Below are 60,948 nucleotides of genomic sequence, written 5' to 3'. Positions count from 1 at the left end.
CCTGGGGCAGGGGGTGGGGAGAAGAGGAGGCCGCAGACACAGAAGCCATTGTCCAGAGGGAGGGAAGGAGGTAGGGGGCCCTGTCCTGTGACACTGACTGTACCCAGACCCGGACGAATAATGAAGGCAGACTCACTCTAGCACAGGAAAGTCAAGGCCCACGGATGGAGGGGACTGGGCCCTCGCTGAAGTCATAGCTGCTCAGAGGACACAGCATGACCAAGCGAACCCAGGCTGACTCTGACCCAGCACCTCAGCCCAGAGGACACAGAGGCCATTGTCCAGAGTGGGGGAAGGAGGTAGGGGGCCCTGTCCTGTGACACTGACTGTACCCAGACCCAGACGAATAATGAAGGCAGACTCACTCTAGCACAGGAAAGTCAAGGCCCACGGATGGAGGGGACTGGGCCCTCGCTGAAGTCATAGCTGCTCAGAGGACACAGCATGACCAAGCGAACCCAGGCTGACTCTGACCCAGCACCTCAGCCCAGAGGACACAGAGGCCGTTGTCCATGGCAAAGGAAGGAGGTAGGGGGCCCTGTCCCCGGACCTGGGGCCTAGTCACAGGCTGAATGGGAAAACAATGCTTACTCCAACTCAGGAAAAAAAAAATTCAAGGCCTCTGCTGGTCCTGCTGGAGATTGGGAAGCAAAGACAGAGACAGAGCCCCAGCCAGAGAAGGGCAGTGTTGGCACCTGGGCCAGGAGCTCACCTGAATCTCAGGCCAGGGGAGGAATAAAAATAACAACGTTAATGTTGCTGTTCAGTCATTTTTCAGTTGGGTCCAACTCTCTGCGACCTTATTTGGGGTTTTCTTGGCAAGGATACTGTAGTGGCTTGCCGTTTCCTTCTTCAACTCATTTTACAGATGAGGAAACTGAGGCAAACAGGGTAAAGTGACCTGTCTAGGGTCACACAGCTAGTAGGTGTCTCATGCTAGTTTTGAACTCAGAAAGATGAGTCTTCCTGACTCTAAGCCCGGTATTCTATCCAATGAGCCACCTAACTTGTCTTAGACCATCAAAAGGCACTTTTTTTTGAGGGGAGAAGACAGGGCAATTGGGGTTAAGTGACTTGCCCAAGATCATGCAGTTAGTAAGTGTGTCAAGTGTCTGAGGAAGAATTTGAACTCAGGTCCTCCTGACTCCAGGTCTAGTGTTCTATCCACTGAGCCACCCAGCTGCCCCCAAAAGGTACTTTTGCTGCTGAATGATTAGTCACTGGTAGGGAAGGGAGGAAGGTAGAGAATAGCTCTTATCTGAGGAAGAAGTGGCCCCAAGATACCTCAGGGTTTCTGAGATGCTTAAGGGGTAAAAGTTTAGTCCTAGAATGGGGCTACCATGGGAGCTGCTTCCCTCTAAGTTTTTGCCATCCTGAGACAAATCCCTGCCGGCCTGGCCCTAGTTGTGGCTCTGAATAGAAGAATGCCAGCAGCCCAACAAGTCTGTCTGGCTTTTAGCTGCTTCGGCTCCTGGCAGAAAGGTGAATTTGTAAGGGTCTCCAAATATCCCTATGAACTCTTGAGAGAGAAGATCCTAGAGATTCTGCTCCCAACCCAGCAGTGGTATCAGGGTTCAGATTGCTGGATTCTGAGTGAGAGGACATGGATTCAAACCCTGCTTCTATCACTTACCTAACTGTGTGACTTTGGACAAAACCCTTCACTGCTCTGGGCCTGTTTCCTCATTGGTAAAATGAGGCTTTCACTCCTTAGGTGGCCTCAAATAGTGCCCTAGACGGACACTGTGGTGGAATGGAGAAAGAGCTGGCCCCAAAGCCAGAGGGACCTGGGTTCAAGTCCTGCCCCTGACATGCACTGGCCGTGTGACTCTGAGTACGGACTCTGTTGTTGTTCAGTCCTGTCTGACTCCTTGTGACCCTGTGGACCACAGCATGCCAATAATATCCATGGGGTTTCCTTGGCAAAGATACTGGAATGGTTTGCCATTTCCTTCTTCAGTGGATTAAGGCAAACAAGGTTAAGTGACTTGCCCAGGGTCACACAGCTAGTGAGTGTCTGAGGCTAGATTTGAACTCTGGTCTTCCTGACTCCAGATCCAGCACTCTAACCACTGCATCATCTAGCTCCCTCTTTAGGGAGTTAGACAATTCTTTAAGACAGGGCTGTCCAAAACACAGGCCATGCACCCCCATGTGGCCCACCTGTATCCACCACAAGCACAGAAATTTCCACAATTTCCACACTGTAGTAAACACAGGTGAGCCGCATAAAATCCATAAACTCTCACTGCGGGCCGCACACAGCCCGCTGGCCACACTTTGGACAGCCCTGCTTTAAGACAAGGACTTTTAACCTGAGGTCTGGAGGACCCTATAGATAGATTTTGGGGGCCCACGAACTTGGATGGGGAAAAAATAAGATCTTTATTTCAATATGTTTCCTTCTCAATACTATGTATTTTATTTTGTATACTTAAGAACATCATTCTGAGAAGGAGTTGCCAGACTGCCCAAGGGGTCTGGGACACAGATAAGGCCAGATTATAAGTTACAGAGGAAGTGGCAACCTGCATTGGTAAAGGGAATTTCCTCACCAGCGACTTCTCTATACAACGAAAGGACAGGTCTGGGCCCTATCCTTAAGACCCTGGGTGGATTAAGAGAAGGATGTAAGAATGAGCAACGTCTGGGGAAGAGCCCCCGTCCTGAGCATTTCAGAAAATCAGTTATGACTTGGTTTGGTACCTAGGCTAACATTTCTTATAAGGCATCAGTGACCTGGAAGAAAACCACGCTTAGGTGGGAAAGGTTGACACACACAAGGCCACAAGATCCCCCTTCTCTTCAGACCATTGGGTTGGTTGGTTGGTTGTCATCCTTTATTCTCAAAGAGGACCGAAAGGACGTCGTTACGTTGGAGTCAAGGTACAGCGTCTCTGTGGCTGATCAGATCAGACTGCTGGGTAAAGGAGACGCAGTGGTAGGGGGTGAGAGGGTCATGCTGAGTAGATGGGTTCTGGGTCAGGCGAAGAGCTCCTTGGAGTCTTGAATGTTCTGAGCACCCAGGCCACCGAGAATTGTTGACCTTAGGATTTTCTGACGTATAAAGACACGGGCAGTCAATTCCTCTGTACCAGGGGATACATAACTACAGTTCCTGCTCTCAAGGAGCTGACATTCTATACGAAGTGAAGAGAGAGAGGGTTTGGTTTCCTCGTCCAGTAGAACGGAAGCTTCTTGAGGGCAGGGACCATCTCACTTTTTAATCTTTGCCTCTCCAATGCCTTGAGGCACCCTGGAGGAGTGGGTAGAAGTCTGGTCTCAGCATTTATTAAGTCCTTACTCCATACCAGGCACTGTGTTAAGTACCAGGATACAAGGACAGGCAAAAAGAGTCCCTTGCCTGCAAGGAATTCCCATTCTAATAGGGGAACAACGTTACATACAAAACCTGGGTTGGAGATCTGATATATCCTGGCTGAGAGAGCCTGGTCACATCACCTAGCTTCTTCTGCGTGATTCTCAAAAAAGTTCAGGGACAACTGTTGATCTGCACTGATAGGGGTGGGAAGAGGGCATTCCCTGTGCCAATGAAATCACACGTCCTTGCCCAGCCTCCCCAACAAAAGCCCAGGCACCAGACAAATGTTGAATGAATTGATTCTACCTAGCTCCAAACTTTTTGTAAGCAAAATCATGTGGAAAACTTCAATCCTAATATAAATGGGAGTTATTGCCGAGTCAAGGATAGGGGGTAGTGAGTGGACTTGCAATCTCTTATTTGGTAAGGCAATCAGGGTTAAGTAACTTGCCCAGGGGTCACACAGCTAGTGTCAAGTGTCTGAGGACATATTTGAACCCAGGTCCTCCTGACTCCAGGGCCGGTGCTCTATTCATTGTGTCACCTAGCTGCCCCTAGACTAGAGATTTCACTGGTATAGGGAACTCCCAGGTGAGGAAAGTCCCTTCACCATGCAGGCTGACACTTTCTCTGCAATTCATGGTGGTGGAGAGCTGCCTAGATCATTGAGAAGTTTGGTGTCTTCTTGCTCAGGTCAAACCCCCAGGATGCTGGACCTAGGTCTTCCTGGTTCTCTATCCACTAGGATGTACTGCCTCACTTGACTTAGAAGCTCTTCCAATTTCTGACTGTCAGCCTAGTCCCACCCCTATTCCCAAGTCAGAACCATGGCAGCTAAAGAAGGATCTCAGGAATCTCAGCCCCAAAGCAAAGGGACCAAAAAAGAGCCTTGGGGCAGGGAGGAGACCGACGACACTAAAAGGACACTGAAAGGTCTTTATTACCTACAGGTCACCAGCAGCATTCCAGGGGACACAGGTCATCTGGCCCATGCAGAAGGCCCCCTGAAACTCAGCCACAGTCTAGTGCATTGGGGCCCTGAAGGCTCTCCCTCCCTCTCTTCCCCTCCCCATGCACACGTGGTACCAGGTGAGGCTAAGCAGGACAGAGGGCCCATAGATAAGGACTATGGGGTGGCTGGGCAGCATTCCACTCAGAGGAGGGAAAGAAGGGGAAAGGAGGTTTCCCCAGGCAGCATGGAGGAGGAGGAGGAAGAGGAGGAGGAGAAGGAGGAAGAGGAGGAAGGGGAGGAGGAGGAGGGCAGAGATTGGTTCTGAGGCTGAGGGAGGCCAGAGGAGGGAAGGGGAGGAGATGGAAATACGGCCTTCTAGATTGTGTTGGTGGCAAAGAGGATGATGAGGATGATGATGATGCCCACGATCACGCAGATGAGAATGATCATCTTCACATTTTTCCACCAGAATTTCCGAGCCACCTTCTGTGATGTGGTCTTGAAATGTTCTGACTGTGGGGGGAGACAGAGCAAAAATGAATGACGGCTCCTGGGGGTCCTCCCCCTCTGGAGGCAGGGGCAGGGGTGTAGGCCAAGGGCCTCCTCCACCCTGCCTTGCCTTATCACCCCCCAAACTGCAGCTGTAAAGACAAGGGCTCCCTGAGACTTGCCATTCCCACATTGCTGAGTGGGAAGAGGCCCAGAGAGGCAAAGACTGCCCACTATGGTCTTTCCCCATAATCAGACACTTGACCTGGCTCCAGTCAGCGCCTTCCCTCCAGGCCCTGCAATCTGAGGCCCAGGACTTCACTGGACTTTGTTCAGTGAGGGATTTACTTTAAGCAGCTGCAAGAAAAGAGACTGAGCTGGGGTCAAGTGAGACTAGTCTAGAAGGCTTAGCTTTCAGATGGGCATGAGGACCCCATGTTCTTTTTGTCTTCTCCTTGGATTCCCTTTTAGGCCATGTCAGCTTCTCTCCTGCCTCCTGCCATCAGCAGCCCTGGAAAGGCCCACCAGAGGGGTGGGCTTATACAGAGGGGCTCCCAAAAGATAGAGGAACACATGGTGTGGCAGTCCTAACACGCCGCTGAGGTTTTTACATGGGTGAAGTCAGGTTCAAACGAACGTTCAAGTTCATCTTGAAAGGGAAGAAAATATCACAGAAGGACAACTTAAAAAGATTCATTTGTGGAGATGGGGAAAAAGGCAATCATACTCCATCCTCTTGATAGAGAGGACAGGGTTCATAGGCTGACTGTATGAGAACCTCAGGGTTGCTATGGAACCAACCGGTAAAGCCACTCCTTTGCCTGGCAGCTGGTAGCCTCCCTGAGTCATCCCCTGACAACTGGCCCAGAAGTGACCACCCTCATTCATGGTATCCTAGGGAGTTCCTTCTGTGAGGGCTTGGCACTGCTCCGTGTGGGAAGCCCAGGCTCAAGTCTGGCAGTAAGGGCTACATGGATTATTTCTCATGATGGGGGGAATGGTAGCAGATAGTTAACTCTCTGTCTCTCTCTTTGTCTCTTCTTCCTCCTTTTTCTCTTTTTCTTCCTCTCTCCCTCCTCCTCTCTATCTCTGCCTCATTATCTGTCTTTTCTTCTTCTCTCTTTCTCTGTCCCTTCCCTCCTTCCTTCTCTCCCTTTCTGCTTCCTTCTCTCTCTGTCTCTCTCTCTCTGTCTCTCTCTCCCTCCCACCCTCCCTCCCTCCTTCCCTCTTCCCCCTGCCCCGTTCTGTCTCTTTCTCCCCAATATCCCCAACCCATCTCACTGTGGCCTCCAGGTCTTCCGTCTTGTTCCGAAGGTGGTCCAGGTTTTCTCCCCGAGCCAGGATTCGCTCCACATTTTGGGTCATGATGTTCTTCACCCCCTCCACCTCACTCTGGAGGCTCCTCACCCGATCGTTCCCACCTCCACCACTGGCTTCCTCCTGGTAAACACACAAGGAGTTAACAGGGCCAAGTGGAAAAGTCTCTGAAGCCTCAGAAGATGAAACCAGACTCTACCCAGAGTGGGTCAGCTTCCCCAAACTGTGTAGAGGGGGTCGGTGGTGATGGATGGAGGGTACATCAGGGTCACCTTTCCCCTTTCTCATCAGCCTCTTCCCTTCATTAGCTACAGCTAAGAGACTGGAGAATGGTTTCAAATCAGGGACAACTCCTTGATGAAATAGAAAACAACATAAATTCGTATTAGCTTCATGATTGTAGGCAAGGCTCCTAATTTCTGAGTCCAGGTTTTCCCTTCTGTAAAATGTGGATAAAAACATACACACCAGTTCTCTCATAGATTTTAATTAAAATCTTTTCAAAGATCATGTGCCTACTACATGGAAAGCATAGTGTTAGGCACAAAAAGATTTAAAAAAAATACTTCTACCCTCAAAGGTACTTTGATACTTCCTACCCTCAAAGGAAAGGGAGGGGAGACAACCAGTACATGAGTCAGTAAATAGAAATCATAGAGATATAGTAAATAAGGAACAATACAAAGTAATTTCAAAAGGGAGATAGTGCTGATAAATGGGAAGGTTTCACTGAGCAGTCCAGGGAGAAGGTGGCTCTGGAGGTTCCAAGAGTCAGAGGTGAGCAAGTCTCCCACCTTGTCTCAGAAATCTCCTGGAAAAGTCCTGCTTCCATTAGATTGTAAGATTCTTGAGGGCAGGGGTTGTCCTTTGCTTCTTTTTGTAAACTTTAGAGCTTAGCAAGGTGCAATCAATTAATCAACATTTATTAAGCTCACCTTCCTGAGTTCAAATCCAGCCTCGGACACTTACTAGCTGTGTGACCCTGGGCAAGTCACTTAACCCTATTTGCCTCAGTTTCCTCATCTGTAAAATGAGCTGGAGAAGGAAATGGCATGCCCTGTCAGTATCTTTGCCATGAAAACCCCAAATGGGGTCAAGAAGAGTCAGACATGACTGACAAAGACTGAAGGACAACAACACGGTGGGCGCTGAATAAATGTTGGTTGATCGCCTCTCTCCTTTCAGCCAGACTGTGTGGCTCCTTAGAAGTGGGACCAGCAACTCTAAGTTATCACCCTCCCCCCACTCCTCGGCCCCCTTCCATCTTCAGCCGTTGAGCCACAAACTTCTGCTTTTTCTACCTCCGCCCCCCACCCCCACCCCCCGGTGGCCCAGGGCATGGGCATGGGGATGGGGGCTCCTGGCCACTGAGAATGTTGGTGATGACAGTCAATAAAACTATGGGGATGTTGGGAGACAAAGGGAGTAGGTAGGTCTTCTTGAAGTCTAGCCTGTGGCTACCACATGGTATGGAACGATAGTCATCGGCCTTGGGTTCAAATTCCAGCCCTGATTCTACCAGCTTTTGTTTGATCCTCACCACCACCCAGTGAGACAGGTACCCATTATGATGCCCATTTTTACAGATGAGGATGTTAAGGTTGATAGTTAAGTGACTTACCCAGGGTCACACACACAGCTATTAAGTGTCTGAGGTCACTCTGGACTCAGATCTTCCCAGGCCTTCACCCTGTCCACTTTGTCTATCCCCTCTAGCCAACCCTGCTTCAGACCCAACCTTGGGCATATCACTTTATTTTGGTCAGCCTCCATTCCTCCATCTGTAAAGTGGGGATAAGGATAAACAGAGTGCTGGCCTTGGAGTCTGGAGGACCTGAAGTCAAATCCAGCCTCAGACTAGCTGTGTGATCCTGGGCAAGTCACTTCACCCAGTTTGCCTCAGTTTCCTCATCTGTAAAATGAGCCAGAGAAGGGAATGGCAAACCACTCGAGTAGCTCTGAAAAGAAAACCCCAAATGGGGTCAGGGAAAGTGGGACTCAACAACAAAGTGGGGAAAACAAGGACAGCTATCTCACAGGGTTGGGTGAGGATCAAGGGGGTTATGTAAATAAAATGCTTTCTAAATTGTAAAGTGCTATATGGTAAGTATTATTATCATTATAGGTTAAGTGACCTTCCCCCTCCCCTTTCACGAAGCCAGAAAGGCTAAGACTAAGTAGATAAAGCTAAGGGAAAATTGTTTGAGTCTCCGAGTTAAGGGACCACCCCAAGGTCACAAGGCTAGTAGAACAGTAACTCGGTAGCTAAAGTAGCTGGAGTCTTGGAGAGATTATGCGATAATGCTTTAAGTTCAGCCTTAAAGGGAAGGACGGGTCCTTTTCTACCACAGAAAAGGTAAGCATTCCTGCTTCTCCCCCTTTCTCCCCCTTGCCCCCAAAGCCTGGGTAAACAGGGTTTGAAATCATGACATCACACACCGAACCCAAGTTCCACATTTCAGGAAGCCAAGGCTGATCCCTCTGGACAGAAAGAGTAATGAAGAAGGGCACTAGTGCCACCCCAACACACCCAGGCCGGTCTCAAGCTTCTTCTCCCCCAACCCTCCAAACCACGAGGCTTTTGCATTCATATCAAAACTGAAGGAAGAAGGGGGAAGAAGCCCGCCTCCAGCCCTGGGAAGCTCCATTTCTGCCCAGCTGACCCAGCAAGCCAGGGAATACTGGGGCTTCAAAGGAGCAGCTGGGGCCCTTGGGCCTGGAGGGAGAGGCCTGGCAGGCTTTGGTCTCTCTCTGGGGAGGTGGGCAGCCAGGCCAGGCTCTGCTCCTCCCTGGATCGGGGAGTCCTCCTCCTATAGCCTCCGCCCCCACAGGAACTCAGCCAAGCATTCCAGGAAGAATTCCTGGTTTTTGGGGCCATCAGGGAGGTCAGGGAAGTGAAGGCCAGTGGTGGGGAGGGTGGGGGTGATCGGAGAAGGGAGCAGCCACCCCCAGCTGGGACAGCCCGGAGTGTCTGTCAGACAGGAGTCTCTGGGGGTCCTCCCCATCTCCTCTCTCCCCTAAACCCTCCAGATGTTGATGGATCGCCACTCTCTTCCCCCTCCCTTTTCCTCCTGACCCACCTCCCAGCCCCTCTCCCATTCCAGGCCTCCCTTACTCACCATCTCTGCCTCCCGTCCAGCTGGGGCCCGTCAACAGCTGGGACAACAGCAAGCAAAGAAACTGGCTCGGGTACTTTTCTTCCCGGGTGCGCTCAACCTACTTCCTGCTTATTCCAACTTTCAGCCCGCCCCAAAGGCTGAGCTGCGCTGCTGCGTGGGGTCGGTCTACACTGCCGTCCCAGACTGGGCGGCACTCCGAGGCACACCTGGATCCACAGGTTACTTTGACAAGGAGGAGGAGGAGGGGCTGGCTGCCTTGGGGCCTCCCCCAGCCTTTCCTCTAGCAGGGCTGGACTTACTTAAAGACATAGGGCTCCCGGGGCCCCTTCAAGACTCTGGAGGCTCCCCAGAACACCCTGAGAACCTGGGGGGAACAAATCTCCAGCTGGCTACCTCTGCTGGGGAGATGGCTCCTGCCCTCCAGGCCTTCTAGGCTGCCCTCCCCCAACTTCCACCACCTGGAAAAGAACGCAGCTCATTTTTCATGAAAACATTTCCAAGTTAGAGCCTGAAGGGATGTTAATAGCCACATAAGCCAACTTGCCAAGGCGCAGATGAGGACTAGACTCAGAAACTACTGTCTTTTCTCCCTTTCTCCTGTTTAATCAAAACCTCAATTTTTGTTTTGGCAGATTAATATGTGAATGTAATAGGCTGGCAGCAGGCCCAAGAGGTTAGAAACCTGGCCTTGAAAGACTTGGGTTCAAATTCGGCCCCTGATACCCATTGGCCGCCTCACCCTGGGCAAATCTCTTCATCCTTTGGAGTCCCAGGTTCGAAGGCAGGAGTTCCCCTGGAGTTGAATTGGAAAATCCTCATAGCTTTATTTTCATTAGCCTTCAACTAAAATTAGTATTTCCTACAAATAACTAAAAACATTCTGATAAGGGATCTGTAGGTTTCACCAACTGTGAAGGGGTCGGAGACGCATAAAAAAGTGAAGGACCCCTGTGCTGAGGCTCTAAATTAAAAATAAGCAGCTCATCTGCACCCGTGGCCGGAATTTGCACGCCAGAAGTACTATACTCCGATGAAATAGTATAAATTCAACATTTATTAAACACCCACTAGGTACCTAACTGCCAGGGGTGGGCAACCTTTGGCTTCCAGTCCACACATAGTCCTCTAGGTCCTCAAATTCAACCTTTGACTGAATCCAAACTTCACGGAACAAATTTGTAAACGAATTTTGGCCTTGAGGCTTCAGGTTCCCCACCCCTGAAAGCACTTATTAAGCACCTGCTGTGTGCCAGGCATTGGAGATACAAAACCAAAAGGAAAACAGAACCTGAGTTCTAGGAGTTTGGATTGGAACGGGGTGGGCAACATGGACGTGTGTGTATATATAGAGAGAAGGTAGATCTGGGCAGGACAGCAGTAGTGTCTGGGGGGAAGCAGGAAAGGTGTCATGGGGAAGATTCATTTTGAAGGAAGGCAGGATTCCAAGAGTCAGGATGTATCACAGCTTTAGAGCAGGAAGGACTCTTGGAGGTCGCTGAATCTGGGTCTCAAATTCAAGGTCACCCAGACAGTGGCAGAGCAAGGATCACAGATTCTGATCAAAAAAAAAAATCAAACCCAAAATTAAAATTGACTAAGTTGTTGCTATGCCTTGTTCTGCTTGAGGGTCTTAAGAAATTAAGGCACCCCTATTTTTAGTGCAGGATAGCTGGAAAAAATAAAAACCCTGGATTAGGGAGTTTAGAGATCTGGGTTGGGCAACTTTGGGCATGTGGCTTCACCTCTGTGTCTCATTTTTCTCCTGTGGCAAAATGGTTATAGAGGCTGAGATAGATTGTTGGTATGATAGTGCTCAAAGACCACCTAGTCCAACCCCCTCATTTTAAGATGAGGAAACCGAAATAACCTCTAAGACAACTTTTAGTTCTAAAATTATGATTTCTGTTTCTGCAATCTGAAGTTGGGGTTTTGTGTTTTCTGGGAGCTGAGAGCAAGGGACACTGGCCAAGCAGTTAGGGACACCTCCAGTGGAGGGAGGATGCCTTGTGAGGGAGGGCAGGTGCCCAGCCAAAGGCTAAGACAAGGACTGGAGAACAGGAAGGAGGCTGGGTAGCTGCCCACACAGTGAGCCTGATGGAGCTGGAAATGGGACAGGTGGAGAGAGGGGGCGGCTCCTTGCTAGACACATCGTGCTCTTTCTCTCTGTCTCTGTCTTTCCCTCTCTGTTTCTGTCTCTGAGCTTAGAGCAGTAGCACCCTAGAAGGAAGATGAGGGTAATTTTGTACCTCACTCCAGGATTACACCAGGTGACAAGAAATCTTGTCAGAGACACTTTCAGAGAGTCCCTAGGGCCGGAGATAGGGGCCCTAAGGGAAAGATTTTTTCCCCCATCCCTGGCTCCCTGCCAAGGCAAAAGGCCATTGCTAGTCTTCCTAGACTTTATCTTGGTGGGAGAACAATAGCAAAAAGGCACGAAAGGTGAAGCATCCTGTCCTATCTCAGAAGAGAGAAAAAATTCCAGAATGATTTCTGCAGCTGGGAAAAACACATTCCAGCCCAATGCTAGGATTAATTAGCTTTTTTTTTCCCTTTGGGCTGTCAAGACACCCAGACAGGAGAAGGGAATGGCTAGATGTGCCAACTTGCCTTCAGTTTGAATGAATGTGGCCACCGCACACTGTAGGACTTTTGACAGCTTAGTTTAGAGGGGGCGGGGTATGACAGGAAATGGCGGCCCTGCCCAGCCAGAGAGCCAGCGAGCAAGAGGGGAATACCAAGCATACCAGACTAGGGATGTGAGTTACAACACGTGAGTAGAGGCCAAAGACTGCCACTGACACTCTGGCACGTGTCCCAGGCAAGAGGATATTTGGCCTGGTCCCAAAGCTCCCTGCATCCAGGGCCTGTCCTGCCTATATTATTACCCTCATCTTCCTCCAGACCGGCACTGTACAAATGTGATTATGGCTCTGGAAATGAAAACCTGGGCCCCTCAGAGGCTAAAGAGCTAAGGCAGATGATAATGGCATTGACCCAAGTCATAAGAGACAGTTGCTAATTAAATGTACGGAGACCTTAGCACAATAACAGGGCAGAGGGCAGTAAAAGGGAGTCAATATTTTCATTGCTTAGTAGGAATTATTAACCTGTGTCCCACTGAACTTGGTTTAAAAAAATATTTTGACAACTGTATTTCAATATAATTGGTTTCATTATAATACTACTTTGAAAAACTGATGCATTTAAAAACATTACCCTGAGAAGGAGTCTGTAGGCTTGGCTAGATTGATTGCAAGGAGGGCCAAGACATTCTTGGAGCCTAAGAACTCTTGGAGAGTGTGCATTTTGTACATGGAAATCCATAGCCCATGGTCAAGGAAGTCACCTCCTTCTAAAAGAAAGATCACTTTAGGACATTTGGGAAGGGAACTAAAGACTCCTGGTAGGTTTGAGGGCGGTGGGGGGCAGGGAAGTGAAGTCCACAAGAAAAAGCTCACAGAAGCAGCCAGGAGGATTCTGGGGTAAATAGTAGGTTTGGTTCCCAGGAGCACAAGGGATACAGGTCTAGATAAAAGACAGGCTTGGGAAATAAAATGTGTCCAAATTTTGCCCCTCTCTTCTTCCGTCTCTTCCCACATCATTTTTTTTTTAAGAAATTGGATAAAAGAAAGAAAAGAAAAAACTCTTTGTAACAAATATGCAAACAAATTTCCACATTGATTGTGGCTGAAAATGTATTTTTCTACCTACCGCTCTCCATTAGGAGTCAGGAGGTGGGCAGCACACTTCACCACTCATTCTTGGATGGTCGTTGTGTTGATCAGAGATCTAAAGTTTTTCAAAGTTGTTTATCTTAACAGTGTTTTTGTTATTGTGTAAACTGTCCCACCCGTAGGATTTGAGCTGGTCTTCCATGGACCCCAGGGCCCTCTAATGGCCCAGATTAATCAAGGGCTTTGGTACAGGATCCCCAGGTCAGTCCCCTGAAGGGATCCAAACCTCACCTTATCCCCCAAAGTAGCCTTCCTCCTTGCTCTCTTGAGATGACACAGAGATGGCCTAGAGCAGGGATGGGAAACCAGTGGCCTTAAGGCCACATGTGGCCCTCTAGGTCCTCAAGTGCGGCCCTTTGACTGAATCTAAACTTTACAGAACAAATCCTTCTATTATTTATTTCCTCACCCCTGGCCTAGAGTCTAGGCCCTAGACCCTCCTAGAATAGACCAGGCAAGCACTTGCTTCAGCAGCATTAACCCCCAAAATCAATTCTGCTCTTTTTCATGACTAGCTTATTCATAGGCTAATAACATCATAGATTTAGAGCTGGAAAGGACCTTAGAGCTCATCTTGTCCTCCCATTTTACAGATAAGGAAACTGAGGCATCGGGCTGCGCTCCTGACTCTCTGAACCATGCCACAGGAACCTCTTCACTCTGGAAGTTCACTTTCCTCATGGACTTCTCACACTGGAGGTCCTTTCGGCCCACAGCTTCTCTCTCATTGGCTCCTCCATTTGGAGAGGATGGCTAAGGCAGTTATGCCATTGATCCTCTCCAGGCTCTAATCCTGAATCTCCAGACCTTCTTCACCATCCTTTACCCAGCCCCAAACTTGAAGGTACCTCCCCCCACAACCCTTTACATCTTTCTTTTATATAGGGTCTTCCCCCCATAAACTAGAAACTCCCTAAGGGCAAGATAGATTGTCTCTCTGCTTGTCTTTGTATCCTGGATTAGCAGATAGGAAATCCTTGTTCACTTGACTTGGTGACCAAAGAGGTTGACTTACTCAAAGGTACTACAGGTAGTAAGTGTGGGATGGACAGTGTGTGGAAGGAGCAAGATCTTAACCTCTTCTTTCATGCTGGTTAGTCTAGATATACCTTAAAAGATAGTCACTGAAACTTGGTTGGCCTAAAGGCTCAGATTGTCCCTCATCACCTGAATACAAAGCAGTAAGGAAGACCTTGGTGGGGGACAGGAGGGCGGGTCTGAGATGCTTGGCTGATGGAGCTCAGGGTGCTTGGGTGATGGAGCCCATGGGTACTTGGGTGATAGAGCGGGGGCGGGGTGGGGGGTGCTTCTCAGCTGAATCCACTTGAGGTGTCCTCAATGCCCATCCTTGTTGAATATCCTTCTTCTGCTAAGGACATACGAGCAGAGTTCTGTTCTGGCTGAATGACCACAGGCAATTTACCCCCCACCCCATCTGTTAACTGTTGAACAACCTCTAATGATCTCATTTTGTTCCGGTTTCTAGCCTAAATCACAGGGTACAGACCAGAATCAAGCCCAGCTCAGGACAGTGGATGCAGTCTTACAGGACTGAAGCATAATGAGTTCATTAAAACTGGAGCCTGGCAGTGCAGAGGAAGATGAAGGCAGCTTGGCCTTCCTCCTCTTAGTAGTCCCCATAGAGAAGGTGATTTCAGTATTGTGCTCCCCCTTCTCCTGGGAGATGGGGTGGGGGGTAAATTGCTGTGGTCATTCAGCCAGAACAGAACTCTGTTCATATGTCCTATGTCCTTAAAAGCTGAGCCTTAAAGATAATTGTGGTAAACTGCTGGGCCTTTCAGCCTGGTAATTTAAGCTTTCCCTAAGTTCTACTTGGGAATCTCTTTAAAACTCAGTTTTTCTTCAGAGCAGCCTGGAAGGACTGAATTTTCGAGGATGTAGAAAGAAATGTTCCCCTTATTAGAAAAGGATAAATTCAAAAGAATTAATTGTTCTCCCCTTGCTGGGACCAGATGCATTTGATTGCTGATGGTCTTCCCCCAGCTGCTGGGTGGAGGCCTCCTGGTAAAAGGCCCCTTTTACCTTTTAAGGGAGTCCTTCCGATCTGTGTAAATATTTGGTCTTGAATGACTTTGTGGAAATGATTAAGACAGCTGAACCAGCAGCCCTTGGGACCCCAACAGTGAGACAATGAAAGCCAAGGCAGATCCCTGGAATTTTAAGATTGTTGAACATTTATAATGAAGAAATGGCTTGAGGGTTTTTTGTTTTGTTTTTGTTTCTTAAATTTGGAATTTGAGAGACTGACCACAGTTCGGCCACAGGAATGTTGTTATAGTTCTTCGGTGCAAACCACTGGAGGAGACATTGGAAGGAACAATGCTAAATTCTTGCCAGGTCTCCAGAGTTTTTCTGAAATGGGGCATTGGGACAAACATACCAATTGCACCACATTTAATTAGCTGAGGATGAGCTGGGGTGCTGAGTCAGTTTAAAAAAGATTCCCCTTTCACCCCTGAACAGAGAACTGTGAGCACCAAGGGAGGGGCCCTGAAGAACTCAGAGGTCTCAGGAATATTTCCCCAACCCCAGCAGAAACAGCTACTGCTTGTATATGAGAACTAAAGTGCATGGCTGGCCTAAAGGATTTCCTGGATTTGTGTTCTTTTGTGTCCCCCCCCCCCCCACCCCAGTCCAGGGAGGCAGAGTCAGGCCCCAGAAACAGAGCCAGTCAGTGGCAATGTGGGCCCTCAGCAATGTGTTTTGTCTGGGGATGTGGGAGAGGTAGAGTTGAACCTGCCCTAATGGAGCAGGACCAGGCAGAATGTGGATCCTCATGAGGCCTGTAGCAATGCTCAGTCTGGGCCCGGTAGTAGTGGTTGTCCTGACCCAACACGGGGGTAGCCGTTGACCTTGCCAGAGACAGCATCGGGCAAAAACACGCGTACCAGCCTCGGTGGACAGGAGATCAGTCCTCAGCTGTGGCAGCAGCAGTCTCATGGCCGAAGAGTGGGCGCTGGCATGGTCACTGACAAAAGGCAGGCCACCATAGCCCACTGATTACTATAATGCAATGCTGACCGATGTTATTCCTGCTTATGATCACATTTTTACAGTGAGAGACGTACTGTGAGATACAAAGTTTTGTCATAAACCACGGTCTAGGTATCCCCAGGACAATCTGTCCCCACGCACCCGAGGCCATGACGAAACAGCGAGTTTATTTATTTTTTTGCGTTAGTTCCATTTATTCTTCATACAAATATTTTACGGTTTTATTTAAAAATGATTTTTTTGACAAAATCATATACACATTTATACAAAGAAAAATAAAATTCTAGGATAGAACCTAGGGAGCAAGGTGGTTGCAAGACCTGATGCTTTAGACCTGGGACTCTGTCCTTCCTGGGGTTCTCCTAGATTCAGTCATTCTTTCAGGGGATGGTTACATTGTTTGTTGGGTTTTGGTTAAGTTTCTGTCGTAGTTTTTCTCTTCCTTCATAGTTCTGCATGTCTCAGGTTTTTTTTTTTTTTCCGCATCCCAGAAATCAGAGTAGCCCAGTAATAACCCTACGGTTGCTTAAGTGATAGAGGGTTCTCTGGAACAGATGTGTCAAACATGTGACCCAAGGGCTGCAGGCAGGCCCAGAGAACTCCCAAGTGGGGCAGATTAAAATGTAAGTGGGAAATATTTAACAAAATAAATAAAAATACAAAAAACATGGATTAAAATGTGAGAAATATTTAACAAAATAAGTAAAAATACAAAAACATGGATAATATTACAGCTCAAAATAAAGTCCACATGCAGCCTGCAGGGAGCTTTAAGTACTGATTTTCCTCCAAGTATTCTAATTCAAATACCACCGTTCTACTTGGAGTTCCTAGAATGGGACACTCCATTGCCCATCTCTATGCTTTTGTTCTGGCTGTGCCTCCCCCCAGATGCTCTGTCCACTCTCACATCTACCTCTTAATCTCCCTGACTTCCTTCCAGACTCAGCTCAAATCCTACCTCCAGCAGGAGGCCTTTCCCAGTCTCCCCAGCTGCCAGTACCTTCCTTTCCCAAATTGCTTTCTATCTATGCTGTATATATCTTGTATCTAGCTACTTATTTGCATGCTGTCTCCCTCATTGAAGAAAGCTCCTTGAAGGCAGGAACTGTGTTTTCACATTTCATTTGTATCCTCAGTAGAGCTTCTGGTACACAGGAGGTGCTTAATAATTGCTTGCTGGATTGACTGGGCCACTTATTACACCCAGGAATGTGTTGGCCAATGTTTAACAATCAGCTCATAAAAAAATAAAAAATTAAAACGAAACATACTTTTAGGTTAATTTGAATTACTATCATTTTTCCATCACTTTCTTAAGTCTAGACAATCCCTAAGGCAACAAATTCAGCCATAATCTGTAGCTTTGCCTTTTTCCAGCATAAATGCTTGCACTGAAAATTTAACAATCAACTTTCAAGTGGGTTGGAGCAGGCTCCAGCACAGCCCTGCACCTAACAGTCTAAACAGGCTCTATTGCTTTCTCTGGTCTTAGCACCAGGCTATTCTGCTGGACCCTTCAATACACCCTTCCAGCCCCTTGCCTCCACCTCATTTGAGGAGCTGTACCATTCGCTTTGTGGGGTTCCAAACCAGAGGTTTCACAGGGTTAAATTTACCGAAACAAGCTGCCAGCCCCGGGTTGTCAGTGTTTTCTCCTTCCTCACTGAATGTAGATACTTATCCGTTTACTGGTTGTAGCCCCCAAGTGGAATGTAGGTTTCTTGAGAGTGGGGGACAGGGGCTTTCTTTTTCTTTTAATGTTCTGTCTTTGTATCTCCAGGACCCTGCAAACTTCTGGCACTTAGGGAATGCTTGTTGGGCTGAAATGGATCGGATTGAGTGGTGGAGCTGGGACACAAACCCAGCTTCTCTGATCCTGAATCCAGAATTCTTTCCCTTGCACCCTCTTTCTGCCTCAGTGTCTTCGTAAGCAGCTGGGGATGAGGTGGAGTGGGGGAGTACACTGAATAGATTGCCGGACTTGGGAATCAGGGAGACCCGAGTTCAAATCCCCCATCAGATACTCGAGCTGTGTGACAGTGGTCAAGTCACTTAACTGAGGTCTGCCTCAGTTTCCCCATCTGGAAAATGGGGATAATAATAACCTCTACATTCTAGGCAGCTAGGTGGTGTTGTGGAGTGTCTGCTAGACTTGGAGTCAGGAAGACCTGAGTTCAAATCCCATCTCAGACACTGTATAATCATAACATGGACGATAATCATGGATAGATCTTCAAATTCGCATACCATTACAGACACTTATTAGCTATGTGGCTGTGGGTAAGTATCCTGGCTTCAGTTTTCTCATCTGTAAAGTGAGGCTAATAGCACCCCCATCCCAGGGTCGCTCTGAGGATCAAGTGAGATTGTGCTTTTGAAGCGCTTTGCAAACGTTAAGGCGCTAGCTATTTTGCTCATACAGTTCACCTGAGATGTTCTCCCCTTTCTGTGTCCGTCATTAAAATTACCGTATTTCCCCATGTATAAGATGCACCTTTTCCGAAAAATTTGGGGTCTAAAAACTGGGTGCGTCTTATACAGTGATAGTAGATTTTTTTTAGTTGCATTTCCTGCTTTTCTGCTCTCGTTTTTGTGCTCGTTGTTGTAGATTTTTTTTACTTGCATTTCCCGCTTTTTCGCACTTGTTGTCTTTGCGCTCATTGTTTCGCATTTGTTATGGGTATATTAGGTTACGTTTTGCCACGTTCTGCCCAGAAATGGCTCAGAAAAGATTTTCGTACAGTGCTGAATTCAAGTTAAAAGTGATCCAGTTTGCAAAAGTGAATGGCAATAGTGCTGCTCCTCCAACTGAGAAAACAATCGGAGACTGGCTACGAGAAGAAGAAACCCTACTGAAAACGCCACGGCAGAAGAAGGCCCTGAGAGGCAAGTCAGCAAAATGGCCTGATTTAGAGAGGGAACTGAAGATATGGATTGAAGAGCAAAGGGCAATCGGAATTCCTGTGTCCACGAAGATGGCTCGGCATGAGGCAAGAAGAACTGCTGATGAAAAAGAAGTTACCGATTTCAAAGGAGGACACAAGTGGTGCTTCAGGTTCATGAAACGGAATGGACTAAGCATGCGTACATGCACCAGACTTGCCCAAAAGATGCCTGAAAGCTATGAGCAGATGAATAAAACTTGAGTTCAATAACTTTATGTAATACATTTTTTTTTTCAAATTTTGGGCCCCAAAATTATGGCACATCTTATACATGGGGAAATATGGTAACCTCCAAACCCTTTCTCCGTGAATTCAGCAACTGACCCTACTCAGCTTGGTTCATCTTTTTATCTGTGTTCATTGCCTGCTCAAATGTCACTATTATTTGTGGAAGTGCAGCCCAAAGGAAAGCACAGGCCGGACTTTGTCCTCCAAAACCATGGCACACATGTATAGGAAGTGGGCCCTGGGGGACTCGAATTGTCAACCGGACTCAATGAACGTGACTAAGCACAGCTACTGTTTGCAGAGGACTGTTTTAGGCACCCAGGAGGCTACAAGGACTACAACCACCCTGGACTCTGATAGGCAAGCTTTTGCCTCAGTTTGGCCCACACCGAGCCTTGCTAAGTGGTACAGTGTATGGTGTGCTGGACCTGGAGTCATGAAGATCTCAGTTCAAATCCTTCCTCCGATACTTATTAGCTGTGTGACCTTGGGTGAGTCACTTAGCTGTTGTCTGCCTCAGTTTCTTGACAACAATGTGGCTTGCAGCTGCTGCTGAGTTGTAAGACCCAACAAGACCAACAATAAGAGCTGCCAGCACAGGTTCTTTGATCTGCTTTTCTAAGGGAAGCAACTTTAAGGGGTTAACAATTGCACTTTAATCAAACATACATATATCATTCACTTAGTTCAGGGGGAAAAGCCAGCACCCTGAACTTCAGAGCAAATACAAATAGAAATTACAAACAGAAAATATCAACAGATCAAATAACACAATTCAACAGACAGGCTTTGTCTGATCGAGACATCACATACATAGTTCCCAAAAAGAGAAGCACCAACATCTGGGTTTTCTTCAAAGCTGGGGTGCTCTTAACAATGGCTACCCAGAGTCTCCACACCAATACTCTTCCAATGAGTGAGAGCCCCAAACAAAGTGCTAACATTTGAGTTTATATACCCTCCTTAGGGCCGGAATCAGCAAAAGGGTATGGGCCTGAGGCTTAACACCTAGTTAGCAAAAGGGACTGGGACTTTGTACCTAGTAAGACTTAATCAAAGGTACTTGATTACTTTAGCATTCTAAAAGAGAAAACAGTAAAAAAGTCCCCCCTTAATTAATATTACAACTGTGAAACGGGGATAATAATAGCACCCACTTCCCAGAGTTGTTGTGAGTTTTGGTATTTGTAGGGCACTTAGCATAGGGCTTAAATTCAGTAGGCATTTAATAAATGCTTGTTTTCTGCTTTCCTTCTACCTTACTTCCTCACTATCAGCTCCAAATTATGCCCATGTTCCCTATATATATGTTGTTTTCCCTCATTAGAAGGTAAGCTTCTTGAGGTCAGGGATTGGCTTGCTTGTTTATATTTGTATATCCAGTGCAAAGTAGTGCCTGGCACATAGTAAGCACTTAATAAATGCTGTATCTACTTAGATCTTGGAATTATCTGTATAGAGATGATAAATGAACCTGTGAAAGCTGATGAGAACATTAAAAAAAAACCCAGAGTGTCTAGAGAGAAATGAGAAGCCAACACAGAACCTTGGTGTGTGCCCACTGTTAATGGGTCTGGCATGGGTAAAGATCCAGCCAAGGAGACAGAGAAGAAGCAGCTGGGCTGGTAGGAGGAGAACCAGGAGACCAGTGCTGAGAAAACCCAGAGTCCACGGGGATAATGTCATCTAGTGTCAAAGGCTGCAGAGAGGTGAAGAAGGATGAGGACCGAGGATGGGCACTGGATTTGGCAAGTAAGAGATCATTGGTATCTTTGGAGACAGCACTCTCAGCTGGAGGATTGCAGAGGATTTGGAAGAAACAGAGGAAGGGGAGACCAATGAGTGAGTGTAGGCGGCATGTTCGTGGATGGGTGATGTCAAGGGATTGCGAGGCAAGGAATAAGGGAAGAGAGGGAGAATGGCTAGAATTGTGGAGAAGCATGGGGTAAGCTGTTCATTGGAGTCCAGGGGAGGTGATGGTGTGGAAGACTTTGGGAAAGCAGAGAAAGTTTGGAACAATTTCTGTGAGAACTGGGACAAAGTATCAATTAGGAAGGAGTAAAAAGATTGCCTTCCTGCAGTGAGAGCCCAGTTGAGATTAGATAAATTTGAAAAGGTTCTTTGTTAAAAGGGTTGGTTCTCTGGGAGAAAAGAGGGGGAGGGATTCAGGGAAAAGTTTAAACAAATTGTAAAATTTGTTGTAAACCCCACCTCCCATTTTTTAAGGTGACAAATTTGCAGTGGATGAAGTCATTTTGGTAGCTTGACTTTCTCCCAGTCCGTTTAGCCACAATGTGAGTGGATGAGGAGACAGATGGCAGCAATAATCCAGGATTTGGGTCCAGTCAGGCATGATTGGTCCCTAGGACGAGGGAGAAAAGAGATTTAAGGGACGAGGAGTCTGGGGAGTGGCATTGCCTATGAGATCAAGATTGAGAAGGGAGGACAGTGTAGACAGAGGAGGGGTGGTAGCCTGGTAAAGCAGCCAGGGGTGGAGGGACTGGAGGTTGTGTTGTGGAGGAAGAACAGGTTTAGGAGCAGTAAGGCACAGAGATGTCTTGATGGTGTAAATGGAGCAGATGCGGGTGATGGCAATATCAAGGGTACGGCCATTTTCTGTGTTGATCTGAAGCCTAGTGGAGGACTGGGCTTGGGGAACTGAGTAGAGGGAGGAAAATGGAAGGGACCACCCGGGTGTATGTTGAAATCCTCTCCTGGGAGGACAGGAACTGTTGCAGAATGTGAGATTGGGAGCCAAACATGAAGTCACCGATTTTTTAAAAATATTGCTGGGGTTTGCAAAGAGCGTTACAAATGTGACCACATTTCATTCATTCCTTTAACAAACACTTATTAAACGCCTACTATGTGCCGGACGTGCTAAGCGCTGGGGATACGAGAAGAGGCCAAGGTCACTGCCTACCCTCAAGGAACTTCCAGTCTAATTTGACCCCGATCACAGGGCTGGGAGGTGGGGTGCCCTTGCTATCCCTCTTTAAGTGACGACGACGCTAAATGAGAACGAGTGGGGGCGGCTGGCTCCAGGACCCCCACTCTGTCTAGGCACCACCTAGCTAACTGCCGCAGCCCCTGGGAAAGGAGAATGTTCTGGGGGTCTGGCGGGTAGCCGAAGTAAGAGATGGGTAATGAGCCTGGAAGAACTAAGGATAAAGTCCAGACAAAGGGGTCTGAACGTCATCCCGGGGCACTGGGGAGCCGCGGTGCCTTCTTGAGCAGGGGAATGACTCAGTAGAGTCCAGCCCAGCCCAAGCTCATCTCCTTGGCCGCTAGGGGGAGGGATTCCCGGCTCTGCCCAGAGCTTGCTGGGGGACCTTCATTCAGTGCATCTCTATAAAGACAGGTTTGGCGTCGAGGGAGCCCTGGGGGAGCCCTGGGGGCGGGGTTATCGGAGGCCGTAAGGCGCCGACACTGCACGCCAGCTGGGGGGCGGAGCCTGCTCCCTGGGGCCCTTTGCGACATTCCCGGCGCTTCTCGCTTTGTGGCTCCCGGGAAGGGGAGGGAGAATGGTGGCGTGTCTCGGGTCTTGACCGGGGAGGCGGGGTTCCGGCCCTCATCCCTTCTACTGCGCATGCGCAGCTCTTGGGACTGCTGCTGTGGTCCCGACGGTGGCTCCGGCAGGGAGTGATCCCGGAGGGACCAAAGAGACGAGGCCGGAGGCTAGAGCGGCGGCGGCGGGAGAGCATGGAGGCTCAGGCGTCGGCAACGCGAACCCGTCCCGCCGGAGGTGGCGCCCCCTGCCCTCCCGGGGGAGGCGGGGCCGTGAGGGAGGGGCCGGGGCTGGGGGGGGAGCCCCCAGGAGGAGGGGGCAGTGATTGGGGGGAGCTCCTAGGAGGAGGGGGGGCAGTGGCTGGGGGGAACCCCTAGGAGGAGAGGGAGCAATGGCTGGGGGGAGTCCCGGGCTAAGAGGGGGCAGTGGTTGGGGGGAGCTCCTAGGAGGAGGGGGGGCAGTGGCTGGGGGGAACCCCTAGGAGGAGAGGGAGCAATGGCTGGGGGGAGTCCCGGGCTAAGAGGGGGCAGTGGTTGGGGGGAGCTCCTAGGAGGAGGGGGGGCAGTGGCTGGGGGGAACCCCTAGGAGGAGGGGGAGCAATGGCTGGGGGGAGTCCCAGGCTAAGAGGGGGCAGTGGTTGGGGGGAGCTCCTAGGAGGAGGGGGGGCAGTGGCTGTGGGGAATCCCAGAAGGAGAGGGGCCAGTGGCTGGGGGGAGCCCCTAGGAGGAGGGGGGGCGGTGGTTGTGGGGAGCCCCAGCTGCACTGGAGGGGCTAGTCGGTTGAGGTGGAGTTTTGCTCCAGAGTGAAAGAGAAAGGTGGTTTGAAAAGGAGACCCGTGGTCTGGAAGTGACCAGTGGTCTGAGGGGGAGACCTTTAGGGCAGGAGAGGGCTGCTTGAGAGGGAGACTGGTGTTCTGGAGGGAGAGCTTCCCTTCTCAGTGAGAGGCACCAGGGATTTGGGGGGAGACCCTTGGTCTGGAAGGGGTCAGTGGTTTGAGGGGTAACCCTCTCTTTGAAAAGAGCCCCTTGGGTTGTTTTCCCCTCCTCTTTGTCCCCGCTGTGGCTGCAGGGCTTCCTCAGAAGAACAAGGCTGGGCAGACCCCGGGGCCCAAGCAGGGCAGCCGAATGGCCAAGCTCTTTGGCTTTGAGTGGTCCAATGTGTCCAGCTGGCAGAGGCTGGTGACCCTCCTAAATCGACCAACTGACCCTGCAAGCCTTGGAGTCTTCCGGTTCCTTTTTGGTGAGTCCAGATGGGGGTGGAAAGGAGGGGAGCATGGCCTTGACCCTCCCCCTATCAACACCGTGGAATGGAGAGATTCCAGGGCATGTGGGGGCCTTGGTGGCTCTGTGTCCAGTGTGCCCTAGTTTGGTGACTGAGAGAACTCTGACCCCAAGGAAAGCAAACAGTAGGAGTATTGGGGAGGCTCACTCTCTGAGCTAGAATATTAAGTAACTGTGTGGATGGCAGCCTAGCTGAGATTCTGCCCTCCATTTTCTGGACCTCACGCCGAACAACCTACCCAGAGGAGACAGGAAAGATTCCCATCACGCTTGGTAGATTTTTTATTATTTTATTCTACACTTAACAAATACCAAATAAAAGGACCTTTTTCATATACATAATAGAACAGAAAAAGAACATCGTATGTGAGACTCCAAATCTCTTATTATATACAGCTTTTTTCTTTTAAAATACACAATAAATTCATCATATAACTCTGAAAGCTGTTCTGCTTGTCTGTGATTTTTTCTGGCCTTCTCTCTGTTCTCTTTTGTGCATTTAAAAAAGTGCTTCAGTGACCCTTGCTCTCCTCCTTTCCCCTTCCCCTTGCCCCTTTCCCTTCTTATCCCCTTCCCCTTCCTCTTCCGTCCCTCCTCTCTTCCTCTCTCTTCTATCCTTCTCTTCCCTTTCCTTCTCTTCCTTTTTTTTCTTTTTTGGCAACTCTAACCCTAGCTCCCTAAGCCTCCTCCTTCCTTCCATCTCCCCCACTGAAAAAATCAAAACCTTGTAACAAATATGTGTACTCAAGCAAAATAAATCCCCGCATTTGTGATATCCAAAAGTGTATGTCTTCTGCATCTTGAGTCCATTCTCTGTCATTCTGGGAGTAGATGATGTGCTTCTTCAAGTCTGTCCATTGGAATCAAAGTTGGTCGTTGGCTTGATCGGAGGGCTTGGGTCTTTCAGAGCTGGTTTTCTTTGTTGTGCTGTTATTGTATAACCGAGGCAGCCTGGGTCTGCTCCCTTCGCTCTGCATCAGTTCAGACCAGTCTTCCCAGCTTCTTCCATCGTTTTTGTCGGTTCTTCTTTTTGGCGAGGCTTACAGCTAGTAAGTGTCAAGTGTCTGAGGGCAGATTTGAACTCAGGTCCTCCTGACTCCAGGGCTGGTTCTCTATTCACTGAGTCACCAGCTGCCCCATTTGTGTTGTTTCTTAAAAGCACAATGCTATTCCATTATTTTCACATACCATCCTTTATTCAGACCAGGAAGGTTTTCCAAATGCATCAAGCCATGACTGGTTCCTTCTTGTAGAATAGCTTGTCCGCACCCCTGTGCCCCCAGCCTGGGGCTAACCTTGGGCGTCCAGGTGGTGCAGTGAGTGGAGTGCAGGGTCAACAGTGAGAAAGGCCTGCGTTTAGATCTGGCTTCAGACACAGGCTGGCTGTGTGACTGTGGGCAAGTCACTTAAGCTCTGTTTGCCACAGTTTCCTCAGTTGTAAAAACAACCTTCCTCTGAGGTTGTTGTATGGATCAAATGAGGTAACTATAAAGCCTTTGGTACGTTGTTCAGTCATGTCTGACTCTTCCTGACCCCATTTGGGGTTTTCTTGGCAGAGATACCGGAGTGGGGTTTGCCATTTCCTTCTCCAGCTCATTTTACAGATGAGGAAACTGAGGCAAAGAGGATTAAGTGACTTGCCCAGGGTCATCAGCTAGTTAAGTGTCTGAGGCTGGACTTGAACTCAGGTCTTCCTGATTCCAGGCCTGTCACTTTATCCACCATACTACCTAGCTGCCCCTAGCCCATAGTAGGTGCTATATAAATGTCAGCAATTATTATTGACCCTACTGAACACCCCCTTTCTAGGGCTGCTAATGGTAGTGGACATTCCCCAGGAGCGCGGCCTCAGCTTCTTGGACCACAAGTACCTGGACGGGCTTGAGGTGTGCCGCTTCCCCTTGATAGATACTCTGCATCCGCTGCCCCTCGACTGGATGTACCTCATCTACACCATCATGTTTCTGGGTGAGGAGAACTGTGGGATGAGGAACAACAATAGATGATGTGGGTAGAGCTAGGTCCTGGCAGTGTGCCGGGCAGTGGCCGGGCCTCTGGGGCCCTTACCTCTGGCACTGCCAGGCCTCGGGGTTGATGCTGGTAGCGGCTGAGCTGTGACCTTCTGACACCTGACATCCCCTCCACACCTTAATGCCAGGGGCACTGGGCATGACGCTGGGGCTGTGGTATCGCCTGAGTTGCCTGTTGTTCCTGCTGCCCTACTGGTATGTGTTTCTGCTGGACAAGACCACATGGAACAACCATTCCTACCTATACGGACTGTTGGCTTTCCAGCTGACCTTCATGGATGCCAACCGCTACTGGTATGAAGTGGTCTGGGGGTGGCGGGTGGGGGGAGGGCTAGCACAAGCAGCCTAGCCATCTGAAGCACATTTCAAATTTTGCTTTGCAAAACGGACTTGAAAATTCAAGCTGCCGTTTAAATGGCTTCTGAAGACCATCCCTGCAAATGGAGAGAGACACTCCATTCCCTCCCAGTTGCCCTCTGGGCTCTACAGGGACGTCGATCACTGTTGGGAGCCCTTCTGAAGAGCAGACTGAGAGTAGACGTGATTGCTCTCTTCAGATATTTGAAAGGTTGTTCTAGAGCAAAGAAGTGACAGATTTCAGCTCATCATAAGAGAACTTCTCCCTACAGCTATTCAGCGATAGAATGAGGTCTTTTGAGAGATAGTGAGCTCCCTGTCCCTGGAAGTCTTAGAGAAGAGGCCAGGTGACTGTCTGAGAGGTTGATTTATTGGGTGGGACCAGGTGTAAGATTTTATGATAAAGGGCTTTGCATACTAAGTTCACAAGGATAGAGAAAACAGGGAAATGGGGGCATCCTTGGAATAAGCACTGTAGAGAGAGAATTAGTTCTTAGATGTAGAGGTGGACAGAACATGGTATCCCCTAACCTTTCTTGGTTTCCTTCTCTGAGCACAGGTCCTTGGATGGCTTAAGAAATCCCTCTAAGAGGAACGCCCACGTCCCACTTTGGAACTACACAGTTCTTCGTGGACAGGTGCATAGGGCTCATTGGGGTTAACACGGCTGTTGCTGCTTCCTCCCACTACCAGCCGGTTTCATCACCTTCTGTGGGCCAAATGCAAAGGTTCCATCCTGGGCCCTCTTTGCTTGTCCCTCCTTCCCCTCCCCCCTTCCTCTCCCCTCTCTTCTCCCCCTCCTCTCCCCTTCTCTCCCCTCCTTCCCCTTCCCTTCCCATGCCCTCCCCTTCCCTCCCCCCATCTCATCTTCTCTCCTCTCCCTTCCCTCCCTTTTGCCTCTCTGTCTGTTTCTCTCTAGCCTCATCTCTCCCATGGGTTTAACTGTCATTTCTAGGCAGATGACTCCCAGATCTCTCCATCCAGCCCCATCTCCCCTGAGCTTCAGTCTTGCGTCACCAACTGCCTTTTGGGCATTTCAGACTGGATGTTTCAGAGACATCTTAAACTCCATAAAACTGAGTCCAAAACTGAACACTTTCTCTTTCCCCCAAGCCCTTCCCTCTTCCAAAGTTCCCCCTGTTCCTTTCGAAGGCTTCACTGTCCTTCTGGCTTCCCAGGTTCATGACCTCTGCATTATCTGAGGCTCCCTGCTTTCCCTCAGCCCCCACTTCCCATCAAGCCTTGCTCCTTCCACCTTCTCAGCACCTCTTCCATCTGGCCTCTTCTCTCCTAACCCCTTCTACTCAGTCCTTAAAACCTTCACTAGGATCACTGCTCCAGCCTCCTAACTGGTCTCCCTGCCTCCAGTATCTCCCCACTCCAGCCACGGCTTGCTGCCTAAGGAAGGATGTGACTATGCAGCTTGGTCCCATCCTGGGACTTCCTGAGGCTCCTGGGATGAAAGCTCGGTTTAGCTTTGAAAGCCCTACGGGCTCTGGCCCCAGTGCCCCTTCTGAGCCTCACTGGATTTTCCTCTCTTCTCACACTCTTTAGTGCAGCCACACCGGCTTCTCTCTGGTCCTCAGGCTTCATCTCCAGCCTCCATGCTTTTGTACTGTCTGCCCTACGTGACTGGAACCCACTCTCCTCTTGTCTCTGCTTCGTAGACTCTCTCTCCCTTTAAGTCCCAGCTTCCATCTCATTGTCTGGTCTCCTCACCTGCCAAGCTACCCCCGTGAATGCATACCTAAATATAAGCATGTATATGGAGGCAGATTTGTGTGTGTATGGGACAGAAATTCAGCATGTATATTTGTATTTCTTTGCTCCTATGCTCAGATAAGTAAACACACAACCAGAGGGTAAGCTCCTAACAAGCAGGGCTTTTCTCATTCTCTGGGCTTGTGTTTCCAGCGTCTGTCATAGGCCTGGCACACAGTAGGTGCTTAATAAATGCTGATTGATTGATCGGTACCAAGACCAAAGCAGAGAGCAGTCCCACCCCTCAAGGAGCTACATTTCGTTGGAATGTATCTACAGAGATAAGTCTGTTAACAGTGTACAGAGTCGTTTCCAGGGATCCTCTTCCTGTCAGAGAGGGCCCTTGAGTTTAGTCTGGAGGCAGAGGCGAAGAGGGAGAGCATTGGGTGTAGGGGGCACAGGTGTGGGATGGAAGGTACTTTACAGGGGGCGGCAGGCAGGCAGGTTGGACTGGCCTGCGGAATGAGAAGGAATGGACAGTAAGTCTGGAAGCATTGGACCCTGATTGTGAAGGGCTGGAAGGGCGAAGCAGAGCAGTCTGAGTTCTGTCGGAGGCAGTGGGGAGCCCACATGTGATTGGACATGTGTGCTTTAGCTCTGTTTGGCAGCTCTGTGCAAGATGAACTGGAGAGAGGACACCAGAGACAAGGAGACCAGCTAAGGGACTTTCTTTTCTCCCTGTACAGGAGGGTAGATCAAATAGAGGTGGGTTAGCCTTCCTTTCTATGGAGAAGAGATAGTTTTGTGTATCTAGAAGGAAGAGCAGGTAGTCCTCTCCCAGACAGTGAACTGTGAACCCAGAGTCAGGGTCCTCATTTGTTCTTTGGTCTTGGCTTTTGCATATGCAGATATTCATTGTGTATTTCATTGCGGGAGTGAAAAAGCTTGATGCAGACTGGATTGGAGGCTATTCCATGGGCAACCTGTCCCGGCACTGGCTCTTCGACCCTTTCAAGTGAGTGGGGAGCTGGGTAGAGGGGGTCACGGCCATGGAGGATGACTTTTTCAAGCATTTTGGCTTCAGTCAGGGATGATTGCTATTCTCCTTGGTGGCTTCTGTTTTCCTCTGTCTCCTCTTTCTCCTCTTTGTGACACTGAAATCACTCTAGGGTAAGAATAGCAATCTCTGCTCCTGAGGGTGACCGGTAGGGCCCACCACATGTGGCAGTGGCCACTACTGGCAGACCTGAGACACAGGGAGGAGGGAAGGAAATTCAAAAAAAGCAAGGAAGAGATGAGGAAGAGAATGAAGGGAGAGAGGGAGGTAGAGACAAAGGAGGGAGGGGAGGAGAGAGAGAAAGAAGAAAAAGAGGGAGAAAAGGGAAGGAGAGGGAAAGAGAGAGGGAGAAGATGGAGGGGAAGAGAGAGAAGGGAAGAGAAAGAAGAAAGGGGGAGAGAGAAGGAGGAAAAGAAGGGAGGGAGAGGAGGAGAGAGAAGAGGGAGAGGGAAGAAAAGAAGGGAGGGAGGGAAGGAGAGAGGGGAAGAGAGCAGAAGGTGAAGGAGAAGGGGAGAGAGGGAGAAATGGAGAACAAGAGGAAGTCTCAAACAATGGCCTCCTGTCCTCGGGTTGCTCAGCCCTCCACAGCCATGTGGGTGAACCCCATCAGCTCTCTCTGAGCTTCTTGTCTTTAGAGACTGTAAAGCAGAGCCAGGGGTTCATCCGCATTTTTCTCGTGCATTTTTGTTTCTGACTCCATTGTTTTCCAAACTCCTTTTTCTCATTGCCCCGTTCTGTGTCTTTTCAGTGTCTTAGCCCATCATTTACCTTTCCTAGGCCCTTGTCTCTTCCCTCCCAGCCTCTGGAACACCCTTGATTCTGTTCATCAGACTCTGCTCTGATTTTGCCATCCCATGGTGCCAGCTGGTGGCACCTCACAGAGTTCTGGGATTCCTGTTGTATTGCAGAATGAGAGGAGCCTGTAAAGTAGGCCCTGAGGCGGTCTCAGTGGGCAGGCAGGCTTCTTTACCAGTTCCTCTGCCCATCTCTGGGATCTTAATAACTTGACATTTTTCCTCAGAAGGTAGAAGGCAGAGCCCCTTGTGCACTCAGTGGCCTGGAGCCTGCCCTCTGTGTTGACAGGCTGGTGCTCTCCGAGGGAATGACCAGCCTGCTCGTGGTGCACTGGTGTGGGCTGCTCTTAGACCTCTTGGCTGGCTTCCTGCTCTTCTTTGATGCTTCGAGAGCCATTGGTCTTCTGTTTGTCTCCTACTTCCATTGTATGAATTCTCAGCTCTTCAGCATTGGTTAGTGCTTGGGATCTGAAGGAGACTAGGAGCCATGGGGATGGACACAGTGACACTGAGGCATCATTTGGGGATGGAAGGGCTGTGCTGGGGGCAGGGACCTTTCTAGGCGGCAGGTATGGAAAGGGATTGAACTGGGCATGGGGAACTGAAGGCCTCCAGGTGGGCTCTGGGCTGGTTCTGAGCTGCGTCCAGGTCCAGAGCTTTGTGGGGAGGGGAGAGAGGCATCAGACAGAACTCCTTTCTTTACTCTGCTAGGCATGTTCCCCTTCGTCATGTTAGCCAGCAGCCCCCTCTTCTGCTCCCCTGACTGGCCTCGGAGATTGGTTTCTTGCTCTCCTCGGTGGCTCCAAGGCCTGCTGCCAAGCACAGCCGATGCCCAGCCCAGTTTGTCTTGTGTGTATAAGAGAGGCCGAGCCAAAGGCAGCCCCCAGGCCCGCTTGCGGCATCGGCTGGGAGCTGTCTTCACGGTGCTCTATCTGCTGGAGCAGCTCTTCCTGCCCTACTCCCACTTTATTACCCAGGTACGGCATAGGTGGGCCCTGGCAGGTGAGACTGGGGAAATAGGAATCACGGGCTGGCAGCTCATCCTTGCTCAGACAAGGTCGTGTGTGCTGAGGGAGTCTGGGCTCTTTGGCAGGCCGGGAGCTATTCACGCCACACGTCTCCCACTGCAGGAGTAACTTCCCTGCAATCCCTTCACAGGGTTATAACAACTGGACCAATGGGCTCTACGGCTACTCCTGGGACATGATGGTGCACTCTCGCTCCCACCAGCATGTCAAGATTACCTATCGAGACGGCCGCACTGGGGAATTAGGCTACCTTAATCCTGGGGTAAGAGACAGTCCCTGCATCCTAAGAGTCTTCCCTTTGAACTTCCTGGTCTGGCCTCTCAGCACCACCCCACCGCATGAAGGGAAAAGTATTTGAAATCTGAAGTTAAGACTACACAGGAGTAGGGTGTGGGGATGGTAGGAGGGGCGGGGGTGGAGCATGGAGAGGTGGCTGGAAAGCAGATCACTAGAAGGACCTACCTGTGGGGTTAGTGAGCCAGTAATGGGTTGTGGACACAAAAGAAAGGCTAGTGCGATACAGGTTTCATTCACACACATCTGGTGTCCAGATTATTTGCAGGGAAACAATCATCCCAGTGTACTCTGTGCTCATATGTTCACTCCTACCTAGAGTGATGGAAAACTGAACCGCCATCTTGTAGGAAGGACTTTGATCACTTGGAACATGTCCAGAGGAGGGGACCAGAAGGAGGAGGGAACATAAAATCAGGGAATGGGATGATCAGCTGTGAGGGAACTGGGGAGGTTTAGCTTGTAAAAGATAAGATTTAGGTGGGGTACAACCACTGTTTTCAACTCTTTTAAGGCCTTTCCCTAGAAGAATGGATCAGGCTTAATCTTGTCTCTGAAGGGCAGAAGTAGAACACAGAGATAGAAATTATGGGACGGTAGATTTTGGCTCAGAATATGAGACATCCCTAATAAACAGATTTGTCCAGAAATGACAGGGCTACTTTGAGCGACAGTGAGTTCTCATCAGAATTGTCCAAGCAGATGGTAAATGATGAACCTGCACGTCTGGGCATCTTAAAGAGGGAATTCCAGTTAGAGGACCCCACAGATCCTTTCTCTTCAGCTTTAACATCCCATCCCATGAAGTGATGGCCCTTCGGCCGAGTGGTTCTTATCGCTCCTTCCTCTTCATGCAGTATCGCTCTTCTCCTCGATGCCAGATTAATGTGGGGGCTGGGGGCAGGTGTTTACACAGAGTCGCCGATGGAAGGACCATGCGGACATGCTGAAACAATACGCTATGTGCCTGAATCGCCTGCTGCCCAACTACAATGTGTCCGAACCCCAGATCTACTTCGATGTCTGGGTCTCCATCAATGACCGCTTCCAGCAGAGGTGTGTATGACAGCTCCCAGCAAGCAGATATAGGGGGATGGGAGGAAAAGGCCAGGATTTGGTGGGCTCACCTTTGTCATCACAGTGTCACCTGCAGGGGGCACTGTGACCTAAGGAGAAGCTGAGCATCCCCAAAGGGCTGACCCCTGGCCAGGTGGCCCTTGACCTCCCTCCCCACCTGAGCCATGTAGGGCAAGGAGGCAAGGCTTCTCTGTGGGAGGGAGGTTTTCAGAGGCTTCTGGAACATAACACTTCCTGCCCAAAGGCTTTTTGACCCTCGAGTGGACATCGTGCAGGCTTCTTGGTCACCCTTCCGTCCAACACCCTGGCTGCTGCCCTTGTTGCTGGATTTATCTCCCTGGAGGGAGAAGTTTCAGGAGATTGAGAGCAACCTGGACAACCACACTGAGGTGGTCTTCATTGCTGACTTTCCTGGTATGAAAAAGGCAGGGGTGGAGAGGGGGGAGGTTTATGCTGCTCTTGTGTGGGAGAAAAGCACGGTGGGTGGAGAAGATGGGCAGGCCAGGGGGCAGAGGTGACCAGGTATGGGGTGGGCGTGATCAACTCTGCCTCTGACAGGGTTGCACCTGGAGAATTTTGTGAGTGAAGACTTGGGCAATACTAGCATCCAGGTCCTGCGGGGGGAAGTGGCAGTAGAGCTGGTGGCAGAGCAGAGGAATCTCTCCCTTAAGGAAGGGGACAGAGTCCAGGTAGGTCTTATGAGACAAAGGGCTGGAGGAAGCTTGGACCAACGGGAAAAACGTGTGTGGCAGTGTTCTTGAGTGTGGAGCTAACCACGCTGTGGCAGAGAACTCTTGGAGGTGTGATGGGGGGCCAGAGCAAGAGCCATGGGTGGTCTCCAAGCAGAAGCCCTGCCCTTCTCAGGCTCGTTTGGAGTAGGGAGCAGAAATCAGCGAGGCGGAGAGGGCTGGGGGAGGATGGACACGGCTCCCACTGCTCCCTGTTCCTCCTTGGCAGTTGCCGGCTGGTGAGTATCACAAGGTCTACACAATGTCACCGGGTCCTTCTTGTTACATGTACATCTATGTCAACACCACGGAGCTGGCGTTAGAGCGAGACCTGGCTCGGTTACAGGAACTCAAGGAGAAAGTGGAGAATGGGACTGGTGAGTAATTAGACCCCTGAGATGGAAGGCTGCCAGGAGTCTTTCTCCACCAGGGATTAGCTCATGGGTGCCCCCTTCAGGTATAAAACTGCCGTTGATTTCCGGCGGTCTAGGGTCTGCAGCAGTGGGGATCCCTTGGCATGTTTAGAAAGGGTTTACTGTTTAAGCACACAGAATATTGGGCAAGCTCTCTGAGGAGGTCAAGCAGGGGCTGTTTTTATTTTTTTGTACCACATCTAGGCACTTGATAACAAGTAATAGCATTTATAGTGTGCCAGGCACTGTGCTGGACCCTTTACAGATATGGTCTCATTTGGCCCTGACAACCACCCTGGGAGGAAGATGCTATTATCTTCATTTTACATTTGAGGACATTGAGTCAGAGCGGTGACTCTGCCAGGGTCACCCAGCCAGGATGTGAACTGAAGTCCTTCTTCAATATCTGGCTGTTAAGGGACTGATTTTGTTTCCAGCTGCTGGAAGATAAATTTGGAGGGGGCAGCTGTCCAGTCCACACCAGTGATTTTGTTTCCTGTTCCCTGGACAGAATCGGGACCACTGCCTCCAGAGCTGCGCTCCTTGCTGGAGGGGGAAGTGAAGGGTGGACCCGAGTTAACTCCTCTGGTCCAGACCTTCTTGCGTAGACAGCAGCGTCTCCAAGAAATCCAGAGGCGCCGCAGTTCCCCCTTCTATGAAAGGCTATCCCGCTTCCTGCTGCGAAAGCTCTACATCTTCCGCCGAAGGTCGGTGCCACCCCCACCATCCCACCTTGCCCCCAGTTTCTGCCCTCTCATCTTGGTATTCTTCCTTTAGTTGAGTAGTCGTGGGATGATTCTCCCATGGAAGGGGAGATCCCGAGTCTAGTGGTCTTCCTTCTTCCCTTCAGTTTGAGGAAGGATTGTGGGATCAGAACATTTAACGTGGCAAGTGGGTCATCTCCTCACACTCTTAAACATTATTCATGGCCTGCTCCAAGGCCTACTGAGCCTCCTGAAGTGTGCAGTACAAGCTCCCCCACTCAGCTGGACTTGAGTGCTAGAGCCCTGAGAGGATTCCTGTCTAATTTGGACGTGTCTTGTGTGGTTGTGGATGCCATGGGCTACTCACTCCCTAGGCTTTCACGGACATAGTGATGCACTCAACCCTCTCTTTCTCTTCTCAGCTTCCTGATGACTTGTATCTCTCTTCGCAATCTCTTCCTGGGTCGCCCCTCCTTGGAACAGCTGGCCCAGGAGGTGACCTATGCAAACCTGCGGCCCTTCGAGTCACCTGCAGAATCGACCCCTCCAGTGTCTGATGCTTCGGATGCTAATGCTGATCCCACTGAGTCAAGCTACATACCCATACGCTCGGAGCTCTGAGCTGTCAAGGTCCTCAGAGAACAATCATGTACTCGAGAGAAATTTGTATAGGGTCATTTTTCTAAGTCATTTTTAAAAAAAATCCTCTTGCCCATGCCTCCTTGTAATTAGATAGCATGGACGTTAACACCGACAGGTCCAGGCATCCATTGTGTCAGAACTCATCTGCCGTCCCTTCTCAGTGGAGGGTTCCAGCATTTTGTTGAAGAACCAAATGCATCAGTTGCTGTAGGTAGCGTTTTTCTCCCATTTCATTAGGATAGGTTCAGAAAGCAGCAGGGTTAAGACAGCTCCATTGGCAGTTGGAGCCAGTCTACTCACTCAACTCACTGATCTCATCTAGTATTTTCCCAAGGATTCCTGGCTGGCTCTAGATAGGCCTCACCCTATGTGATCACTGACATCAGTGGCCAAAGCCTGTCTTCTCTAATGCCTGGTAGAAAAGCCTTATCCCAATTACAGGAAGTAACTTTCCAATTTTAGGGTTTACCCTGCAGGCTGATATTCTTCCCCATACCAGCGGGATGATCAGGAGAAATGGGAGGTTTTATCCTAGATCAGCACCACACTTTAATTGGGCAAGTGAGGATAAGGAGCTGTATCATAAAGGTCCCTATACCACAGTCTTAGCTATAAACTGATTTGGCTTAATTGTAGATCACCTAGATCCCCCATACCTGCTGTCTTTGGCCATGGAAGTTGTCATGGAAGCATTTTAGCTAATTTTTAAGTGAACAGGCATTTATAAGCACCTCTATCTCCCTGCCAGTGCATCTGTTGCACAGTGGGGACATAAAGCCAAAAACCCCTTCCTGGCCTTCAGGAAATTTAGGTTCTGTCCTGAGGAAATGTATAGAATGGACAAAGAAAAGCAGAGCAGGCATCAAGCCTCCCTTCTTTGCTCAGCTTTCTGGGGCTCTTGCTGCACAGCATTTTGGGATTCACTACAGACAAGCCCAGCAGGAGCCTTGCCTTCCTCTTGAGACACCTGAATTGTTTCATTGAGCATGTAGGAAAGGGACCAGCAGTGAATATTGCTAGAAAGTAGTTAAAATGCACTTGGGAGAACTGGAAATCAAGTTGTGCTTCCAAGTAATCTGAATCACTGTGGCGCCATATGGCCTTTATGTGTGGACTGGATGGGGCCCTGACAGCTATAGCCTACAGACAGCTAGGAGGTGCAGTGGATAGAGCTGGGCTTGGAGTCAGGAAGTCGTTTGAAGCCAGCTTAAAGACTTGCTGCCAGTGTCCCCAACTGAAAAATGGGAACAATACCTGCATCGTGGAGTTGTGAGGACCAGATATTTTGTATAGCACGTAACAAGCATAGAGCCTGGTACATAGTAGGTACTATATAAATTTGGATATTTCCTCTATCACTTTCCCCAGGAACGTAGTGCCCTCTGTCCACTTTCCTCTGAAACATCCCTGCCCATCAGGAACATGAAAGGTAAAGTCCTTTGGAAGAGCCTGGCCTTTCTTACCCTCAAAAAAAAGTTGACCTGTAGTCTAAAATGAATGCTTTCCCTAGTGTGACCAGGCAGGTCCAAGGTAAAATTTAGGGATAGAGCCGTCTCTTTGCCCTTGTCCACTTCAGTTAGGAAAAATAAAATGGTAGAGGGGGTCACATCAAGGCATAAAACCTGGTCTACCAGAGGGAGTGGTGGGGTGGGGCAGGGCAAAAGCTCTGCCAGAGCCTCAACAGCCAGTCCTAAGGAGTAACAATTGCAGCTCATATCTTTGACAGTTTTGCTGCTACAGGCCTTTTCTGTCCCTCCCTCTAGCACCTGGGTGTACCCAAGGGGCCTTTTCCCTCTAGGGGCCACTTTCTGCTTCTGTTGGTCCTTGAAAAGAGCTGGAAGAAAATGAAGGCTCGTAGGTAGCTTTCTGAGACATTTACTGCTAACCATTTGCCAGGGAGTTGCTTTCCACATCACTGGGGGCTCTACTATTTAAAGAAATACCTCCCAGTTTTCACAGACTCCTGTGAAACCCTCACTAGTATTATCTGATGGTCCAACAGTTCAGAATGACCTAGCCATCCCTTACCTTCCTGTTCTAAGGCAAGGGAAGACAGAATCTCATAGTAATTTTGCCTGTACTCATCTAACATGCCTTACTTGGAGCAACAGGTGCGAAAGCATGGGCACATCTATAGTTTCCAATGGGCAGTAGAACAAGAACATTCACCAACTAGCCACTGTTTGATACCACAGATCACATGCTTACCAGGTTTTTCCTTTTTCATGCCTCTTGTCCAATGAACTATTACAACATACACTTAACCCTAGCATCTCTTCCTATATGGAAGAAGCAAAGACGATATGGCTTTTTAGGCTACGTGGAACCATTCCACATGGACAAAACCCACCATGTTCAGATCTTAAGTACCTTAACCTGGTATGCTAGATGAAATTTTATTTGCCAAGTGCTGGATGGTTTAAGTTCCCAACACTATTTTAAAGATTTAAATTTCCTTCTGGTGTTGAGATTAGCACACATGGCTCAGTTTTCCGGCTGACTTATTTATCAATTCTAGTCTTAAGGCCTAATCAGATTTCATTAAGTTGTGGCCGCTGAGTCATTCCACCTTGGATAGGGGAGAGAATAGCTAGAGTGCTGCCACACCCTGCCCTTGCCTTTGTCTTCCCCTACCACTGGCACTGATCAAATGCAAAATCCTCTTAACCTTTACCTTTGGTCAATAGTATCCTGAGAGGGCTTTTTGGCCAATTTCCTCTTTATATAGCCTTGCAATGAGGATGTGTCCATCTACCAAGGCTTCTTACCTGACTAGATAAACCTAGGTATCTAGATAACTCACTTAATAAGCATAGGAACCAGCCACCCCCTTCCTTCCCTAGGGTTTGCTGTAGTATAGTCATGTGGTTTGTATGCTTGTAGGTAAAAGAAGAAACACTACTGAGCAGGGCAGTTTGGTGATGTCAGGTGTAGTGGACCAAATTGCATCTAGGCATCAAAGAATGCCCCATCTTCTCAGTAGTGAATGGACACAGTGGTAAGGTAGAACCTAGCATTTTATTTAGATCTTCATTAAACTGTTGGAATTGAGAACCAGACATACGTAATAAACCTCCAAAAAATAGATCCTGAAAGGCACTTTCTGCTTAGGGCAGCAGCCATGGACTAGGCATGTAAACAAGCTGGCTTCTCTGTACCACACCAGCCAAGTCAGCTTCCTCCATGGCTGGCTGCTCCAGCTCTGCCCTCCCTTCTGTTAACACCAGCCAGACCCCCTTGTAGGTGTAACCCAAGGTTCTTCTGTAGGACACCTTGGCCTACCTGGGAATGCTGGAAACATGTCAAAGGAATCATGGTGTCAAGGATTTTTTTTTTTAAAAGCTGCCCTCTGAGGTGATAGCTTCTCTGTACTCACGCCACACCCCAGAATACAATAAATAAGCAATTAGAAAATGTTCAAGTATGAAGGGATTTCCTTCTCCTCCCCGCCAAAAGCATTGCTCTCTGAAGGAAGCTGGTTTCTCTGTATCTACACCAGCTGCTCAGAAAGCTCATTGGACCTGGTTTTGAAAATAAAACAAAGTTAAAAACCCTGGGAGGAGTTCTTGTGCAGTGTGGAATACTCAGTCTTTCTTATAAAGAAAAAGTTAACCGGTACCAAAGTGTGCAACCTACAGACCCTCAGATACCGCCCTGTGACTTCTCTGTATGACATCACAAGGCTGCCAAGTGCCCGCTTAACTAGAGCTAGGAGTTGGTGAGGTTTGGCTAGTGCTGAAACCATGCATAGGATTGGTTTACTAAATAAAAACCTTATTACGTACGTCCTCCAAAAGACAGCCGAGTGGAGAAATTTTAAGATTTGGTGCCTTAAGAGATGGTCATTAAGAGCATAAGCACCAGAAGGTGGTTCAACTAGTAACTGCCTTTTTCATGAAGTCAGGCTAGAGCTCCAACTGGAACTTGCGTTTACATGCAAGATTGATCTGGTAGGGAACACTCCCTGACAAAAAGCTACATAATTAGAAGTGGGTCAGATTACAGGGAGGATGGGGTGGGGGGAAGGCTTCACATTCATAATAGAGCTCAAGACATTACAAAATCATGCTGACAGGGCGGTGGCATTGTTGGACAGAGGCTATAAATGGAACTACAAGTACTTGACGTGCACATTACAAGGACATTTTTCAGCATTTGATGGGAGAGTCAATGCAGTTAAGGTTTTGGGGGTGGGTGGAGGGACACAAAGGTTCAATCTTAAAGCATCATTTACTAGACAGTGCTGTCTGCTCATCTCTAGGCAGTTACACGGATCACCTATGCTCACTAAATCCATTATAACGGTGAGCAAAACACCAGGGACAGAATAGCAGAGCCCAACTTACAGTCCCCACAAAAACTAAAATCAGATCATTGGACAAGAGTGACTGCAACTGATCAAGAGCTGAAAGAGGACAGGAGAAGTTTAGGGAGAAGGGCCCTTTCCCTCAGAGCTTGAAGGCTTCTCTGTAACCTACGCCAACAAGTCTGGGGAAAAAAGCCTAACACTTTCAATATTTAAGCTTTCTGGGCACTTCCCATGGGAAGCTGTCCCTACCAAAGTGGCCATAGGCTGCAGTCCTCTGATAAATGGGCTTCTTCAGATCCAGATCCCTGGAATATACAAGTCCATAACTTAATATGTAGCATTCAATTAAATAAAAGCAAAATAATTAGTAAGACTCATTTTCAAGAGTTCTGGCAAATGAGAAGTTCAGTTCTCTGGGGAAAGCTAGGAAGAAAATGTAGGGAAGAAGGGTCACATCCCTGATGTCCAATCTCCTTGCACCTTGTTAAGGACAGGCACTTACTTTCCAGCTTTCAGATTAAAAGTAACTACAAATCTTGTTCCAGTCACTGGCTCAACAGATCTGAAAGCTTGTCACACCATCCTGAGAAACTTCAAGGGTCAAAGCTCATTGAGAATCCAATACTTACCACCCCCCTAAGGTACAGACAGGCACCATCCCAGCGCTCCACTTGGCTGGAAACATTAATGGTTTTCTGTTCTTAATTAAGCCTTGTTTCCCCCCAAAGGCTGAGGAAGGCAGCTACAAATGCACACAGCAACTCCAACTCAAATCCAGGATTTCTTGGGCTCAATTCAGCCAACCAGGTTCTGCACTGATTTTCACCGGTAACAATTTTGGAAAGTAAAAGAGGCAACCTCTAACCTTTAATAGTCTTTGAAACCTATTATGAATGATGACAACTTAGAAAAAGCTATCAGGATGGAAGGGCTGCTTGTGTTTTTTCTCATCTGTCTCCATACTTAGACCTTAGGTTTTTACAATTAAAAGTGTGAAAATCCCCCCTGACTTAATTCTAGCTAGTGACATGCATTACCATCTTTACCTGACAATGACCCCAGGGCGGAGGTCAAAGTTCTTCTTCACAATATCCAGGAGCTCTCTTTCACTCTTCTGAGAAGTGCCATAATGGAAAATGGAGATGGACAACGGATGGGAAACACCAATAGCATAAGAAACCTAGAAGCAACAACAAGCAAATAATCAATCATCAAAATTCTGGTTTGATCAATAACTGTCCTTCAAACTGCTCTACACACAGTGCCTGGTGAGCATGAATTTTTTAATCCCCATAACCACTTCATATATTAAGAGGCCTTGGAAAACCTACTTGCAGCTCCAAGAATACATACCTGAACAAGCACCCTGCGACACAGACCACCTTTAACCAGGGATTTTGCCACCCAACGGGCAGCATAAGCAGCTGAACGGTCCACCTTAGTATAATCTTTTCCTGAGAAAGCACCACCTCCATGAGCACCCCAACCACCATAGGTATCCACGATGATCTTCCGTCCAGTCAGACCAGCATCACCCTGTAAGTACAGCTTCTTTTAGATCCGTTGGTTGACAAAGAAAAATGTGAAGACCCAAAGACGCTTATTAACTGGTAAGAGAGAAGAACCCATACCGATGAAATCATATCACGTTGAAGAACACACAATTACCCGGCAAAATCCTAACAAGGTCTTACCTGAGGACCACCAATGACAAATCTGCCGCTGGGTTGCAGATGGTAAATTGTATCTTCATCCAAGTATTTTGCAGGTACAACAGCTTTGATCACCTTTTCCTTTAGAGCATCCCTCATCTCATCAACACATACATCTTCATCATGTTGAACAGATATCACAATTGTATGGACCCTTATAGGGAGAACAGCACCACGATCCTGCATATACTGTACAGTTACCTAAGAGATATGTAAGACAGACTTGAGGACATCAGAGAGCAAACATATTTCCCACTTGCCTCTACGCAGACCACTCTGCATACAGCACACAAATCACCTAAGACAACAACACTCTTTTTCTACTTAGTTAACGGTCGGCTACCTCTCCCTCTTTATATATCTGTAACATTAATTTTAATAATTTTGCTTTACATCATTGACTTCACACAGCACCCAGACCATTACTTACTTGAGTTTTGGAATCTGGGCGTAACCAAGGCAAAGTTCCATTGCGCCGCAATTCAGCAAGTTTAGCGTTGAGCTTGTGAGCTAACACAATAGTTAGGGGCATGCATTCTTCAGTTTCATCAGTAGCATAACCAAACATCAATCCCTGTGGAAGAGATATCATGAAATCTAAACTGCTCAAAAATTACACTGCATTTTAATGAAATTAAAAAAAAACCCATATAGGCAAAATACCTGGTCTCCTGCACCAATATCTTCTTCATTTCGATCTAGATGTACCCCCTGAGCAATGTCTGGTGACTGCTGCTCCAAGGCTACCAGAACATTGCAAGTCTTGTAATCAAACCCTGTAAGCAGTTAAATACATGTTTAAACTCAGTACAACAGTGGAAAAAAGGAAATCAGACAAGTGGTCCCCATGCTGTTGAGCCAGTCACTCAACATAAGAATGCATCATTACTACTTTTTTTCAAATGTATGCAGATGTTGTCGTGATTAATAAAATGCAAACTCATCTGACAGCACTATGTGTACATATAGAATAGGAACAACTATTTTAGAGGTTCGGGGGAGGATAAGCTCAGGGGTATTTGGGAGTAAATGCTATACTGTAAAAGACTGAAACAACAAAAAAACCCAACACATTTATAACATAAATAAAGTAAAAGCTAAAAGACATAGATCAAAGCTAACATCAAAGAATGGGACAAGGAATGGTTCTAGTGCTTCCACGATATCAACTTATAAAACCCACCTTTGGAGGAGTCATCATAGCCTACATGCTTAATTGTTTCTCTAACCACTTTCTGATAGTCAACAGCAGCTCTGGATGTGATTTCACCAGCAAGTAGTATCATTCCAGTCTTAGCAACTGTTTCTAATGTGAAAAAAAAAAATTTAAACATCAATCCCCAACAAACAAATTCACACCGCAATGTGTGCTTAGCAACTGACATTCCCAATCACTTACCACAAGCAACTTTGGCATCAGGGTCCTGCTGAAGGTGGGCATCGAGGACTGCATCACTAATCTGATCACAAATTTTATCTAGAAAAAATAATTCAGACTTTATTAAAAACCACAACTTATTACTTTTAATTTTCACAGGCCATTTAACATGAGAAAAACATAACCAATGAAAACTTGTCACTAGATCTATGGATCTACCAAAAAGTCATTTGCCTGAATTGAAAGTGATTCAGTACTCAAAATTTGAAAACCTGACACCATGATCTGAATATAGCTCTACCTCAAAAGAGTATAACCTATTTATACGCCTTTGACATGCCTTAAAAGGAATACTTTAGACCATTCAAAGGCCTTAATCCCCCAGCTACTTTCTTCTAGTTCACAGAATACTAAACCAAGTTCCTTAGAATAATCTTGATTATCGCAAAAGTCCAAAATGTGTTTCTTTGGGAGCATAGAGATGAGGTTATTTTTAAATTTCAGAAACAAAGTGACAGTATCTTCTAAACAGCACAACTAAAAAGGCACTGTTACTTAAGCTACAAAAATTTCAATAGTTATTTAGTATCAGTTCCTACTAGAGACAATAGCTCTTTTGTTTCCAGTTTAGCCTCATATTCAAGGAATGCTTTGAAAATATTTAAAAGATATTCCCCCCACCAACTTAGTTTTAAAAAATGAGCACTCTTCTCCCGGTAGCATGTGTTTAAGGTCTGTATCTGTGTTAAGACGTGATTCTCTAAAGGACTATTTCAATTTCATTAATTGAATTAAGCTTGTTTAGTGTGCTCTCTGCACTGCCACCCTTGCGGCAGCACCTGGGGTACAAGAGTCAGGTTCTCTCCCTTATCTAGCTGAGCCGCTCAACCTAAAAACCCAGGTCTGAATCACAACCCAGACCCGTTTCCCTAACGTGCAGTTTTTAAGGAAAGGATCGTGACAGTCATTTTGTACAGTTCGGGGCCCCCTCAAACACCAGGGCTGGGATCCTGGCGGGGGGAGGGGGGGCCGGCTCTCGTCCCAGCTCACATCACACCCGGGTGACAGGTGGAGGCGGCGCTGGCCGCACGCCGCCGCGTGGCCGTGCTTGGGGGTTCTACTAGGGCATCCTCCACGACCCCCGCACACAGGAGACACGTGTCGGGCCCCCCAACAAAAGGGCCCGGGAGCCCGGGCTGCGGTTCAGGCCGTCGGTCCGTCCACCCGTGCCGGGCTTTTGTTCCCCCGTCATGGCGTCCGGACAAAGCCCTGCCTCGGAGGGGCGCGGACCGGCCTGCCGGCCCGGGGCGTCTCCGCCGGACTCTCGGCTGCCGCAGGAAGGCGCCTCCCTCCCAGAAAGGGGCGCTCCCGCGGCGGGCTATATATAGAGCGGACCGCTGTCAGCCGCCGTCAGTCCGTCTGTCTGTCCCTCCTGCTCGGCACCCCCCCCCCCCAGCGGTGCCACACGCGGCGGGCACGTGGTTGCGGCTGCAATGCGGGGCGCGCGCCCCCGCGGAGTGGGCACGCGCCTCCGCCGCGGTCGGGCGGGGGCTCCCGCGCCGCGGTTTCCAGCTGGGCAGAGGCGGGAGTAGGTCGTTGGGTCTGGACAGCCCGCGTACCCGCAACACACCGGCCCCCCCCCCTTCGGGGTTTCTGGAATTTTCCGGATACCGGGGCGCGCGGCTGCGGCGGGGCGGGGCTGCGGGGGAGGGGCGCCGGCGAGGTGGGGGAGGGGCGGCCACGCGCTCGTACCGGCAGCCGCGGCGCTTCCCGCCAGAGCCGGGGGGAGCACCGGTACCGAGGGCCCCCCCAATGCTGACTGGACCCCGCCCGCTGGGCCCAGGCCCCGGGCCGGGCGCCCGACCCCTCGCGTCCCCTTCAACTCACCGGGGTGCCCTTCGCCCACAGACTCTGAAGTGAAGAGGAAGGTGCCTTCCTCGATGAAGGTCTCGTCGAAGCCGTTGAGTTGCCCGTTCATGGTTATGACAGGAAAAGAAGCGCCAGGCAATGGGAGAGAGAAGGAGGAGGGTGCGCGGAGGGCGGCGAGGAGGCGAGCGGGAGACCGAGCTAGCGCGAGGCTGGAGACAGGAACCAGAAGATCCTCACCGTGGCGCAGGCGGAACGAGGGACCGGGCGGTGCTCCGCCCTATTTATAGCCGCGCTGCGGCTCGCGCTCCTCCTCCGCCTCGCCCCCTTCCGCCGCGCGCCAATGCACCACCGGGAGGGGGGCGGGGGAGCGGGGCCGCGGACCGAACCATTCGGCGAAACGTGGGGGAAGGAGGAAAATTGGAACTATGCTCTTCCCCCCACCCTCCTCTTGGGACCTTTTCTCCCCCAAGGTAAGGTAAGCGAGGCATAGAAACTCGGCGGTGCGTCTCCGCTCCCAGAGTCTAGGAGGGGAGGCGACCACCGGCCTGCCCGCCGCCTCGTCTCCCCCCCATTCTGAGGAGTTGGACCGGGCCGCTGGCGGTTAGCGGAGCCCTCGCTCCTCGCGCCGCCGCGCGTCCTGTTACGTCACGCAGGAGGCTCCTCGGGCCGAGCGGTTTTTGTCGTAGTCGTCTGTCCTCCTTGGGGTCGTTTCAGTCCAAGCCTCCTCCTGCGAGCCCCCCGGCCGGGGCTGACCCTGGCTCCCGGGGCCCGGGGGTGTGTGCGTGGTCTCGTTTGGTCCTTGGCCCGCCCTCGGCTGGGTGGGCAGAGCCCCTGCCTGGACCCCCGCCCTCCCGGGCCTCGCGTGGCGTGGGGCGGCCCCCAGCCGGCGCCTGCGGCCGTTGACGTAGCGGAGAATGGAAAAGGCCTCGAGGGCCCGGCCCGCCTCTTTCTTTCCCTAATTAATCAATTAATCTTTTGTGTTTGGGCCAAAGCCTTACTGTAGACTGGCTGTGGAAAAGCGGATTAATCCGAGCCTGAGGCGTCGACCTTTGCGCCCGGGCCGGGACCCCTCGTTTCCGGTAGCCCCCTCTCCCCTCGCCCCCTTCTCCTTTGTTCTGGGATTAAGGTTAGGCCGTGGCGGAGGCGCCGCCCGCGGCCGCCCTGTCCTTTTGTCCCAGGCCCGGGAGCCTCGCACACAGTCGGCGCTCAATGAATGCTGGTCGGCGAGCCCGAGGATGGGCCGTGCCCCCGGAGGGGCAGCCTGTGTGGTGGAGCGCGGGGCCGGGCCCTCGGAGCCTGGCACGCCACGCTCCCGCAGCACGATTCCCGACGGCCTGTGCCCGGGACCCGTGGGCGGCTGGCTGCAGGAGACCCCCACTAAAATGCAGGCCTGGAGGAGTGACCCGTAGAGCCCGAGCGGAAAGGCCGGGAATAGTCCCTGGCGGGGGATGCGGGTGGGGGGGGGGGCAGGCAAGAAGCCTGTGCTGGGGCCCCCGGGGTTCTTCAGCTGCCTGAGCAGTCGCTTAGCCGAGGCCGAGACCTTGGGCCTGGATCGGAACCACCTCATGCACTTACTCAGAGTCACATGAGGAGCAGAAATAAAGGAAGGACGGCCCCCATCTCCCTCTGGAGCTGAATCATGCCGGTCCCGTTAAGAGGCCGGGGAGGTGAATGGGCTCGCTGGCAGCCTGACTACTCCACAGGATGACCCAGAGGTTTAGGTGAATCCTGAGGCGTAATCCTCTCAGGAGCGAGGCTGAGCAAAGACAGGAAAGAGATTGCGCATCATAATCTCCGGCTGTGCCATGATAGCTTGCTATAGAGCACCAGCCCCCTTAGTTAAGGTTTAGTGACAATTCCCGCATGCAGAGTACTACACTGGGGGTTTGGAAACAGGTTGAAGAATGGATGCATTTCTTGCTCTCGTAGTCTCCTGTGCTGACACACTGCTGCTGATACACAAAAGAGAACAAGCAACAAAGCGGTCATCACAAAATGGATATAGTGTATTGTGTTTTGGTTTTTCACACAAAAAAGATGTTACCTCCATGCAAATGCGTTTACATACTGATATATAACACTAATATTGGATTTTTGAGGGTTCTTTCGCTTGCAGCTTTAGAGAGAGCTGGATCATGCCAAAAAGAAATGATACAATGAGAAGGACAGGGTTTGGAAAGTTATGAGAAAAAATAGGGAAGATGAGAAAAGGAAGAGAGATGACTAAAGTAAAATCACAGAAAACGTGTCATAGGATACTCAGAAACTGATGAGTTCGACTCTGGGAGTCGAACTCATTTATTAAGGAAAAAAAAATTGTTAACCTCGTTAGGACTGTGCCTGTTGTGTCTGCTAGGCCATCTGGGATAAGTTATAATCACTTTATTTAACATTTAATGGGTGCTGACGCAGGCTAAATGAAAAGATAAGATCACTGGCTGGAGGCTCCCATTCTCAACTAAGAAAACAGGGTACAAAGTATCGGGCTGTTCTTAATGCGGGAGGCGGAGAAGAGGTAGCTGACAATGATAGGCTATCACCAGGTCCTGTCAGATTGGTGGTCCGGGAAAGCCTTTCTGAAAGGAATGAGAAGAGGCATCCCCCCCCCCCAAGGTAGAGAAATAGTTGATTTGGCAGGTGAGCTTTAGACATAGAAATATTGTGTGGGAGATGTGTGAATTGAGAGTAAAGAAAATAAATGAAGGAGAAATGAGATAAACCATAGTAAAGGAGAGGAAGGCGAATGAGAAACAGAAAAGAAAGGTTACTGGTTAATATTTGTTTTAATAATTAACTATGTTATAAGAAAAATGTCAAAGTGTATTCATTTTCTTAAATTGGATTAAATGTGCATATGACTTTTGGGAATGGATCCTGTCAAGCCCCCCTAGGCCTGCTGTACCTGAACTACCAATCTCTAATCTTGGATAAGATCCAGCATCATCTTCCACTCCCCATCCCAGGCAGCTGGAAAAGTACGGTAATTGTGCTGATTGCCTTCAATACAAATTCATGCTATCTGACCAGCTGGGTCCTCCCTCTTGCTCAACAATCCTTTTATTCATCTCTAGTTGACTCCCTTTGCCCTGCTATAAGAATATCTTTATGGAGAAAGGCCTAGTTTAAATGGTGATAAAACAGGAATTTGCTTTCCCTTTTCCCAAGCTGTTTTATTTCCTCTCCCCCCAAAACCTCTGTAATACAGAGATTTTCCTTCTCCTTGGGAGATAGTACTGAGGGAGAATGAAAGAGGAACAGACCTTGCCGAGTTGGTCAGTGCTCCTAGTCAGGGCAACATCCAGCAACCATTTGGCCAATTTGAGTACGGATTGTCAAACCTATACTGTTTTTAGATTAACCAGATGTAATTTGGTGTATGAAGCCAGAACCTGAACTCAAAACACTAATGGATCCATGATTTCCTTGAGAGAGGGATTAATTCCCTCTGATGATGTAGACTGCAACCCATTCGGGCCTGCCTTGCCTGTGGATCCCTTGTCCTTGCCCTTCTGTAAGACGACCACAGCAAATGTATCCAACATCCTGTGAGTCTTGCTTGCATTCCTTTGTTATTGCGATACCAGTGGGGTGTACACACTGTTCATCAGTTATGGGTACAGTATGTCAGAAATGATTCCATAATAAAGTCTTGGTATACTTAATTGAGGGCAGTATCTAGCCAGGTAAGTTAGCAGAGTTTTGCTGATGTATAAGAATGTAGCCCCGTGGAGGAGACTAAGTAAACGTAAATGTTAGTGGATTATTAGGGAGAGTATATTGTGACACTTTTGCTTTTTTCTTTTCATAGTCCTGAACTTTATATGAGGCTTCACTGAATATGATCCTACCAGATAAAGCTATATGCATGTTTAAGATAAGAGGCTCTTTGAAATCCATGTTAGACATGAGATACAAATGTGTCCTGGGAGTGATATGAACAGGCCCTCTTTTCCTCACAATCAGCTGTCATCCAGATCCTATAGATTCTCAGCACCTCAAACCATGAATCCTTCTAGTGACATTCCATACTCTCCACCTCTCCAGTGTGTCCCAGGGCCTGCATAACAGAACCTTAGGTCTTAGGAAGCTCCTTTCCCATCCCAATTATACATTTCATATAGCATTTCCAACCCTTATGATTTTCCTTAAACTGCTAGTTTTCCTTCCGCGTTTCAATCTCAGCAGTTGACCTGGCCTCGTATTTTATCTTTTTTTTTTAAATAAGATTGATAGAATTTTCATTTGCCCCACCTCTGCATTGATCCTTCTAATTTCCTTTTTATTGACAAATTCCTCCAATAAATAGGTAGCTAGTGATGGGATAAAGTGCTGGGCCCTGAGAATCAGGAAGACTGGAGCTCAATTCCCACTTGAGCTATGTGGTCCTGGGCCAGGTGCTCTGCCTCAATTTACTCATCTGTAAAATGGGAATATGATAGAACCTACCTCCCAGGGCTTTGATGAGGATCAAAAGAGACAATGTATGCAAAGTGCTTTGCAAACTTTAAGACATTAGGTAAATGCTATTATTATTACCACTTCTTATCCATTTGCTATCAGATTTCTGCCCCCCACCAACACCAAGACTGCTCTTTCAGAGGATACTAATCGCCAAATTAAATGCTTTTCTTAGCACTGTGTTCCTTGACCTCTTTGACCTTGAAGTTCTCTCCTCTTCTTATTGTGATAATTAGAATGATAAGCCCAGCTGGGAGACCAGTACTTTGTCCCAAGGAGAGAGGTGCTTCTTACCTGTGGGGATTTAGTGACTACCATCCCCACCACCACCACCCCAGTGTGTGCTGTGTGAGTCCTTCCCCTTCCCTGTGGATGTCTGGCCACTCCTTTCTCCTCTCTGAACGTCATTTTGCGGTTAGACTGCCTCACTGGGCCCTTCCACCAACGATCTTTTTTTCGGCCCAGGTGAAAGAATTCATCGTGATTCTGGTGAAAACTATTTTTCCTTCCTTGACTCTTCTTTGTCCTCCCACTTCCTAAATGTTGACATTTACCAAGGCCTTTTGTGAATTCTTTAAGCAAGGTGTACATTGCTTTTGTCCTGAGTTGCTCTACAGATGTAGACTTCCTTCTGGTTTGAATTCAGGTTCATGACTAATTTATGTACCTCACTTACACCCTTGGACTTGGCTTTTAAGATATTTTCAGGGACTTAGGGAGAAAAATTACACAGATTTAGGTCCCTGAAGAGAGGTTTAGGCATTATGTGGATACATAATCTCTCCAAGGAACTATGCAACCTTCCAAGGAGTCATGTTCTCAGAGGTACTATCGTATCACCATATGGAAACTCAGACTGAGAGTCAAATGCAGAAATATGCAGTAGGATCTGGATGAAGGCCAACTCAGCCATGCAGGCCTCCAGAAAAAAACATAGTTATTGCTGGAAATAGGAAGTCCTTGAAGGAGCTTTGTGTGTTGAGGAATCATCATAGAGTGCTGAAAAGGGAAGTAAGATTGGTGGTGGTGACAGAGGCAGTGGATGCTGGGTAACGTGGTAGCAGTGAAGAGTTCCTGAACCAAGCCGGGGCTATGGCAATTCTACTTAGCAGCAAACAACAATGGCTTTGGTTGCTATAAAACAGCTAGAAGTACTTGAGCCAGTACAGGGAGATGTGTGGCTATGTTGAAAGAAAAGTTGGGAGCTATGGAATTTAGATGATAAAGTGGTGGGACTCTAAGCCTAGGGGTAGTGGCAGCAGCCATGGCAAAGGCCAGGAACCAGGATAGAGACAAGTGAAAGGGAACTGCCCAGAATTAGTTTACCAGTGTCCCCAAGCACTGAGACTTCCCACAGGCTTTGCCAGTTACTGTTGGGAGTTTCTGAAGACTGAGGGAACCTTCCTGTTGGGGGAAGGGTGGTAAAAAATGGTGTCCATCTGGAGATGAGATACGTTTCCTGCTGTTTCACTAAATGGATTGGGATTCTAGTCTCTTCTTTACTACCTGGAATAAATATTCTCTCTAAATGCTGGTTGGAAGTTTCAAGTAGTTTGAAGGAGTCAAGCCTATTACTTGAAGTTAGTATAAGCCATATTATGGTTTCCCCAAAGAGAGAATTGGAGGCAGGGGAAGGATTAGGAGAGCCACAGAGAGATCATAGAAAATATTCTTAATTATTGATAATCTGACAGATTGAACATGTGTTCATGTGAATCCAGAGCTGAGGTAATGAGTATCTTTTGTATTATATTTCTCTGTACCTATATATTTCTTACTATTATATCTATATTCTATAGGTATATATTATATCTATATAATAGATATATATTGTATTTATATCTAGAATGGCAAGCCACCTTGCCCTATTTATCTTTCTTCCTTCTCAGCATATAGCTCTATGCTTTGTACTTAGCAAGTGCTTAATGAATGTTTGCTGATTTGTTATGGAGCTTTGGATGGTTATTCTGACTTGTCTTAGAATTACTCATATAAATTTTATTTTATATGAAAAAGCATTAATATTAAGTACCTACTATGTGTTAGGCACTGTGCTAAGTGTTTTGTAAATATTAAGTAATTTGATTCTCACAACAAACCTGTGAGGTAGGTGCTATTATCTCCATTTTACAGTTGAGGAAACTGAGGCAGACACATTAAGTGACTTGCCCAGGGTGTCATATAGGTAGTAAATGTCTGAGGGCACATTTGAGCTCAATCTTCCTTAGTCCAGACCCAGCACTCTGTCTACTACACCACTTACAGCAAAGAAAAGGCTTAAATCGTAAAGAAAATATTACTTGTACAAATATAGAATTTGGTTACAATTGATCTTGCTTTTAGAAAAAAACCTGAAGCTTGTCCTTAGCTGTATTGTGTCCCAGAATAGAAAGCAGTGGGGTTGCCATTGTATAACAACCAGGTTGTGAAGCATGGATCAGGAGGAACAACAGAGGAAAAGAAGAGGAAGAAGCTATGCTTATTTTTCCCGGATCCTATGGGATACTCTGCATTCGGCCACCAAGCTGCCCTTACAAGTAGGTAGAGTTGGAGACTAGATCTAAGTGTGATTGGCTATTCCTACTCCACCTTTCCTACTGGCCTGAAATTCTGATATTAGAAATTGACTGCCCTAGGTCTTACATACTTGATAACTCTGCAAAAAATGAAATAAGCACCTAATGAGGAGGAAGGAGAAGGAAGATAATGACTGAAGAACCTTCACTCCCTTCACAATTATGTTCACCATTGATCTTGGCAGGTGTCATGCCAGGCCCCTCCCAGTTATAATGCAATGAAATTGCCACAAAGTGACTGCAACAACATTTTACCCCCTTTATTTCACTCCCTATGTGATTGCTACACAATCCAGTCCAATCTCATTCCGAGAATACTCAAAAGATACTAGATGTTGAATCAACCCCATAATGTTGCTTCTGTGGTGGTCAGTGCCATAGAGTCTCTAGAAAGTTTGTCTATGATAAATCTCTCATTCTACTCCACCACAAAGTGCCTAGGCATAAGAAACTTTCACTATCATCATGGTGTCAACATTGAGGTCCACTAGACTTATCTCTTTTGCATGTGTATACATATATATGTTTATAAACACATTAAAGGGTCATTGTTACTAGGTTAGTAATAGGTAAATAAGCAATGTTTTTGTTCTAGGAGGGATGCCAAAGGGCAAGAGGACCAGTTCATTGAATCATTCAACATTACAGTCAGATCCTTAGAGATCATCTAGTTGAACTCTAGCCATAGGATACATTCCATGTATAACATCCTGCCAGATGCTCATCCCACCTCCATTTAAAGACCCTCATAGTAACAGTGAACTCACCTCACTACTTCCAGGCAGCCAATTTCATTTTTGTATTCTTATTATTAGGAAGGTTCTCCCCTCACTCCACACCCCACACCCCAGTCTGTATTGAGCTGAGCTCTATATTCCTGCAACTTCTGCCCATTGGTCTTAGTTATACCCTGAGGCTAAGCAGAAAATAAAACAACACACAACTAAAGAGATTCATTCAAATAGCAGAAAGCTTTTTTTCCATTCACTTTAATTCTTCCCTTGTCCAGGCAAAAGCTCCCCCATTCCTTTGATGCAGAGGTTCTTAACTTACAATCCATGAACTTATTTTTAAAAAAAAATATTCTATTTCAATAGAATTCTGCATTCCCCTTCCATCTCCTTCCTCCGTTCCAATCAAATCTTGGATGCAATGTAGAGGTGGGGTCCCTTTTATAGCCCTATTTTTTAAACACCTGATGCTTTTCAGAACACTTTCCACCAATCAGAATGGGTACTTGGTGACACTGTGTCCAGACAATTTATGGACAGTGAGGGTAAACTACGATAATAATTCACATTTCTATAGCACTTAAAAATTTACCAAGTGATTACCTCATAGCCGTGAGGTAGGTGGTGCATATGTTGCCCCGTAATCCTTTTTCAATCCTCCATCCCAGAAGTGACAACCTATGTGTTTTATTACTTCTCAAGCCAAGGGACTAGCACCCTGAAAGTGTTGATGTAAGACACATTTCTGTAATTTTTTTTTGAAGGTTGAACATTAGTCTTAGGTATCTTGACCTTTCAGTCTGGTCCACTAAGTCACTCTGACTATTAAGACAATGCCCTGTTCTATTTAATTGGATTAGCCACAAGTCTGAAGACCAAGTCCAGCTTCACATTGTAACATCCCCCTTTAACTTGATGGGACTCATAAATAGAGATTACCTTACTTGATTAAAAAAGTTAAATGTTAAGCTCAAGAGGGAGAATTCCTTAGGGAAATCCACCAGGGCTTACACAGATACATTTTTAAATTAGATTCTTATAATAGCTTGCCAGCTGTTTGCTAAGTTATATTTTAAGTTCTTGTTCTTGATTGATACAAGGGTCCATTTGAAGAACAAACCCCTAGGGAACAGAGGGGCTGCCAAGACAGCAGGAATCCTGGCTAGATAGAACTTTCCCAGGAGCCCTGACAGCTGTTGCCAAGATCTTTTAGAAACTTTCAGTATCTGGACATGGTTGTGTGTGACTGGCTTCATAAAAGTGACCATGTGGACTGCCCCAACCTGACCTCTCCCCTCCCTGTCACTGTCTCTTTCCCCTTTTCCCCCAATCCAAGCCCTGGCAATAAAGTAGGAATGATCTTAGGTAGGTGGGTCCTTTAGGCAATGAAATAATGAAACTACACATTCATTGCTAGTAATAAGCGATCCTTCAGGGACTCTGTGACTCTACTAAAAGAGGAAGCCAGGACTCCCAAGCTTTTTCTCTTTTGCTTCTCCTGAGCCAGAGGTAGTTCCTTCCTCTAAATTGCCAAGCCGTCATCTCTCACCTTTCTTGTTGCACTTTCAAATTTTATATTATCCTTATTTGTACACGTGCAGACTTCCAAAGAGTTCCACGAAGACTGAGAATATGGCTTATTAATCTTTTGTATACCTGAATCATCCATATCACTTAACACAGTACCTGAAATATAGAGGGACTCAATAAATATTTATTAAATGTATGGATGGATGGAATATATTTGCCTATTATATACATTTGGTTCTAATATATATTAGTTTATATTTGCATATATGTCTTAACATATATTGTTCCTTATATTACATATATACACACCTATACATACACATAGAGAGAAAGAAAAAAGGAAGGAAGGAAGAAAATGAAGAAAATCTCAAGTTCTTGGAATATAATATCCCAGGAAATGTAGGATAAAACTAATTTGAAGAGTTGTCAGTATGCTTGTTAGCATGTTCCATGACAGACTTGCCTCCAGGGACAAGAGAGATGGCTTGATCCAGAGGTGTTCTCTTGTCTGGTCTGGTAGACTGGGTTGTATTCCAAGGGGCTTATGTATTCTTGGGAAGAAAGATACCAGATAGTTAATCCATCATGGACTCCTGAGGTGGGATCTGCCCTTATCTTTCCTTTGGATTCTTCATAATTGTAAAGATGTTCCAAAGAAGTCTGGCAAATTCTGGAGGCCAAATAGTTATCTCACAGCATACTCCCAGCTTCTGATAGAAGTAAGGTATGGAAAATGGGAGGTATAAAGAGGTCAGTTAAAATTACTGTTAAAAACCTACATATACATATTTATCAAAATTTTTCTATCCTGTGTAAAGAATAGTTCTGGAAACTGTATCTATAGCAATTTGTGAACACGAGCCATTTGCTGCTAGTGGCAACAGATTTTGGAGTAAACAAGCCAAGCAATTAGAACTTCTGTCCCTGGGCCATCCTTCCGTCTTCACTCCTTTCTAGGCTCTGCTTCTGACAATCTGGATTTCTCTATCCACCATGAAGCCTTCAAACCCTGGAATATCTCACTACCCCTGCAGCATTCTTACCCTGGGAAATTCTTCTGCCCCTTTTGCCTCTTCCTCTAGTTGGTTAGGTCCTTCCAGAGCCTCCAGTTTAAGGAAGGGTGCAGGCCAGCCATGTTCACTCCTTCATTCCTCTCCGGGTTCTGCTCTTGAGACATCTTTCCCACCATGACCTCAGTACATACCTTTCCCATTCCTCCTCCTCCCATCTTTTTCATTTTCGTGTGTCTTAAGTGTCTCAAAGACAGGCAGTCTCTTTTTGCTTGTATTTGTATTCCTAGCACTCAGGACAGTGCCTGGCACATAATAAGTAATTAATAAATGCTTGTTGATTTGACTTGGGCCCAAGAAGCTAAAGCACTCTATCTTTTTCCTCTCTTCTAAGGGGCCATCTGCTCTAGACCCACTCATCATCCCACCCTGGTGATCCATGGAAAATTGCTTAAAGATTATATTTGGCACATTTCTAGGGTCCCCAAAGAGGGGGTGGAATACAAAGGTATTCAGTGTACAGAATGAATCAGGTATAGGCTTTTTATTTCCTCTATGCAAAAAAAAATGAGTAACACACATAAAGCCCATAAGTGCACATTGACAGACTTAAAAGAAGGATTCATTAACTTATAACTACTATTATACTCCGTGCACATTGACAGAAACTTAAACAAGCAGCAATATAATCATGTTATAATCTCCCTGGAGATTGAGACTTAAACCTCAGAACACAAAGCAATTTTATTTTTTTTTTTTTTGGAGGAGGGAAGGCAGGGCAATTGGGGTTAAGTGGCTTGCCCAAGGTCACACAGCTAGTAAGTGTGTCAAGTGTCAAGTATCTGAGGTCAGATTTGAACTCAGGTCCTCCTAACTCCAGGGCTGGTGCTCTACTCACTGCACCACCTAGCTGCCCCCACACAAAGCAATTTTAAAGATTGCTGATTAGATGTTTTACATTTCACCTTATCTCTGCATGGTCTCCTTCAAAATTCATGTCTTCTAGCAAGCCAGGCCAGGGATTTGGCTCATCCTCTGGCTGGTGGTTAACTTCTTCAAGGGTGAAGTTTTCTTTGTTGCCTCCAAGTTCCAACCAATGGTCTCATGATCTTCAACTTCTTGAACTCAATGGGGTTATTTATTTCATAGTATTTTACTTTTTCCCCCAATTACATGTCAAGAAAATTTTTTAGCATTTATTTTTACAAGATTATGAGTTCCAAATTTTTTTCCCTCCCTCTTTCCCTTTCCCTCTTCTGAAAATTGTAGGCAGTTTGATATAGTTTATGCATGTGCTATCATGTTAAAAATATTTCTGTATTAGTCACAGTTGTAAAAGAAAAAACAGATTTAAAAAAAAACAAGAAAGTAAAGTAAAAAAAATCTGTGATTCAATGTGCATTCAGAGTCCATCAGTTATTTATCTGGAAATGGATAGTATTTTCTTTTATGAGTTCTTTGTACTTGTCTTGGACCATTGTATTGCTGAGAAGAGCTGAGTCATTCATAGTTTGCATCAGTTTATATAAGTCTCCAGGTTTTTCTGAAATCTGCCTGTTCATCATTGCATAATAGTATTCCATTACATTCATATACCACAACTTGTTCAGCCATTCCCCAGTTGATGAGCCAATTCCCTCAGTTTCCAGTATTTTGCCACCACAAAAAGGGCTGCTATAAATATTTTTGCACATGTAGATCCTTTCTCCTTTTTATGATCTTTTTGGGATATAGGCCTAGTACTGGTATTGCTGGATCAAAGGGTATGCACAGTTTGGTTGCCCTTTGGGTATAGTTCCAAATTGTTCTCCAGAATGGTTGGATCAGTTCACAACTCCATTTGACCTCTGTGTGATTGACCACCGCATCCTGTGCACCCAAGCTACTGCATTGATCCAACACTCTATTTCTTAGCCAGTACCAGATAGTTTTGATTCACAAGGCTATTTCTAAGGCTGGGTTTGTCAATTTCAGAATCACCTTGGTCACCTGTACTCAAGAAAGGAAATAACAAATGAGAAAAATTGTAGCCGGTGCCCACAAATCCCTTAGGACCTACTATAGCTGTCATGAGGAAGTAGCTGACATGTGGCCAGAATGGGGTAAGGGAGGGCCCTCTCCCATCCCCTCATGGGAGGGTCTCAAATAATCCTGACATGATGTGAAGCTGGTAAGAAAGAAAACAACTGAAGGCAGATCTAGAAATTCTACTGAATCCAACTCAATGAATCAATAAATGAGTGAATGAATGAATTGCTTCATCTTCAAAGTACAGAATCACCCGTGGCTAGTTGAAAGCAATCAGGAGCTTCTTCAGCCCCTACAAGGCCAAGTGCTGAGCTAAAAATATTGTCGGGGGAAGCAAGCAGGGAGGTGTGCTTCTCGTCTGTCATATAAGTGTTGTATGTATCTATCCATGGCGAATAGAATAATGTTAATTGAAGACGGAGAAAATGCAGAGTTGTTTAACTTGCCTCATTTTCTAGTTTTCTCTGCCAAGGAGAATGATCACTGGACTGGAAAGGACAGGACAAAAAATATCTAGTAGCAAGTGGGTACCTGAGATATGTCAGAAGATAGTAAGAGAACACCTAGCTTGCCCTTGACTTCAAGTCACCTGACCCACATAAATTTCATCCCAAGGTACTGAGTGAACCAACAAATAGGATTGCTGAGCCCCTGCCAGTGAACTGGAGAAAGGCAAATATCTAACTTTCAAATAAAGGGAGAGAATAGAGTTGGCAAACTGTATACCGTGGATCTTGATTTGGATTCCCAGCAACATTCTAGAATGGGATGTTAGTGGACATCTAGAAGAGGAGAGGTGACCACAAAGAGTCAGCAAGGTTTCATGAAGCAGGGATCAAAGCTAGGGCCCAAAGAGCCGTTCAATTCACAATTCACAAACACGTATAAAACATAATAAGAGCTAGCATGCATAGATCACCTGAAGGTTTACATAGTGCTTTAGAAACACCTCATTTGATCCTCACCACAGCCCTGGGTGGTAGGTGCTGCTATCATGCTCATTTTACAGATGAAACAAGCAGACAGAGTTTAAGGGACTCGTCCAGGGTAACAGCTATTAAGTGTCTGAGGCAGCGTTTGAACTCAGGTCTTCATGACTCCATACCCAGCACAGTTGACTACACCAAAGCATCTGTTATGTTCAAAGCGTTGTGCTAGCATCTGGAGACATAAAGGCATAAAATAAAAAATAATCCACGTCCTCAAAGAGCTTACTGGATATATGCAACATGTCAATAAATAAGCAAATGTAAAATAATAAAGAGTAATTTCAAGGGATAGAGATGATAAAACAAGCATCTCACCATTCATAGAGATGTAGAAGACTTCAGATGTAGTTGTTCTTTCATGTCCAACTTTCTGTGACCCCATTTGGGGCTTTCTTGGCCAAGATACCGGAGTGGTTTACTGTTTCCTTCTCCAGCTCATTTTATAGATGAGGAAACCGAGAGAAACGGCATTAAGTGACTTGCCCAGGGTCACACAACTAAGCTAGTAAGTGTCTGAGGCCAGATTTGAACTTAGGAAGATGAGTCTTCCTGACTCCAGGCCCCACACTGTATCCATTGTGCCACTTGATAATCCAGTTCAGATGTAGACAGTCATACATGCTGTCAGATAACATCATTTTTGTCCACCAGTTTTGCTAACTGATTTTTTTTGGTTAAAATAGAGGGTTTGATTGGAGCTGGGGTAGTTTACAAGGGAATGCTTGTTATATGAAACAAAAGGCATCAATATAAATCTTTTTTAAAAAAAGCTCAAGGTGTTTGAGAATCATCGAAGAAAGACTAAATTATGTTCACTATCGGCAAGTGTATTTTATTTTATATTGTTTGAAAGTTGGTAATACTTTTATGCTAAGGAAATAACATACTGCAACAAAGATTCCCAGTGTGTTGCTATATCAAACTAAGCATTGAATATAGTATGTAAATTCAACCTTGTACCGTTATGTAACATTAAATGAAAGTCAAATCTAAAAATATAAAAACTTTAAGGGACAAACTTTTCCCCTCCAAAAAAGAAGTCATTAAAATCTAGAGAAACTTGAGAAAACTTATCCAAATGGATGCAAAGTGAAGAACTCAGAACCAGGAGAATAATGTCTACAGTAGAATAAGTGGAAACAATACTGAAAAGTGACTGAATTCTGATTAAATGTAAAGATCAGTATTAGTTCCAGAGGACAGATGATGAACACACCTCCATCTTCTCTGTAGAGATGGGCAGGATGCTGAAGGCTGCATGTGCTGACAGACACAACCTCTATTCTGTATCTATTAGTATTGTATGCTCAGGCAGAGTGGATAGAGCACCAGCCCTGGAGTTAGGAGGACCCGAGTTCAAAACTGACCTCAGAAACTTACTACCTGTGTGACCCTGGGCAAGTTACTTAACCCCATTTTCCTCAGTTTCCTCACCTGTAAAATGAGCTGGAGAAGGAAATGGCAAATCACTCTAGTATCTTTGCCAAGAAAACCCCAAGTGGGGTCATGAATGCTCATCAACGAGGTTTGGAGACATAGGTGTACAGAGTAAAGTATTGAACTTTTCCTCCTCTCTGATGACATACTTTGTAAAACTTAAAAATAAATATTTTAAAACTAAATATTTTAAACTAAAAATAAATATTTTAAAAGGTCTTTTCCAGAGTAACAACAACTTTTTGTGTATTTCTAGTCAATTCTTTCCAGAGAAGCACCAGCCATCACTACCAAGAAACCTGTGACACTTTGAAAATCACATCCCATAGGAGCTGGAAATTAACTTGAATCAGGTAGCTAGTCTATGCCAGAGAAAGAAGGCAGAGCTGGCAAAAAGGAGAGGGATCCTCTGACATTATCCCTGGCCCCTGGACCAACGGGCCTCAATAGAGAGTGAGCCAATGTCCTCACCCTAGCATTCAGTGCTGCTACCCTAGCCCCAACTAGAAAAGGGTCCTCCCCACCCATCATCTCTTGGCTGAAACCAAGGGTATTGTTTTTGCTTATTCAGATTGCCCTCAGTAATCCCGGGGTTGTCTTTATGTAATTTGCAGGGTGTGAGATCTCTGATTTTATGGTATGGAGTCATCTTAGGGTGTTGAGTTCTTGATCCTCATTTCTCCCAGGTTGGCGCAGCCTCAAGACTATAGGGGAAAACTAATAAACCAGTTATAAGAACAATAATAATCCCCAAACATGGTAGCTATGGAAAAGGTAATGAGGCCATGTAATGAGAAAGCCTGAGCTTCACATTCTCATAAGAATCCAAACTCACACAGAGGTCACAGGGAAAGAATGTTTTGTTCCTGCCCTAGCAAGGTTGTGGAAAGATAAATGCAGAGCTGAAGTCATAAGAAGTTTATGATCTGAGTGTTTACACTGGCTTGGACACCTACCCCCAGCCACCCTCAGCCTTCTGGCTAGCTGGCAGCAATGCCCTCAAACTTGATAAAAGCTGTATTTCATTTATACAGATAACACTACTGACCTTCAGCTAGGGTTGGATTCAATTCAATCCATTAAGCATTTATGAACTGCTTACTATGTGCAAGATTCTGTGTTAGGTGCTAGAGACACAACGTCTCTGCCCTCAAGGAGATTGAGGGGTGGGGGGACAGGGTTTGGGACTGGGTGGATTCACAACCTATACATCAATAAGTAAATTCAAACTGCATACAAAATATTTCAAGAGAGGAAATGCTAATAATTATGGTGGTCTTACAGCTAATACCACTTTCCTGCTATCTCTAATCCATGAAGCCTAAATTCTATTCATCTTCCTTATCTCCCACTAGAACTCTCCCTAATTTGGTTTTATCTTGGAGTTAACTTGTGTATTTGTCTTTTCAGAGACTGAGACGCCAGGCTCTGGTGAGTTTTTATCTTATCTGTCAGGACCCAGGTTTCTTGACAGTTCAATTTTTGATTCAATTCAATGAACATTTTTGACACCTATTTTGGCACCTACTTTGTGCCAGGCACTGTGCTGAGTACTGAGGGTAAAAAAAAGATACAAAAGAAAGTCTCTGCCCTCAAGGAGCTTACAATCTAATGGAAGAGACAACATGCAAACAAATATATACAAAGCAAGCTCTATACAGGATAAATAGGAAATATTTAACAGAGGGAAAGTACTGGAATTTAGAAGGGTTGGGGCAGGCTTCCTGTAGAAGGTGGGATTTTAGCTGTAACTTAAAAGAAGCCAGGGAGGTCAGTAGTTGGAGCAGAGGAGGAAGAGTGTTCCAGGCATGCGGGACAGACAGAGAAGATGCCTGGAGCCTAGAGATGGAGCGTCTTGTTTGTGGAACAGCCAGGAGGCCAGTGTCGCTGGATCCAAGAGTATATGTCAGGGAGTAAGGCATGAGAAGACTGGAAAGGTAGGAAGAGTCTGGGTTATGAAGGGCTTTTGAATGCCAAACAGAACATTTTGTATTTGATCCTGGAGGTGATAGGGAACCACTGGGGTTTATTGAGTGTGTGTGTGTGTGTGTGTGTGTATGGCTGGGGAGACATGGTTGGACCTGATTTTTAGGAAAATCACTTTAGTGTCTGATTGGAAGATGGACTGGAGAGGGGAGAGACTGGAGGCAGGCAGTCCCACCAGTAGCTGTTGCGATAGTCCAA

The 60,948-nt window shown here is 47.3% G+C and overlaps 3 protein-coding genes across 3 annotated transcripts; 1 reads left to right on the top strand and 2 right to left on the bottom strand.

The window, feature by feature from the left end:
• Positions 1-4,244: 4,244 nt before the first annotated feature.
• Positions 4,245-9,407, bottom strand: VAMP8 (vesicle associated membrane protein 8). Its single transcript, XM_036751200.1, has 3 exons — positions 9,200-9,407; positions 6,045-6,203; positions 4,245-4,787 (listed from the first exon to the last, which is right to left on the bottom strand). Exons 1-3 carry the CDS (start codon positions 9,200-9,202, stop codon positions 4,650-4,652), a joined length of 300 nt encoding a protein of 99 aa, XP_036607095.1. The 5' UTR covers positions 9,203-9,407; the 3' UTR covers positions 4,245-4,649.
• Positions 9,408-22,702: 13,295 nt separating this feature from the next.
• GGCX (gamma-glutamyl carboxylase) lies at positions 22,703-34,947 on the top strand. Its single transcript, XM_036750418.1, has 15 exons — positions 22,703-22,869; positions 23,701-23,871; positions 25,722-25,880; positions 26,071-26,236; positions 26,859-26,937; positions 28,909-29,015; positions 30,141-30,304; positions 30,563-30,828; positions 31,010-31,141; positions 32,078-32,229; positions 32,495-32,664; positions 32,809-32,939; positions 33,208-33,355; positions 33,903-34,098; positions 34,518-34,947. Exons 1-15 carry the CDS (start codon positions 22,827-22,829, stop codon positions 34,714-34,716), a joined length of 2,283 nt encoding a protein of 760 aa, XP_036606313.1. The 5' UTR covers positions 22,703-22,826; the 3' UTR covers positions 34,717-34,947.
• Positions 34,948-37,736: 2,789 nt separating this feature from the next.
• On the bottom strand, positions 37,737-44,253 carry MAT2A (methionine adenosyltransferase 2A). The gene is made up of 9 exons (XM_036750419.1): positions 44,024-44,253; positions 42,158-42,235; positions 41,942-42,064; positions 41,422-41,534; positions 41,189-41,332; positions 40,741-40,959; positions 40,400-40,582; positions 40,093-40,226; positions 37,737-39,351 (listed from the first exon to the last, which is right to left on the bottom strand). Exons 1-9 carry the CDS (start codon positions 44,112-44,114, stop codon positions 39,249-39,251), a joined length of 1,188 nt encoding a protein of 395 aa, XP_036606314.1. The 5' UTR covers positions 44,115-44,253; the 3' UTR covers positions 37,737-39,248.
• Between the last annotated feature and the right edge of the window lie 16,695 nt (positions 44,254-60,948).

The sequence above is a fragment of the Trichosurus vulpecula genome, chromosome 3 (assembly GCF_011100635.1).
Source record: "Trichosurus vulpecula isolate mTriVul1 chromosome 3, mTriVul1.pri, whole genome shotgun sequence".
Lineage (NCBI taxonomy): Eukaryota > Metazoa > Chordata > Mammalia > Diprotodontia > Phalangeridae > Trichosurus > Trichosurus vulpecula.
This window is presented reverse-complemented; position numbering and strand designations above follow the sequence as displayed.

Bases quoted from the DNA above. Each gene is read 5' to 3' on its own strand.
- VAMP8 (XM_036751200.1), bottom strand. The intron at 4,788-6,044 runs GTGAGATGGGTT...CTCCCCCCACAG, and splicing joins CGGAAGACCTGGAGGCCACA to TCAGAACATTTCAAGACCAC.
- GGCX (XM_036750418.1), top strand. From the start codon at position 22,827: ATGGAGGCTCAGGCGTCGGCAACGCGAACCCGTCCCGCCGGAG. The intron at 22,870-23,700 runs GTGGCGCCCCCT...CTGTGGCTGCAG, and splicing joins GCGAACCCGTCCCGCCGGAG to GGCTTCCTCAGAAGAACAAG. The intron at 26,237-26,858 runs GTATGAAGTGGT...CTCTGAGCACAG, and splicing joins ATGGATGCCAACCGCTACTG to GTCCTTGGATGGCTTAAGAA.
- MAT2A (XM_036750419.1), bottom strand. From the start codon at position 44,114: ATGAACGGGCAACTCAACGGCTTCGACGAGACCTTCATCGAGGAAGGC. The intron at 41,333-41,421 runs GTATTTTGCCTA...TCTCTTCCACAG, and splicing joins ATATTGGTGCAGGAGACCAG to GGATTGATGTTTGGTTATGC. The intron at 40,583-40,740 runs GTAAGACCTTGT...CTGTACTTACAG, and splicing joins TTGTCATTGGTGGTCCTCAG to GGTGATGCTGGTCTGACTGG.